The following is a 72089-nucleotide window of genomic DNA, read 5'->3' as shown; positions in this document are numbered from 1 at the left end:
TTTGCCAAAATATCCTTTTGAAAGATTGTCCTAATTTAAATCCTAACCAGCAGTTTTTAAATATGGCCTTCTTTCATACATTTCTGCTATTACTCAGTATTAACTATCACGACTTTTATTATTTGGATTTGTATTATTTTCCATTTAATAGTTCTTCCCATTTGCTTTATTTTAAAATCAAAAGGGGAAGGACTTTTGCTTCCTATCATGAAGTAGTAATGTATGGCATTTACATTCCTGCCCCCATAACTCACAAACAACTAGGACACTGGAAAAAAAATATAAAATGTCTATTTTCTGACAATGGGCAATGTAGAATCTATGATCCCTCAGAGCAGGACTTGCAGCCTGGAAGCAATTTCCTATCCTCAGGGCAGGAAGGGGGGACCCTTGCAGAGTTTGGCAGACTCTCTAAATTGAGGAAAGATAGGAGCTCAGAAAGGCTGAGGCAGCTGGAAATTTCAGGGAAGCATTCCAGAAAGAGAGGAGCTACCCAGAGAAAGAACTTGAGAAATCTGTTTAAGAGTTCCACTGAGTCTCTGCCTGAATCAAAACTGCATATAAGTAAGTAAACACTGCAAATCCAAAAAGAACAACAGCAGGGATTCTGTATTCAAAAATTCTGAGCTCATAGATCCTCAATTTGTTATCCCTCAGAGTGGAAAGACCTCTCTTGAAAATCTGGGTATTCAAATCTGTGGACTATGGAAAGCTAAGCCTTAGTAGTACGAGTAAACTGTATCTATAATAAGGATATTCTATGCCTAACCCTAATAAAAGCCAAAGAAGGTTCACAGTAATGTGCAAGTAAAATGGATAACTGCTTACCAAAAACAAACGTCAACACTCTAAAGGAAAACATCAAAATCCAAAACTCAAAAAATATAACACTCCTCATATCCAATATCCAATAAAAATTGCTAGTATGCCAAGTAGCAACATGTGAACCCTAATTATGAGAAAACTCAGTGAATGGAAATACACACAGAAGTGGCAGAGAGGTAGAATTAACAGACAATTCTACACTAACAGATAATGAACCAGCAGAATTAAAGAGCTACTCCCAAAGCTCAAAAACTTAAAATAAAAAGGTAATATTAAATAAGGAAGTTGTAAATATTGACAGGAGCCACACAAATGTTCTAGGGCCCAAAAGCCATATATGGAAAACGAAAAAAAAATTCACTTAATGAACGTAACATCAAATTAAACCTTGTGGAAGAAAAGAACAGTGAACTTGAAGACATAGTAATATTAAATGTCCCAAATCAAACACAGAACAATGAGGCTGGAGAAAAAAATAAATAAATGGAACTTTGGTAACATGCCAAAAAAGCATTCTAACATACATGTATTGGAGTCCCAGATTGAGAGATAAGAAGAGGCAAAAAAACAACATTTAAAGAAATAATAGATGAAAATATCCCAAAATTGATCAGAAATGTTAAACCTACACATTCACAAAAACATGACAAATCCAAAGCAACATAAACACAAAAAATACCACACCAAATATGATAGCCAAACCTCAAAGATAGTTTCCAATGACCCTTACCTGTTAGCATTCATGTTCTTGTGTTTTTCTTTCCGATACAATATGGTTCCTGTGTTTTTCTTTCTGATACAAAATAGTTCTGTTTGACCAACCAGATATTGTGGAGATAATGGCATGTGATTCCTGAATGTACATCAAAAGATATACTGGAGCTTCTGTCTTGCTGTCTTTTGAATTACTTGCTCTGGGGGATAATAGTTACCATTTCATGAACACTCAAGCATCTCTATGGAGAGGCCCATAAGGAAAGAAACTGAGACTTCCTATTAAGTCAGCACCAACTTGCCAACCACACTAATGAGCCATCTTGTAAGCAGACGTTCCAGTCCGACTCTAACCTTCCAACAGCCACCATTTCTACTGAAATAGGAAACTCACAGCAGGACCACGTTGGTAAACTGAACCTGAATTTCTAGTCCATATAAAATGTGAAAGATAAATGTTCATTGTTGTTATAAGCCACTTGAGTTTGCATGTTAATATTTTACATGGCAATACTTATATTTGCCAGCAAAAATTATAAAATATAATCTTTTAAATTAGAAAAATAAACCTTATGTGTGAGACTATGTGTTTAGTCTCAGCACCAAAAATGAAGAGTGGGTAGGGGAAGGAGAAGATAAATTTAAAAAATAAATAAAAGTAATGAAACACTGAGGGAATAAAGATAACAAAATAAGGGAAAAGTTTTCACTAAAAAAATTACAATAACAGCTACCATGTTTGTAAATTGGGAGATAAAATATTATAAAAATATCACTTCTCCATGTAGTAATCTATAATTCTGTTGTGAATGCAATAAAAATTCTAGTAAGTCTTTTGTAGTGATCGACAATCTAATTCTTAAATTTATATGGAAATGCAAAGAACCTAGAATAACAAATCTTGAAATAAGAAGAACAAATCTGAAGGCTTAATATTACTTTATTTCTAGAGTTATTATAAAACTACTGAATTCAAGATGATGTGGTACTAGCATTAAAGTAAACATACAGATCAATGGAAGAGAATACAGAGTCCGGAAATAGGTCACACATATGTGATCAATTGTTCTAGCAAGGGCACAAAGACATTTCAATGGGAAAAGAAAATCTTTCAATATATAGTGTTGAAATTACTGAATATCAATGGAGTGGGTGAAGGAATGAACTCTTATATTATCTTTAATAATTAGCACAAAACTGTCATAGAACACAAAGTAAAAGCCAAAACTATAAATTTTCTAGAAAAAAATTTTCTTATTCGCAAAGAAGTAGGAGACTGGCAAAGATTGCATAGTATACCAAAATCACAAATTCTAGAGGAAAAATTGAAAAATTGGGCCTCACCAAAATTTTAAGCTATTGTCTTCAAAAAACACTACTAAGAAAGCAAAAGGTGGGCTGGGGTTGTGGCTCCGGAGTATAGCGCTCACCTAGCACGTGCAAGGCGCTGGTTCAGTCTTCAGCAACACATTAAAATAAATAAATAAAGATCTAAAAAATTTTTAAAAATGAAAACAAAAGGCAAGTCACAAAATGGGGAAAATATTTGCCATACATGTATGCAAAGTACTGTATACAGAATATATAAAGAACTCATAACTCAATAATAAAAAGGCAAACAACTAAATTAAAATAAGCAAAGCAGGGGCTGGGATTGTGGCTCAAGTGGCAGAGCGCTCGCCTAGCATGGGCTGGACCTGGGTTCAATCCCTAGCACCACATAAAACTAAAGGCATTAAAAAAAATAAAATAAGCAAAGCATTTAAAGGACTATTTTACAAAAGAAGCTGTATGAATGGTGAGTAAAGACATGAAAAAGTGTTCAACTTTGAGTATACTAAAAACTATTGAATTGTACACTTTAAATGGGTAAGTTTACGGTATATGAATTCTACATCAATAATGCTGTTATTTGAAAAATGAGACATCTCAGTTGTTGCTTGAAGTTGGAGGAGGATGGGATTGTAAAGGAGTCTTTTGTGGTGGTGAAGATGCACACACCTTGACTGAGGCAGCAGCTTTATGAGTATATGTAACAGTGAAAATTCATCAAATCTTACACTTCAAATGAATGCAGTTTATTATGTGTAATCAATCAGGTTGATTTTAGAAACATATAAACCAAAAAATCTCCCTTCTACCTCCCTTATCCATTTCCTATCTCCAGCTGCAATTAATGTTGTCATTATATCCTTCCAGACATACTTTAGCATATGTAAACACATTTTCACATACATTATTTTCCTTCCTTAAGGTAAAATGCTAGAATACTATACACACGCTTCTACGTGTTGTAGTTTTTTTTCTTCTTCTTCATTTAACATGCTTTGAAGATCATTTTCTTTCAGAATATAAAGAACTTCATATTCTTCATATGTTTGTATTCATGAGCAAGTGTACCACACTTGCTCAGAACTGGGTGGTAGGCACATATCATAATTTATTTAATTGGTATCCTATCCATATTTATGTTATTTCCAATCTTGATATTACATACAGTGCCAAAGTGAATAGATTTCTACATCTGTGATTTTATACAATCCAGAGTCTAAATATTGATCCAAAAAACAACTAGAACAAAAACATACACCTTTATAATTTTGATAAATATAGCAAATTTCCCTTTACAGGGATTGCATAAATTTATATTTCTACTAGCAATTATTGCTTTTGGTCTTTGATAATATACAGATAAAAATACCTTATTTACTTGATTCATGTTTCTCCAATTGTGAGTGTGAGGATTTGTTCATAGTCCCCAGAATTATTTGTATTTTTTTCTGTGAACTAATGTTTATAACATTTGACTATATTTTCTATTATATTCTTAAGTATATACTTATTTGTAGTTTTCTCTGTAAGTATTTATCCTTTATCTCATCAGTTATGAGTTCCAGACATTTCTTTAAGTTTATCCTTCGTATTTGAACTTTGATTATAATGATTATTACCAGACATTTTAAATTTTAAATAGTCTAAGTTATCGCACTTTTCTTTAATGAATTCTGAGTTTGTGTTAGACTTTGTTCTTTGTCATTTCATGATTATAAAAAATAATTATCCCAAGTTTTCTAAGGTACATTTATGGTCTTACTTTTTATGTTCAAATCCTCAATCAGTTGAGAAGACTTTGTCATATAGAATGCAAAGTACTCATTTTTTTTCCCAGATGGCTACTTAATAGTTCCAATACCATCTATTTATTATACCATCTTTCCTCCATTGATCTAAAATGCCATCTTTATTGTACACTATATTTCCATATGTATTTGCATCTATTTCTGTACTTTCTGTTCTGTTCTACTGATCTGCCTAGAAATTCATGTATCAGAATACCAGCTTGTTTTAATTATCATAGCTTTATAACAAGAGTTAATAGTGAGACTAGTTTTCTCCTCTTTTTATCTTCTTTATCAAAATTTTTTCTAGCTCTTGTTTGTTTATTTTCCATTTGAACTTTATAACCAGATTATATAGTTCCATAGAAAAATCCTTTGATATTTTTATTGGAATCACATAAAATTTATAGACTACAGGAAATCAATATTTCTGATTTGATCTTTCCTATCCAAAATCAATTATAGTATGCCTTTTCATCCAGGAAAGTCATCTTTTATGTCTTCAAATCTTTTATTAGTATTTAATGTCTTTCACATAAATTTTCTATATTTCATTTCCAGTTGTTTCAATCTAATTACATTGGCTATAATCACACAGAATTTTTAAAATAAGAGCAGAGATACAGGACATTTTTATCTTGTTCTTCATTTTAATGATAATGTTTCCATCATTTTGCTGTTAATAATCATTCTGGTTTTACATACACATATGTGCCTATTATCTGTGTATTGAGAGATTTCAAATTTTAGGAATGAAATTGAATTTTATTAAAGCCTTTAAGCCTCTGTGGAGATTATGATTTTTTTACCTATAAATTTAGTAAATTTTAGTACTACATTTTAGTAATATTGAATAATTATTCCATTTATGGAATACATTTTTATCACATTGTATTAATTTTTTTCTGGTTGTATACAGAGTATAATCACAACAATTCATGTCTTCATACATGTAATTGGATAATGATGTCCATCACATTCCACCATCATTTCTAACCCCACTCCTCTGCCTTATCTAGAGTTTGTTCATTCCTCCCATGCTCCCTCTCCCTACCCTACTTATATCAGAGAAAACATCTGGCATTTGGTTTTTGGGGACTGGCTAATTTCACTTAGCATTATCTCCTCCAACTCCATCCATGTACCTGCAAATGCCCTTATTTTATTCTCTTTTATTGCTGAGTAATATTTCATTGTGTATATATGTCACATTTTTTTTTATCCATTCATCTACTGAAGAGCATCTATGTTGTTCCACAGTTGAGCTATTGTGAATTGTGCTGCAATAAACATTGATGTGGCTGTCCCTATCGTATGCTGTTTTTAAATCCTGTGAGAGGGATAGTTGGATTAAATGGTGATTCCATTCCCAGTTTTCCAAGAAATTGCCATACTGCTTTCCATACCGGCTGTGTTAGGTGCAGGGCAGGCTGAACTAAGTTGTCTGCAGGGTGGCCTGAATGAATGTTAGCTGCAGGATAACCCAGGCACTCAAACCCCCCTCTGTCTGGTCCTTTATCACCTGTTTGTGTCAAGTCTGAACACTCAACCCCACTCAAGGCTGAACACTCGACCCCCACCCATCTGGTGCAACAGAAACCCACATCTGACTCCTGCCCCGTCTGCCTGAAGGCAGAAGATGACACCCTTAGCAACTACTGTATGATCCAATCATTGTACGCCAACAAGGCAGCTTGCAGACCCAAATACCCCATTAGATTTTGGCTATAAAAACTCTCTTCTGCCGGGCCCCTCTCTCTTGCTCTTTCCTCCCTTCCTCTCCCCCCACCCTTCTCCTCTTTTGCACTGCTGCAATAAAAATCTCTTGGTTACTCCGAGTGTTATGGTCTTTTTCCTTTTAGGCTGTACCAATTTGCAGTCCCACCAGTACCATTTATGAGTGTAACTTTTCCCCCACATCCTCTCCAACAATTATTGTTGTTTGTATTCATAATAGCTGCCATTCTGACTGTAATGAGATGAAATTGTAGAGTAGTTTTGATTTGCATTTCTCTAATTGCTAGAGATGATGAACATTTTTTCATATATTTGTTGATTGATTGTGTATCATCTTCTGAGAAGTGTCTGATCAGGTCCTTGGCCAATTTATGGATTGGGTTATTTGTTTGTTTGTTTGTTTGTTTGTTTTTGTTTTGTTTTTTGTTTTTAGTGGGGCTTAGCTTCTTGAATTCTTTATATACCCCAGAGATTAGTGCTCTATCTGATGTGTGAGGGGTAAAAATATGCTCCCAAGTTGTTGGCTCTCTATTCACCTCACAGATTGTTTCTTTTGCTGAGAAGAAACTTTTTAGTTTAAATTCATCCCATTTATTGATTTTTTATTTTAATTCTTGCACCACAGGAGTCTTCTAAGGAAGTTGGGGCCTAATCCCACATGATGAAGATTAGAGCCTACTTTTTTTTCTGTTAGATGCGGGGGTCTCTGTTTTAATTCCTAGGTCCTTGATCCACTTTGATTTCAGTTTTGTGCCTGTTGAGAGATAGGGATTTAATTCCATTTTGTTGCATATGGATTTCCAGTTTTCCCAGCACCGTTTGTTGAAGAGGCTATCTTTTCTCCAATGTATGTTTTTGGCACTTTTGTCTAATATAAGATAATTGTAGTTTTGTGGTTAGTCTCTGTGTCCTCTATTCTGTACCATTAGTCTACCGGTCTGTTTTGGTGCTATTTTTGTTACTGCTCCTCTGTAGTATAGTTTAAGGTCTGGTATAGTGATGCCACCTGCTTCACTCTTCCTGCTAAGAACTGCTTTATCTATTCTGGGTCTCTTATTTTTCCAGATGAATTTCATGATTGCTTTTCCTATTTCTATGAGGAATGTCATTGGGATTTTGATTGGAATTGCATTAAATCTGTATAATGCTTTTGGTAGTATGGTCATTTTGATAATATTAATTCTGCCTATCTAAGAGCAAGGTAGATCTTTCCATCTTCTATTCTAAGGTCCTCTTTGACTTCTTTCTTTAGGGTTCTGTAGTTTTCATTGTATTGATCTTTCACCTCTTTCATTAAGTTTATTCACAAGTATTCTATTTATTTATTTATTTATTGAGGCTATTGTGAATGGGGTAGTTTTTCTCGTTTCCCTTTCAGAGGATTTGTCACTGATATACAGAAATGCCTTTGATTTATGGGTATTGATTTCATATCCTGCTACTTTGCTGAATTCATTTACAAGTTCTAGAAGTTTTCTGGGGAAACTTTTTGGATCTTCTAGGCATAAAATCATATTGTCAGCAAATAGTCCCAATTTGAGTTCTTCTTTTCCTATCTATATCCCTTTAATTTCTATCTTCTATTTTCTCTGGCCAGTGTTTCAAGAACTAGGCTAAATAGAAGTGTTGAAAGAGCACATCCCTGTCTTGTTCCAGATTTTAGAGGGAATGCCTTCAATTTTTCTCCATTTAGAAGGATATTGGCTTGAGGCTTAGCATAGATAGCCTTTACAATGTTGAGGTATGTTCCTGTTATCCCTAGTTTTTCTAGTGTTTGAACATGAAGGCATGCTGTATTTTGTCAAATGCTTTTTCTGCATCTATTGGGATGATTATATGATTCTTATCTTTAAGTCTATTTATCTGATGAATTACATTTATTGATTTCCGTATGCTGAACCAACCTTGCATCCCTGGGATGAATCCCACTTGATCATGGGGCACAATCTTTTTGATAAGTTTTTGTATTCGATTTGCTGGAATTTTATTGAGAATTTTTGCATTTATTTTCATTAGAGATATTAGTCTGAAGTTTTCTTTCTTTGATGTGTCTTTGCCTGGTTTTGGAATCAGGGTAATACTGGCCTCATAGAATGAGTTTCGAAGTGCTATCTCTTTTTCTATCTCCTGAAATAAATTGAAGAGTACTGGTATTAGTTCTTCTTTAAAGGTCTTGTAGAACTCGGCTGTGTATTCGTCAGTCCTGGGCTTTTCCTGGTTGGTAGGCTTCCGATGGCATCTTCTATTTCATCACTTGATATTGGTCTGTTTAAATTGTGTATATCATCCTGATTCAATTTGGGCAAATCATATGACTCTAGAAATTTGTCAATGCCTTTGGTATTTTCTATTTTATTGATGTACAAGTTTTCAAAATAATTTATAATTATCTTCTGTATTTCTGTAGTGTCTGATGTGATATTACCTTTCATCACTTATGTTAGTAATCTGTTTTCTCTCTTATTCTCTTGGTTAGCATAGCTAAGGGTCTGTCAATCTTATTTATTTTTTCAAAGAACCAACTTTTTGTTCTGTCAATTTTTTCAATTGTTGCTTTTGTTTTGATTTCATTGATTTCAGCCCTAATTTTAATTATTTCCTGTCTTCTACTACTTTTGGTGTAGATTTGTTCTTCTTTTTCTAGGGCTTTGAGATGTAATGTTAGGTCATTTATTTGTTGACTTTTTCTTCTTTTAAGGAATGAACTCCATAAAATGAACTTTCCTCTTAGTACTGCTTTCATAGTGTCCCAGAGATTTCAATATGTTATGTTAATGTTCTTATTTATGCCTAAGAATTTTTTAATCTCCTCCTTGATTTCTTCTGCAACCCATTGTTTAATCAGGAGCATATTATTTAGTCTCCAGGTGTTGGAGTAATTTTTATTTTTAATTTTGTCATTGATTTCTATTTCATTCCATTATGATCTGATAAAATGCAGGGTAGTGTCTCTACTTTTTTGTATTTTCTAAGTGTTGCTTTGTGGCATAACATATAGTCTATTTTAGAAAAGGATCCATGTGCTGCTGAGAAGAAAGTGTATTCACTTTTGAAGGATGATATATTCTGTATATGTCAGTTAAGTCTAAGTTAGTGATTGTATTATTGAGTTCTATAGTTTCTTTGTTCAGCTTTTGTTCAGAAGCTCTATCCAGTGGTGAGGGAGATGTGTTAAAGTCACCCAGGATTATTGTGTTGTGGTCAGTTTGACTCTTGAACATAATTCTCCATTGTTCAGGGCATATATATTTATAATTGTTATGTCTTGTTGGTGTACGGTTCTCTTGAGCAGTATGAAATGTCCTTTTTTAATCCCTTTTGATTAACTTTAGCTTGAAGTCTACTTTGTTTGATATGAATACGGAAACTCCTGCTTGCTTCTGCAGTCCATGTTAGGGGTATGATTTTTTTCCCAACCTTTCACCTTCAGTCTGTGTATGTCTTTTCCTATCAGATGAGTCTCCCGGAGGCAACATATTGTTGGGTCTTTTTTAATCCAATCAGCTAGCCTATGTCTTTCGATTTGTGAGTTTAGGCCATTAACATTCAGGGTTATTATTGAGACATGATTTGTATTCCCAGACATATTTGTTTATTTTTGTTATTTAACTTGACTTGGTTTCTCCTTTGATTAGTTTTTCCTTTATGGTACTGCCTCCCTCTGCTGATTTTCATTGCTGTTTTTTGTTTCCTCTTCATGGAATATTTTGCCAAGGATGTTTTGTAGTGCTGGTTTTCTAGCTGTAAATTCTTTTAACTTCTGTTTATATTTATTTCATTATCAACTCTAAAGCTTAATTTTGCTGGATACAAGATTCTTGGTTGGCATCCATTTTCTTTCAGAGCTTGACATATTTTGTTCCAGGATTTTGTAGCTTTCAGGCTCTGTATTAAAAACTCTGCCATTATTCAAATTGATTTCCCCCTATATGTAATCTGATTCCTTTCTCTTGTGGCTTTTAATATTCTCTCTTTATTCTGTATATTGGGCATTTTCATTATAATGTGACTTGGTGTGGATCTGTTGTGATTTTGTAGATTTGGCATCCTGTACGCTTCTTGAATTTGGTTTTCCAATTCATTCTTCATGTTTGGAAAGTTTGAATAGATTTTTCATTCCTTTGGTTTGGAACTTTATGCTTTCCTCCATCCAAATAACTCTTAAATTTGGTCTTTTCCTGCTATCCCATATTTCTTGAATATTCTGCTCATGGTTTCTTAGCATTTTCACTGTATGGTCTACATTCTTTTCAAGATTATATATTTTGTCTTCATTGTCTGATGTCCTATCTTCCAAGTGGTCTACTCTGTTGGTGATGCTTTCAATTGAACTTTTAAATTAGTTTATTGTTTCTTTCATTTCAAGGATTTCTGTTTGGTATTTTTTAGAACCATTATCTCGCTATTGAAGAAATCTTTTGCTTCCTGTATTTGTTATGTAACTCTTTGTGGAAATGATCTTTTTTCTGCCTGTATTTGTTCTTTTATATCATCCTTTAATTCACAGAACATTTTAAACATGTAGATCCTAAACTCCTTCTCTGTATTTTCTTCTGCTGTGGTTGTCATGGATTCAAATAATGTGGTATCTTGGTTGGCACTTTCTTCCCTTGTCTTTTCATATTGCTCATGTGTCTTCTCTCCTAGCGCTGTTGGTCTGAGGAGTTATTGTTTTTACCTATAGGCTTATAGTGCTCCTATAGGGTTCCAATACCTCTCCTTTGTGGGGAAGGACAATGTTAACAGATCCTAGTATAAACAATATGCCACCTATAAACAATTCATTGCTAGGGATGTTTACAGTTTGGTCACGATGTACAGTAATGTTGAATTTGATTATTATCTATAATATAATCAGTAGGTTTCTAAAAGGGTTCACAGTTTCTGATGGTGGACAATGAACTGGGGGTGAGGTGTAGGATGATATGCTGAGGAGGCAGGATGTGGGATATAGAATTAATATATCTATGGAAGAGTGAAACAAAAATCTAATGAAGAGAGCTAGTAGCAAGAGAATAGACAGGAAGAAATTTTGGGTAGAAAAGTACATGGGAAGACAGTAGAGTACATAAAACAAACACATATGTATTCAGAAAAATAAAGGGTGTTAAAATAGTAAAAATTGGGGGGGAGACATGTACAACACACCTATAATATACTATAACCTTATATCCTTATGAACTGCTGATATTTGTTTTCATTATCACTATTTTGTAGATAACTTGCATTCCAGACATTCCATTCCTCAAAATTCTAATTCATGCAAAGTACTTACTTTCACATATGTTGGGGATATGAGGGCACAAGGATAGAGGGAGGAAAAGAAAAAGAGAAAAAAAAATGTCTCAAAGGAAGAAACCAGGATCGTTGATTGTTTTGGAGATCAGTATCTTTTCTACTTCCTTTCTCATCCAATAGGTGGGGTTGTCTGTTGTTAGCTGGTATCTACACCATCAGGATGGTGAAGGTAACCAGTGGGAAGTCTGGTCCTGGTGCAGGGCACTTGGAAGTGAGGTGTGGCATCCACCAGTCCCTACAGGGAGACTGCACCTCAAGGGTCTCTTTTGGGGTTCATTAATATGACTTAAGTGTCCAGTCCTAATTCCCTTTCTTGCCTGAAGATTTCCCAGCTCTTGGTCTCTCTGTTAATCTCAAAACTTTTGCACCATCTCCCTCTCCCTTAGCAGTCCCCAGTGAAGGGGATTCTTTTACCGGGGCTCCCCTGGGCAGTGCCCTGATCGCACTGCACTGTTTTGTGTTGGGCAGTTACTGTGCCAGGTTACTGGCCACTGGGGAGAAGGGGGAATTGAAAACCATGTCCCTGGCCTGCTGGATTTCCAATCTGGGATCTGCCCCCACAAAATTGGCAGGAAAGGTGACCCAATATGGAAGCGGGCCACTTCCAGCATAAGGGTGTCAGGTGGGGTGGGAGGAGCCAGGTGATTGCATTGTGCAATGTGTTCAGAGACAAGCTCTGTGGTGTTCAGTACTGTGGCTTTGGGGTCTATGGCAGTAGTTGCCAAATCGCAAGATGGAGGCAACTGGGGAAGCCCCTGGTTGGTAGATGGGAGTCCACAGGGGAGTGGTGGCTGGAGTTCGTGAGGGTAGGTAGCAGCTGAGTGTCCTGCAGGGGAGCAGAGCAGCATCTGGGAGTTCTGCAGTGGGGCTGATGTGGTGATCCTGCTAAGGTGCTGGTGAGCCTTCCATGGGCTAGCACTTCAGGAGTTGAGTGTCAGGCATTGGGAGTCCTGCTCTAATGCTGAGGCCCAGAGCCCTGCCTGAGAGCACAGTGCTGGTGATTTCTGCAAGAGAGCAGCTGTGTAGGGGTCCTCTATCACCCTCAGAGAAGCAATATTCCCACTAGTTGAGACAAGGGTCATGGAGCTACACAGAATGCTGCCTGCCTCTGGCCCACCATCTTGGATCTACATTATATTAATTTTTTAATATGCTGCTGGATTTTGTTTGCTACTATTTTATTGGGGAATTTACATCAGTATTTCTAAATAAAATTGAAAGGCTAAGCTTTTTGTACAATTTCTGTTGGACTTTGAATCAATGCCATATTTGCACTACAAAATATTTTGGACTCTTAAGTGTCTGTGTGTGTGTGAGTGTGTGTGTATGATATCAAGAACAAGGTAAATTGCATTGTCCTTTTCTGCCCCTCAATCCGAATGAATCCATCAAACTTAATGCTTCTTCATTAGTTTTGTTTTCCATTTATTTTTCCTATGGTAATTAGTAAGATGACATTTTTTCTATAAAGTTGTATATTGAATCTGGATTCTCAAAATTATTTCTATACATATAAACACAGAATGTCTTAGAACCTTTTTCTGTATGTATGGCTATATTCTATATTCCTAATTCTTTATTTTCTATTTTACTTTTTTTTTTTTTTTTTTTTTTTTGGTACTAGGGATTGAACCCAGGGTCACTCAATCACTGAGCCACATTCCCAGTCCTTTTAATATTTTATTTAGAGACAGGGTTTCTCTAAGTTGCTTAAAGCCTTGCTAAATTGCTCAGGCTGGCTTTGAACTCGAGGTACTCCAACTCAGCCTCCCCAGCCACTGGGATGACAGGTATACACCACTGCACCCTAACACTTTCTTTCTGTTTTGATCACATTCAGGTTTGCTAAATTATCTTGAAATTTTCCCCACTGAATCACCTGATATTTTTGTGATAGCTACATTATCTAGTTTTTAATTTGTTAACTTTTGTTTTAGTGTTCATTTTCCTTGCTTCTACTTTCCTTATATCTGTTTTTCTCTTATATTTTTAATTGTCTAAACTAGATACTTTAACTCAGCCAGTTTTATCCTTGTTTATTGCCATAAAATTCCCACACAGTCCTATAGGAGAAACCTTATATCCTTATGGACTGCTGATATTTGTTTTCATTATCATTATTTTGTAGATAATTGGCATTTTCAGTTTAATGCCTTTTTGGCTTAAAAAAATGTGTACAAAGGGTTTTTATTTCCCAGGTGGCATTGTTTTATTTTGTTTTGCTTTCTGATTTTGTTGTTGTTGTTGTTGTTGTTCACTAGATTTTTCACAAGTAACTTTCTATTTCCCATGGTATTGGTCTGTTTTCTATTATTATTACAACAGAACACCTGATGCTGGGAACTTTACAAGGAAAGAAGTTCATTGAACTCACAGTTTCAGAGGTTAAAAGTTCTAGATCAGGTAGCTCCATCTGTTCAGACTTTTATTAGGGCCTCCTAACAAATGGCAGACAAATAGGCAAATGGCTGCATACAAAAGAAACCAAGAGCATGAGGTGGCCTTGTTTTAGAACTGCAGCTCTCAAGGGACTCCCTGTGAAAATGAGAATGCACTCCTGTCAGAAAAGCAATAATCTCTTCACTAGGGCAATGACCCTCTGATCTAAATATGTTCCCCTAGGACCCAACTCTTAAAGATCCACTATTTCTCAATACCGCCAAATTGGAGGCCAGGCTTCCAACATATGAATCTTTGGCGGATAGACTACATCCCAACCAAAGCACCCACAAAAACATCTGACTACCTTTTCTAATTTTATCAGTGTTTTCTTCTATAATTTTCTGATTCTATTTATATTACTTGAATTACTAACTCATTAATGCTCCCTAGTATTTAAAAATGAGAAAGTTGTGCACAACTTTATTATGTAAACTTTATCTCCTTTTTAAACCAATTTTTACTATGTACATTATTTCCACACTTTCAGTTTTTATAATATTTACGTTCTATTAATCATGTCCTTTTTTTTATTTCTTCACTCTGCTTCTGGATAGCTAAAATTCTGCCAAATTCTTCAGAAAGTGTTCATATAAAGAGAATTCTCTCATTATTCTTTCATGTCAAGATATATTTCGTTGATGTTGTTTTAGCTGTTGTTGTTTTATGCAAATGATACTTCATGTGGACATACTATTCTTGATTCACACATTCTTTCTTTCCTTTTTTTTTTTTTTTTTTGTTGTTGTTGTTGTTTTGGTACCAGGGATTAAACTCAGGGACACTCAGCCACTGAGTCACATCCCCAGCCCTATTTTGCATTTTGTTTAGAGACAGGGTCTCACTGATTGTTTAGTGCCTCACTTTTGCTGAAGCAGGTTTTCAACTTGTGATTTTCCTGCCTCAGCCTCCCTGAGCTGCTGGGATTACAGGTATATGCCACTGCACCGGGCTTCCTTCAGTGTTTTAAAGGATTATTCCACCTTGTTCCAACACTGAATGTTGCTGTGAAGAAGTCCAAGGCCAGCACTAATTTTTCTCTTATCTTTTTGCCTAGATAATGAAAAGATTCTTTAGCTTTAAGTCTACAAGATTTATAAGGTGGTTATGGTGTGATTTTGATATGCTAGATTTTTCTCCTAGTATATTTTATGTCCTTACAATTTCTGGCAAGTTTTCTTGAGTTATATTTTCATCTGGTTCTCTAAATTAGAAGTACCAATTATGCATATTTTGGATCTCCTTTGCCTGCTTTTATGTCTGTCATTCTCTGCTCTCTAGCGATATGCTGAATCACAATTTGAAACTGTGCTATACCAATCAGTGAAAAGTATTGTCCCCATTCAACATTACTTTTTCTTGTTTCTTTCCAACTTTTGTTCTCATGGTATTTTTCTACAGATCATTTAATCTTTACTTATTTCCAGCTAACAAAAAGTCACATATCACACTGCATGGCTCACCAGGTAAGCTTGGCGTGCCTTCTTTCCAAGCTTGTTAATTGACCACTTCTGGTAAATATGGCTTATGTTTGATTGTTTTTCGATCCTGACTTTTCAGCTTCCCAAGATCTCATTCCACATGGAATCAGGGAAGCTCCATCTGCCAGTCTACTCACTGCATCTCCATTCTTAAAATTAAAGATGTACTAGTTTATACCTTAGGCTGTACCGCTTACTTTAAAGATGTGTGATTTTCTAAACTTTTGTGAGATGTGGAGCTCAAAGTGCTTTCTCGTGTCTCCCTGTGCTTCTGTTTCACCTTCACTACTTTTGGCAGTGCTTTTCTTCATCTTATGGTTTGGGGTTTCCAATGCCTTCTTGTTTCAGCAATAATGGAGATTTTCTTTCTGTTTCTCATTATCTTTCTTGCTTTTAGTTGATTCTGAGAAAAGAAAAAGGAAGTTTTGACTTTTCTTTATACTTAAAAAAAGAAAGAAATGTGGGCTGGGGTTGTGGCTCAGCGGTAGAGCATTCACCTAGCATGTGCAAGACCCTGGGTTTGATCCTCAACATCATGTAAAAAAAATAAATAGATTAAATAAAAGGTATTGAGTCCAACTACAACTAAAAAATAAATTTAAAAAAAAATTATAAAAAAGAAGTAAATCTGATAAAGTATAAAATTACTAATCATACCCTCTACTCAGAAGTATTTAATTTCTCAGAAAAATGAGAAATCAAAAGGATTATGCTACATCTACAACCCTCTACACTGTATATAAAATCACAAACATTAGGTAAGCACTACAACCAGTGTGCATGTTAATCTGTCTTTCTCACAATTCCCTACTTCTCATCAACCACTGAAGAGCAAGCAGTTTGATGATAAAAGCAAAAGTACCAGTTGGGGGAAAAGGCTCAATGCCCCTGGAAAGAGCTAAATTAAGTTCCCAGCAACTTCTTTCTTTCCACTCTTAATAATACTATCATCCTATGATCATCTCAATCACATGAGATCAAATCTTTGCTTTTGTTTCATTGCACATTAAAAACTGAGCACACAATTTGATGCAGTTTTTCAACTACAGAAATTGTCACTTCACAGAATCTTCACAGCAATCGAGGATTTCACCAAAAGCAGTAATTCTTGGAGATCCCAACTTCATTAGAAAGCTTCTATAGTATAGGTAAAAGAAGGTGTAGCAGGTTAAATGTTTTTTATTTCCACATTTATTAAATTTTGATCAGAAAGTGTTAATTAGTATTCCTAGTTTGGTAAACTTATTGAGATTAATATCTGATTAGCCCAAGGTTGACATTTGTTAAATTTTCATCAATGTTACAAGGGTGTTAAGGGCATTAAAAAAAAAAAGGTATATTCCCAATCTCTGGTTCATAAAGACAGGTCTATCTACCACATAATGTGCATTACATTGGTCTTCTTTATCTTACTTTTTATCTCTCATGTTGGTCCCCTTACCCTGTATTTCCTATGATTTATTCTTCATTAATATTGCTGATGTTAATTGCTGTTGATTATCTTCCTTGTGAACTGCATCCTTTAGAATGAAGTAGATTTCTTTGAAATGATAAAGTTCCCTTCACTTTGCCTGAAGTTAATATCAGGACTATAGCATTTTTCTCCTGTTTTCTAATTTACTTCACTATGGTATTCATTTCATTTTTAAATATCTTTACAATTTTATTTTGATGTTTCTCCTCTATAACATTATATTGCATTTTAGTAAATAATTCCATCTTTAAACATTTCTGACTTAATAGCTGAGTCAAGCTCACTTATTGATATGTCAGAAATGATCTGTTTTAATCCTGCCATTTTTTTCTATTTTAGTGGTGTTTTAAAATGTCTTATCATATGACCTGTTGGTTTCTATATATTAATTTTAAATTTCACTACCAAACTATAATCTCTTATTCAGTTAATTCTCTAAATCAACTTCTAATTGTATGATTTCAAGCAAGAGTCTCCTAAAATAACAAGTAGTGAAGATTTCCTAAACATTATAAAATATACGGTTTTCATCTCCAAAGTCATATCATATTCTAAGGAGGATAGTTGGAGCATTTCCATCCTGGTCAGAAAAATGCAAGAATACCTATTACTACAATAAGAGAAATGCAATTACCCAAGAATAAACAGCATAACAATTATATACAAGGAAATAAAATGTATACCTGAAACCCCAAGAGAATTAACTGAATCAGTATGAAAACCCCTACAAGCAAGTGGAGAATTTATTAAGTTAAAATATACATTACTTTCATATGTACAAATAATTGGGAGACACATTGGAACAGAAGATTCTATTTGCAATGGCAGTTATCAACACAATAAAAGACACATAGAAAGTGAAATGTGGCAGGATGGGGTGAGGGGAGAAATGTAACATACCTGAAGGGCACTAAAGAACATTTGGATGTTTTTCTTAAAATACTGTTTCTTAAGACAGGAAGATCATTAAAATGTCAAGTTCTTTTATAAATTACTGCCATAACATTAATTTATAACATACCAACAAGTTTTTATTATAACACAGAAACACTTTCTCGTTTGAAATTAGATGGGCTGATTTTAAATCTCATGTTAAAAAATAAGTAGAAATATCCAGCAAAAACTACATGAGTAGAATGAATGAAGAGGTGAGAAGCTCAACTACAAATTGAAATATATTATAAACTACATGTGAACTTAAACTGTAAAACACTGGCTATCAATAGATGAATAAATGGGACAGAATGCAAACTAGAGAAATAGCTCAAACTATATGGAAATTTCATATATGACAAAAATGACATTCAAATTGATGGAATTTGAAGCACAGAGTATCCATCTAAAAAAACTTTATAGCAATTATTTACAGCTTACCAGACTATGTTCCAAAGGGATCAAAGATATAAATGAAAATTAAACTATACATTAGGAAAAAATTTGAGTGGGTTTCTTTTGAATTGTGAAATAAAAATATCTTTCTAGATTATAACAGAAAATCCAATTAATATAAAAAGCACAGATAATATCCTTACATTTAAAAGAATCTCTTTATGGAAAAATTATGATAAATAAGGTGAAAAGATAATTTTTTAAAAACAGGAAAAAGTAGTTGCAACTTATATCATAGACAATCAAGAACTTCTAGAAATTTAGAGACCAACAATCAAATAAAAATTGACAAATGATATGAATAGAATTTTACAAAATACAAAAATATTTTAAAATATAAAACTGTTTAATATCAAAGAAATGCATATTATAAGGATATTAAGATCCATTTTTTAGTATGTCAGATTGGAAAAAGTATTTTAAAAGGGATTCACTTGGCAGCATCTATCAAAAAGTACAAAGGTATATAAATTCATACACACCTTAACCAATCGAACTCACACTGAAGAATTACAGGTATCTGTGTATGTATGTGTGTATACTATGTGATATATATGATATATATACATAATACATGTACACATTCTCACACACACACACACACACACACACACATATATATATATATAATGGTGAATATAATGGTGAAAATGTTGTATTCAATATTTCTGTAACATTGTAATAGCAAAATTACCCACATTGATTCAAAGAAATACTATGAAGCTTTAGAAAATAAGGAAGCTATGTATCAACATGAAAATATCTCTAGTATATATTAAGTTAAAAGAAGAAATTATAGGGCTGGGGTTTGGCTCACTGGTGGAGCACTTGCCTAGCACATGTGAGGCCCTGAGTTCAATCCTTAGCACCACATAAATATAAATAAATAAAACAAAGGTGTTGTGTCAATCTACAACTAAAAATGTTTTAAAAAACAAGAATGAAGCATAAAACAGTGTATTATGACTTTAAAAAGAGGAAATATGAATGTTGAATACATATCCACATTCACTTATACAAAGATACACTGGAAGTACATATTAAAAATGATTACTAGAGGTTACTGGTGTGGAAGGGTTGTATGAATTAGGCATAGAGTAAAAAAATATTTTATTGTTAACATTTTATATTTTTAGAAAAAAAATTTAATATATTTATTACTAACTAAAAGGATTAAACTTAAATATTCTTTCTCTTTCTAATTGTATGAATAGAATTTATAGATTAATTAAGGAAAAAATTTGTACCTTTACTCTAATAAATCTTCCTACACATGAAGAAAGCATTATTTTTCATTTTATATAGGTTTTCTTTCACATTTATAGGTTTTCAAATTTTTCTTTGCATTGGTATTATACATTTCTTATTACATTTATTACTAAATATTTTATTTCTGTTGGTTGTTCTATAAATTTTAATTTTTCCATTATATCTTCTGAAGTATTATTATTCACATATAGAAAGACTTAATTTTATTATACTAATTTTATGCTCAAACATCTTTCTAGATTCTGTTGTTTTTTTATAATTATTTTCAGTTGTAACTTTGGGATTTCTTTCTTTAGTTCAACTGCATCAATTTGAACCTCTGGAACAGTGAGCATTGAATTATAGAATGGATAGCAGACTCCCTTGCTTTGTTCACAATTTTAATGAGGGATGTTACTTATGTCTCACTAAAAGAATAAATGTCAGTTTAATGAGCTTTAAGAGTAAAGGAAAACAGTATCTTGGAGATATATTGTCAGGATATGGTAAACCAGGCTATATGCATGGACCAACCACACCCAACTGGCTGCTGATTTTTATACATAGTTTTACTGGAAAACAGTCACCCTCATTTGCTTAGGCTGCTTTCACTAAAAATGTTTACTATAGGGTTCTTTACAGAAAATTTTGCCATACCCACTTATAGAATATGCTTTATTAACAACTACAAAATATTGGTTGCTTAACACAAAATTTTTGTTTGTTTGTTTGTTTGTTTGCTTGTTTGTTTGTGTGAATAAACTGCCTATATGTCAGCAGGGGCATGTACCTCAGGGATGGAGGTTGATGGACTCTCACCATCTTGTAGGGTTGAATGTGATGATGAATGCACAAAATTCAAACAAGATCAATAAAGGTCAATGATGCTGATAAGTGATTTTAAAAGGAACATCTTCAATAAACAAGTAACAAAAAAACAAATAACCCAATCAACAAATGGGCCAAGGTCCTGAACAGACACTTCTCAGAAGAGGATATACAATCAGTCAATAAATACACAAAAAAATGCTCATCATCTCTGGCAATCAGAGAAATGCAAATTAAAACTACTGTAAGATACCATCTCATTTCAGTAAGAATGGCAGCCATTATGAAGTCAAACAACAAGTGCTGGCGAGGATGCAGGGAAAAGGGTACAATTGTACATTGCTGGTGGGACTCAAATTGGTGCAGCCAATTTGCAAAGCAGTATGGAGATTCCTTGGAAAGCTGGGAATGGAACCACCATTTGACCCAGCTATTCCCCTTCTCAGACTATACCCAAAAGACCTAAAAACAGCATACTACAGGGACACAGCCACATCAATGTTTATAGCAGCACATTCACAATAGCTAGACTGTGAAACCAACCTAGATGCCCTTCAATGGATGAATGGATAAAAAAAAATGTGGCATATATACACAATGGAATATTACTTGGCACTAAAAAATAACAAGGTCATGGCATTTGCAGGGAAATGGATGGCATTAGAGCAGATTATGCTAAGTGAAGTTAGCCAATCCCCAAAAAACAAATGCCGAATGTCTTCCCTGATATAAGGGGGGTGAATCAAAATGGGGTAGGGAGAAAGAGCATGAGAAGAAGATTACCTCTAGATAGGGAAGAGAGATGGGAGGGAAAGGGAAGGAGAAGGGGAGTTGCATGGAAGATGGAAGGAGACCCTCATCGTTATACAGAATACAAGTATGATGAAGTGAGGATAAAGAAAAAAGAAGTGTGTCACATTAGATTGGGTAGAGAGAAGTGATGGGAGGGGAGGGGATAGGAAGGGGAGAAAGGAAAGACAGTAGAATGAAATAGACATTATTATTGCTGTGTGTATATACGTGACTTCATGACCAATGTGATTCTGCAACCTGTACACTCAGAAAGATGAGAAATTATACCCCATCTGATTCAAATGTATGATATGTCAAGATCATTGTACTGTCATGTGAAACTAATTAAAACAAATAAAAAATTAGAAAATATATAGAAATGGGATATTGATTCTGTTTTCTGATGTCTGCTTTAAATAATTTTTTTCTGAAATGATGCATTTGTGATAACTGTTGCTTTAATAATAAAAATATAACAAGTTTTCATAATAAAAAAGATGCTTTCTCCAGAAGAAAATTCTAATTTCAAATTTTTTAAATTTAAATTTAAATAAAAAATTAAAAAAAAACTTTTCTTACACCATAAATAAAAATAAATTCCAAATGAATAGAAAATTGTGTAAAAAATTAAATCATAAAAGTAGAATCAGATAGCTATCAAATATCTGAAAAGAGAATAATTTTATAATCTTAGAACCAGCAACAAACATCTGAAACAAGAAAAAGTCAAGAGGTTTACTACTAAATACTAAATGCCAATAAGGAATAAAAATAAATAAATATAGTAAAAGAAGCTATAGGCTAAAAGAAATTGTTAGTAACATCTTTAAAATAAAAAGAATTTACAATTATTGAGAGACAAAGATTTCTCAATGAAGAAAAGACAATTCATGATAAGGAAAAACAATCTAGAAAGATAGTCAATCTCATTACTAATAAGATGCAATTTAAAAACAAACTAATAAGCCAAGAGTGGTGATTCACACCTGTAATCTGAGGTACTTGGGAGGTTGAAGCAAGAGGATTATAAATTCAAGGTCTGCCTGGGCAACTCAGCAAGACCCTATCTCAAAATACAAATAAATAAAAAATAAAAAGGGCTCTGGATACATGGCATCAGTAAAATGCCCCTAGGTTAAATCCCCAGTATGGGGGGAAGAGAAAGGAAGGAAGGACAGACTAAGATTCTGCTTTACTGGAAGAAAGTATCAGAACAAACATTATATAATATCTGGTTCTGGAAAGGATAGAGTAATAGTTGCACTTTCTTCTGTAGCTGTTATGTGTGTAATTGGTGCAGCTTTTTAGGAAAGCAATTTGGCACTATGTATTAAAAAGCATAAAAATGAAGCTACTATTTGACTCATTAATTTCACTTCTGAGAGCTGTCCTAAAGAAATAATCCAAAATGTGGGGGAAAAAATATTTACCAAGATGTTCATCATAGCATTGTTTGTAATTATAAAAACAAAACCAAAAAAAAAATAAACTATCCAAATGTCCAATAGGGAATAGTTAGATAATTACAATGCATCATTTGAGAGAGTTAACGGGGCCATTAAAATTACAGTTGAAAAGAAGTTAAATAGAAAATGTTTATGTTATAAGAAATGTTCAAAATGGCATATATACTAACATTGCAGCTAATCAGAGTTGTCGTTTAAATGGTAAAATTATGATGTTTTAAAATCTTCCCAACCTCTGTGAGAAAAATGAATGGGTAGGACAGTTATCCACTTTACATGTCCAAAAGATCAGTTCCTCTTTTAGTGTAGACGTGGCAGAGAACTTCAGTTACACGATATTGTGTCACTCTTGGGTTATTTTAAAGAAAAATCTTCCCATTTACTAAAGTTGAAACTCTCCTCTTCATAGCTAAACAAGCCATTACCTTACTTCTATGTGTGTGCCTGTCTGCTCTTCTGTCACACTTGGATCCTCACCTGGACACCGCAATGAGGTGGAGAAGCAGTTAACTAAAATAAGAAAGGAACTGGAGGGTGTCTCAGCACTATGATGAGATTCTCAACATACTACTGCAAAGGGAAGAAAGTGTGGATGCCCACTCCCAGACTCTCCTAGGTGTTAACAATGTAACTGAGATGGGTCACCCATGTTGTGAGTTATGCATGGCACTACAGACTAAGGCAGGGCTGGCAGTCTTCAGCCTTCCCTGAGTAAGAGCATACTCTGTCTGGCAGACTAAAGGAATCCAGCACATACTAGATGCTCCCAGAAATTAAATCTCGAATGAATTGCTGTGTGGCTACATGATGAGTTAGGGTAACCCAGAGATTCAACATCCAGGTGAAACCCTGAATTTATCTTCTTTTTTTAGAATAATAAGAGAATTTTGGAAAGAAATAGACTACTCCAATGCTGGGTATACTTGCAGCTCAGTGTGGACGGGGAAACCACCCTTCTGCCCTCCCCATGAGCTGAAAGAAAAACGTCCTAGGGATTTCAAGAAATGAAATCAGCAATGCTCAGTCTGAACATAAAGGAGACTTGAATTCTGTGTAGCAAGCTAGCATAGAAGAAGAGGTTTCCTGAACTTCCCTGTGGATTCAGTGAGAACATGGAAGGAGAGCCATATTAGAAAGAGCTTCATGGTTTAAGCTTTCTGCATCAGAGATCAGAACCCGCTGCATTGTTTTCAAGTTCTTAATACCCAATGGCCATTTTTTCTTTTACTGGGTCAGTGGACGTCTGCCCTGAGAGGCTGAGGGACCAGGAGTGAGATTGTGGCAGGAAACTTTTGGGAACTCTAGGCAGCAGGAGACAAGACTGCTGGTCTGTAGGTTTGCAAAGCAGAGGAAGGTAGATCCCGTATCCTGTATCCTTTTAAAATTGGTGGCCTGAGCTGGATGCAGTGGCACAGGTCTGTAATTCTAGCAATTCAGAAGGCTGAGGAGGAGGAACGCAAGTTTGAAGACAACCTCAGCAACTTAGCAAAGCCCTAAGCAACTTAGTGAAGTCCTGTCTCAAGATCAAAAATAAAAAGGGCTGGGAATGTAACTCAGTAGTTAATTGCTGCTGGGTTCATTCTCTGATAGATGGATGGAAGGAAGGAAGGAAGGAAGGAAAGAAGGAAGGAAGGAAAGGGAAAGAAAAGAAGGAAGAAATTAATTAATTAATTGGTAGTCTGATTTTTGTTACAAAGTAGATAGGCTTGGTGTGGATACAGGACAAGGCTGAGTATAGGAGTGCTATTATGATAGGGTCTGGTGGAAAGCATGCTCCCTGCAACAACCCAAGTCATCCCACCGACGACCATGGACTGCCACCTCTCCAACAACCAAGGTATTTGGAGGATTCACACTGCAATTTGGGCACCAGACACACACACACAGCAGACAGACTGAGGCTTTTAGGACATGGAGTACAGTGCAGTACAGATAAGTCCACAGGCTCCACAGGTGAAAGGGTTGGCTGGCAGTTACACACACATCCCCACGTACAAATATCAGAGCTATGGAGGGTGAATGTAGTGGGGCAAAATTCACCATAAAATCTCCAAGTTGGAAATAAGAAGGAACAAACTGAAATTTAACTCTGTCCCACATACCTCCCCATAGCTGAGAGATTCTAAAATGTAAGCCCTGAAAAAAGTGTCTACATTTTAATTGTGTCAGCAAGGAGAAGTTGTTTTGTTTCTGCATTCACTTTTTCCCCCTATAAATTGGTTCCATTATCCCTTATTAGTTTTTTTTCATATTTCTATCAAATTAATGCATTTCTTCAATTAATTGGATTTTTTCTCCATATCTCTATTATTACTTCTCATTTTTATTTCCTTCCCTTCTTTCTTCTTTCTTTCTCTCTTATTTATTCTCTCTTCCCTATTTTTCCTTTCTTTATATCTTAGTATTATATGTGCCACCATTAATGTCTAATTTTTCAGCCCATTCTATATTATTACTTACCCTCTTTTTCCTTTGGTGAGTGGAGTTGTAGAGGTCACATTTAATGAGGTTTTCAAATATTATATGTTGATATATAGTTTGCTCTTAAATTAGGCTCTTGTGGGTGGTTATTCTTTCCTCTAAAAGCAGTTCTGGTGACTGAACCAAGCATTTAGATCATATTGAATAGATGTGTCAACATTAAGATATGTCCCCAGCCCAGCTACAGTGTAAGGACATAACTGCTCACCAAAAAGATTCTCACATAACAATGGGGAAAAATCTGTCTCAACAGATACACAAACTTCAACACAGAATCATAGGGAAAATCAGGAAACAAGTCAACAAGATGGCTGCCAAAATTCATAACCTCAATAACTGAATTTATAGCTATCAAAGTGGACAAAATGCCAGACCAAGAACTTAAAAAACTGATGTGTTAAAATGATCAATGAATTTAAAGAGAATAGCAATAAACAATGAATGAATTAAAATAATACAGAATATGAATGAGAAATTTAAAAAAGAGAGATTCTGAAAGAACACAAAAGAAAACTCATGGAGATGAAAATAAATCAAATAAACAAACAAAAAACTCAGAAGAAAATCTCATCAACAGACTAGATCAGGCAGAAAACAGAATTTCAGGGCTTAAGGACAAGGTGGATTAACTAGAACAGTAATAAAGGAATAAAATAAGAAACTATGAACAGTGTATACAGGAACTCTGGGACAACATTAAGAGACCTAACTTAAGACTCATAGACCTTGAGGAAGTAATAGAGATAGAGGAAAATAGCATAGATAATCTATCCAGCGAAATAGTAGCAGAAAATTTCCTATCCTTGGGAATGAGGTGAATATTCAGACACTAAAAGCATTTAAAATCCCAAACAGAGCCAGGTGCGGTGGCGCACACCTGTAGTCCCAGCTGCTAGGGAGGCTGAGGCAGGAGGATCACAATTTCAAATCCAGCCTCAGCAAAAGCAAGCAGCTAAGCAACTCAGTGAATAAATAAAATACCAAAATAAATAAATAAAATAAAATAAATAGGATTAGGGATGTGGCTCAGTGGTCGAGTGCCCCTGGGTTCAATCCCTGGTAACCCCTCTAAAAAATAAATAAATAAATAAATATAAAATCCCAAATAGATAAGACCAGAAAACAACCTATCTGCTACATACTTCAGTTAAAATGCCAAAAATTCCAAACAAAGAATTTTAAAAACTACAAGAAATACCAAACCACTTATAATGGCAAAACTACCAGAACAACAGATTTCTCAGCATAAACTCTGAAGGCCAGGAGGGCATGGAACTATGTATGTCAAGCCCTGAAAGAAATAAGTGATAACACAGATTACTACATTCAGCCAAGCTATTCTTCAGAATTGAATAAGAAATAAAAATTATCTAAGATAAACATAAAGGAATTAATGATTGTAAGTCAACACTGCAGAAGTCATTTAAAGGAATCCTAAGAAAACAAGAGGTCAAGGAAAAGAATAAATCTAATTAGAAGGGTAGATAAAAATATGAGATTTATGAATGTGCCAAACATAGAAATAAAACAAATTGACAGGAGGTAATATATACCTTTCTATAATAACACTGATGTAAATGATCATAAGTCTCCAATCAAAAGACATACACTGATGTTGGATTAAAAAACAAGATTCAACTGTGTATTATCTGTAAGACACACTCCTCACCAACAAAGCTATTTATAGACTGAAATTGAAATGATATTTCTGGAACCCGAAAGCAAGTAGTAGTGAGTCTCATATCTGATGATGCCAATTTCAAGTCAAAATTAATCAGAAGAAGAGACAAAAAAAGTCAATTACATATTGGCAAAAGGAATAACATAACAAATATGTTTTGTTTTGTTTTGGGTTTTGGTTTTGTATCAGGGATTAAACCTAGGAATGCTTAAACACTTAGCCACATCCCCATCTCTTATTATTTTTTATTTTGAGACAGGGTCATGCTAAGTTGCTTAGGGCCTCACTAAGTTGCTGAGACTAGCTTTGACCTTGTGAACCTCCTGCCTTAGCCTCCTGACAAATATGGTTTTAAATATTTATGCCCCAATATGCCCCAGTACAATAATAGTGGGTGATTGCCATATACTACTCTCACTAATAAACAGGTCGTCCAAACAAAAACTCAACAAGATACCACAGAGTTAAACTATATTTTAGAGAAAATGGACTTAATGGATATCTACAGAATATTTCATTCAATAACAATTGAATACTTCCTCCTTTTTTCAGCTGTTCATGGAACATTCTCCAAAATAGATCATATATTAGACCACAAAGAAAGTCATAGAAAAATACACCCACCCAAAAAAAGGAAAAAAAAAAAAGAAAAAATTCCTTGAATCTTATCAGACCATAATGGAATGAAATTAGAAACCAACAGCAAGTAAAAGTAAATAAACTGTGTAAACACGTGAATATTGAACAAAACACTTTTGAATGACGAATATGTCGTCAAAGAAATCAAGAGAGAAATTAAAAATTCTTAGAATCTCATGAGAATAGAAACACAACATTTCATAATTTCTGGGATACTAAAGGTGGTTGTACAAGGGAAGTTTATAACTATGAGTGCCTACTTTAAAAAAAAAAAAGATCTTAAATGACCTAACAATGCATCTCAAGATCTTAGAAATAACAAAAAAAAATCAATCCCAAAACATTAGAAAGGAAAAAATATGAAGATTAGAAGTGAAATTGATGAAGCAGAAAATAAAAGAACAATGCAAAGAATCAATAAAATATGCAGTTGGCCCTTAGCCAAACTAACCAAGAAAAGAAGACCCAATTTAATAAAATTGGAGGCAGCCACCGATGAAATCCAGAGAATCATCAGGGACTATTTTGAAAACTCATATTCCAATAAATTGGAAAATCTACAATAAATCAATGATTTTTTTGACACATACAACCTAGTAAAATTGAACTATCAGGATATAGAAAACCTAAATAGACAAATAACAAGAAATGACATTGGAACAGTAATAGAAACCCTCCTGACAAAGAAACCCCAGGAAAAGATGGATTGTCAGCTGAATTTTACAAGTCTTAAAGAAGAACACCAATGTTCCTTAAATTATTCCATGAAATAGAAATGGAAGAAACACTTACAAACTGATTCTACAAAGCCAATATCACCCTGATGACAAACCATGACCTTGAAATGCATGATTGGATTATTTATTTGAGATCCTTCTGATTTTTTTCAAATGTAGCTGCTCATGGAACCATCTCCAAAATAGGTCATGTACTTACCCATAATGGAAGTCTTAGTGAATATAAAAAAAAAATTGAAATAGTTTCTTGGAATGCCTTAGAATCTAGTATGCTGTGTTTCTTTTCCTAGAATAGTTGAATCAAGAACAAAACTCACATGATCATCTCAATAGATGCAGGGAAAAAAAAAGCCTTTGACAAAATTTGACACTGCTTCATGATAAATTCTCAAGAAACTAGCAATAGCAGGAACTTACCTCAACATCATAAAGACTATTAATGGCAAACTTGAAACCAACATATTGAATGAGGGAAAATCAGGGGTGAAGAAGTACATCTACTCACAAATTCTATTTAATATAGTACTTGAAATTTTAGTCAGAACAATAATTAAGCAATAAAGAGTAACAAAGGGACATGAATAGGAAATGAAGAAGTCAAATTATCCCTATTTACAGATTATATAATCCTATGCTTAGAAGATCCTAGGGGTTTTACCAGAACACTTCTATATCTGACAAACAAATTTAGTGAAGTAGCGGGATACAAAAATCAATAGTTTTCTATACAGCAATAACGAACCCCCTAAGAAAGAAACCAGGAAAACAATTCCATTCAAAGTAGCTTCAAGAAAGTAAAATTAAATAAAATACCTAGGAATAAGTCTAACCAAGGTGGCGAAAGACTTCCTCAAGGAAAATTATAGAAATCTTGGGGAATAAAAGAAGATACTAAAGAAGAAGAAGAAAAAGAAGAAGAAGGAGGAGGAGGAGGAGAATGAGGAGGAGGAACAACTAGAAAATGGAAAGATCTCCTATGTTCATGAACAGACAGAATTAATATGTTAAAATGCTAATCCAGACAAAAACATCTATAGATTGAATGCAGTCCCCATCAAAACACCAATGATGTTCATCATAGAACTAGAAAAAACAATTCTAAAATTCATATGGAAGAATCAAAATAAAACAATCCCGTACTGAGCAAAAAGAGCAATGGTGGAGGTATCATAATGCCCAATTTTAAAGTATATTACAGAGCCATATTAACAAAATCATGGTACAAAATCATATTAACAAAATCATACAGACCAGATTTGGGAATATAGCTCGGTGCTAGAGTACTTACCTAGCATGCAGAGGGCCCTGAGTACAATCTCAAGTACCTGAAAAAAAAAAAAAAAAAACCTATATATATATATATATATATATATATATATACATATCAATGCGCTAGAAAATATAGAAACAAACCCACCCATGCAGATATAGTCACCATTATTGACAAAGGATGCCAATAACATGTTGGGGATGACAACCTCTTTAACAAATGGTGCTGGAAAAACTGTATATGTAGAAGAATGCAACTAAATCTCTATCTCTCACCCAGCACACAAGTCAACTCAAAATGAATGAAAGATCTAGATATAAAATCAGAAATTTTGCATCTGCTAGAAGAAAACACAGAGGAAACACCTTAGCATAAAGGCACAGGCAACAGCTTCCTGAATAGGACTCCTACAGCTCAGGAAATAATACTAAAAATCAATAAATTGATACCAAGCTTCAAATTAAAAAGTTTCTGCACCACAAAAGAAACAATTGAGTGTGAAAAGATTCTACAGAATGGGAGATCTTTGTCAGCTACTCTTCTGACAGTATATTAATATATAAGATATACAAAGAACTAATAAACTCAACAAACAAACAAATAAAACCAAGTAACCCATTCAAAGTGGGCAGATAAACTGAATGGATGCTTCTCAAAAGCAATACAAATGGAGAGATCCAAGATGGCGGGCTAGAGGAAGGATGCGTTCTTGTTGCTCCATGACCTGGAATTCAAGCAGTGGGAGAACCCTTTCTCTGTGTGTTTTTATTAAAGGACTCCCAACAGTTTCCGCACAGGACTTCTGATAGCTGCTTACGTGCAGGATCCCAGCTGGCTGTAGCTCTTATGTGGACCTCCATCTATCAACACGAAGCTCTCCCGGTCACCTCCACCTTGGGACACTGAAACAGCTATCATTGTTTCCTCCACATGGTGGCTTGCAACTGGGGACACCAAACTGGGTCTGGAGACAGCTGCTCACCACAGCACTACACACCACTGAACTGCATCTCTGAGCACATCACCCAATGCCATCACCCGGCCCACCCTGATGCCCCATTTCTGAAAGCAGATGCCTCCATCTTGGGGCTCCTTTGTCACCATCTTGCATTTTGCATGCTACCACCATCACCATCTTTAGTTGGAGTAATTCCCAGCTTGGGACACAAGCTGGAGCCTAGAAGCTGTGTCCCCCAACTCCCTCTTCTCCCCCACAACCACTAACCCAGTGCAGTGCTTGCAGCTATGTGACCAGTCTGTAGCTCCCAAAGCCTGGTCCTGATCTGTCCCATATAAAACAGCTCTCCACAACAGGTGCACAGGCCCCAAAGCACAGCCCACAAGACCTCCAGAGAGAGAGGTTCCTGATTGGGAAATATAAAGGGAGGGGGTGAGTGAAATACAGTTTAGACACTAAATTAGAGACAAGGAATTGTGAAGTCTATGGGCAATATAAAGAGGTAAGGCCAGGCACCAACATCACACAAGCAGGCCCCAAAGGAGATCCTTGGGGTGCCATCTTCCAAACGGCAAGTGCTATACCCCACCTCTAGGAGTTTTGCCTCTAAGACCAACTCTCCTCCCACCCTAATAACCTTCACCATCCTGAGGGTGGAGATAGCAGCAAACAACAGACAATACCACCTACTTGATAAGAAGGGAATCAGGAAAGATACAGAAACAATCCTTTAATTTTCCATCAAATTTTTTTTCTTTTCTTTTTGTTTTGTTTTTTGTTTGTTTGTTTGTTTGTTTTCTTTTATTTTCTCTCTCTTGCTTTTCCTGGCCTCACATCCCCAACATTTGTGAAACCAAGTACTTTTCATACATTAGGCTACTGAGGACTGGGATGTCTGAATAGTATATTATGATTGTCTTGTATACTCTTTATTATTTTTACATTTTTTTTCTTTTTCTTGATTTTTATGTTTGTTTGTTTCTTGTACACTCTCTCTGTCTTCCCACTTATCTCCCCAAAATCTCTCTTTTCTCCTGCTACAACTTCTTTTGATTCCTCTTTCTCACTTCCTAAGATCTAATAACTCTGTATACTCACCTCCTATTTCCTTAACATCTCATCCTACACCACCACCTCAATTGTCCCTTTGTCCATCATTAGAAACTGTTGGCCCTTTTGCAAACCTACCACTTATATTGTAGATAATAATTGAACTCACCATTTTTGCCTATTGTGACAAAACTGTAAATGTCTTAATAGGAGCTATTTGGTTTAAGGCTGTATATGGTTTGTATTGGGGTCTGTTAATAATGATCTCCCTCTTAAAGGAGAAGTATTGTAGGGATGCTATAAGTCCATAGGGTAAAAACTGTTAAAACCCCAGATCCACACTTCTAGGGGAGAAGACACATGAACAACATGAAAAAACAAGGGAAGAAAGTGTTCTAAACAAGCCAAGGTACATTATTAGAATCCATGGCCAGCATAGCAAAAGAAATTACAGATAAGGAGTTCAGGATGTACATAATTAAAATGTTCTGTGAATTAAAGGATGATATAAGAGAGCAAATACAGGCAGCAAAAAATCATTTCAATAAAGAGCTACATAAGCAAATATAGGAAGCAAAAGATTACTATAATAAGGAGATAGAGATTCTGGGAAAGGATACAAACAAACAAACAGAAATGCTTTAAATGAAGGAAACAATAAACCAAATTAAAAACTCAATAAAAAACATCACCAGCAGATTAGATCACTTAGAAGACAGAACCTCAGACAATGAATGGAGGAACTTTGGGTAGGGCAAAGGGGAAGGAGAGAAGGGGAGGGAGCTTGGGGGTAGGAAAGATGGTGGAATGTGATGGACATCATTATCCCAGCTACATGTATGAAGAATGGTGTGACAAGAATGGTGTGACTCTACTTTGTGTACAACCAGAGAAATAAAAACTTGCGCTCCATTTGTGTACAATAAATTGAAATCCATTCTTCTGTCATATATAACAATTAGAAGAAATAAATTAATTAAAAAAATACAAATGGCCACAATTACATGAAAAAAAGGTTTCGCAGCTATAGTTATGAGGAAAATGCAAATTAAAACTACATTGAGATTCCATCTCACTCCAGTCCAAATGGAAATCATCAAGAATACAAATAACAATAAATGCTGAAGAGGATTTTGGAGGAAAGGAATTCTCATACACTGTTGGTGGGTATGTTAATTGGTATCTGCTATGGAATTCAGTATGGAGATTCCTCAAAAAGCTAAAATTAGTACTCCCATATGATCCAGCTATACCACTCCTGGGTATTTATCCAAAGGATTTAAATTTAGCATACTTTAGAGATACTTGCATACTCACATTTATTGAAACACAATTCACAACAGTCAAGTTATAGGATATAAAGAGGTAAGGCCAGGCACCAACATCACACAATGTCTGTCTTAAGTGCTAAACATGCATTATCTCATTAAATACTTGAAAAACCAGCCTCTACCTCAGAGCAAAGCCTGTCCAAGGAAGGGACATGACCTTTGTCCTTGGAAAGACCCACAGAGCACTCCTAGGCACATTCCCACCCTGCAAAATTGTTTACCTACAAATAAGAGGAGAGATCTGCTGCGCCAGGTGTCCCTGACTCAGTCAGGCTAGGTGGGGACCCATAGCAACCCCCTAGCAACCACCAATCAGCATAAGACAGGGAAATACCTGGGATGCCAGATGACCCTCCCAGTAGTTTATGGTGTTGGGAAACCATGTAGTTCAGCAGGAACACCCCTCTTGGCTTAAACCAATCAGTTCAAATGAATCCCCCTCTTGTAGTAATTAATCACCCCTACCCAACTTGTTCTCGCCAGTGAATGTGCTAATCATGTTTTAGAGTTGTTTTATGATTTTCCCGCGGTGTGTGATGATTTGCTAAGAGATGCTATGATGTATGTGGGGGTCCCTGCCTTCTCCAAAGAGTGTATAAAACTGCTGCAAACCCTGGGCTTGGTGCCTTTCAGCGTCACCAGTTGCTGTGTGCGTGGAGGACCGAGCTAGCTCACAATAAACACCTCTTTGCTATTTACATCGATCTTGGTCTCTGGTGGTCTTTGGGGGTCCCGAATTCAAGCATAACATACTCACAACAGCCCCACAAGGTATGTACTATTATCATTCTCACTTTATAAATGGGAAAACTGAGATATAAAGAGGTCAGGTGACTCCGTCACCCAAGGTAAGTGATAAGGTCAGAATAGACCTAGAAGTATGGCCCCATAGCCTGTGTTTTTAACCAGTTTCATAAATGCCTCTGATAGTCTTGCTCCTACTACTAGGGTTATCTGAGTCCCAATTGGCCAGTGGAAAAAAACCCATGAATTTTACCTGTTTCCTCTCATTGTAAAAGGTATCTATTGTAGACAGAGTTGTGTTACCTGAAATTCATATGTTGAAGTACAAATTCCCAGTACTGCAGAATGTGACCTTACTTGGAGGTTGGCTCTTTACATATATAAAGTTAAAATGATGTTATTAGAGTGATTCCCTAATCCAATATGACTGTTGACCCTATAAAAGGGAAATTTGAAGACAGGCACATACACAGGCCAAATAGCCATGTAAAGACAAAGGTAAATATAGAAGTGATATTTCTGTGAGCTAAGGAGCTTCACAGGTGGCCACCAGAAGTTAAGTGAGAATCATGGAACATATTTCCTCACAGACCTAAGAAGGAATCAAGCCTGCCCACACATTGATCTTGGACTTTGAGTTTGCAGTCGAGAGAGCTGTAGCAAACTAATACGCTATCTTTTCCTCTTATTATATATTTATATAAAAAATATTTTGTTCAAATAGTTGAAACTAAAATGCATGTAGGTATTAGGTAAAGAACAGAGATCTGGGTGGGAGGTTTAGGGCAGTAGTTTTAAAACTGTATTTCACAAGATCTTAAAGTTCTGCATGCTTACCTGAGAAGCTTCCATGCAGTCAAAATGCAGAGAGCAAGGTCCTTTCTACACTCATCCTGATCTTAAATGACAGCCAGCCACTCTACTTTTCTCTATTGCACAATTTGTATTCAAGCTAAGATTTTCTTTGAAGAAAGATTTCTATTATATTCTTTTATTAGTATTTTGTTTTTAATTGTAGTTGGATGCAATACCTTTGTTTTGTCTTTATGTGGTGCTGAGGATGGAACCCAGCAGCCCACACGTTCTAGGTGAGTGCTCTACTGCTGAGCCACAAACCCCAGCCCCTCTATTATATATATATATATATATATATATATATATATATATATATATATATATATATATATATTTTGTTTGTTTTTCTTTAAGCAGGAGAAAAGTTTATTTTGGTTTATAGTTTCAGAGATTTAGAGCAATGGTTGACCAACTCTATCACTCTGGGCCTAACCCTCTATTATATACTTAAAGATCAAAAATGCTGATTTAAAAGCAGAACTTGTTTCATTTCTTCACAATTTTATTGATCTATTACTATGTGCAGGGCAACATTTCATCCCTTTTAGCCAACGTTATTACCATCAACTATCCTCTCTTTTAAATACTGGGACAACAAAATTTGAAATTATTAAGTCATAGTTGATTGCTGACCCCATTTTTATTCATCAAAACATATAATATCTAATGAAAAATTGCTTTGTAGACAAAAATCATCACACTATGTGTCCTTAATAAGTCAAATATTTTCCTCCTATTTGAAATGTTGAAAATAGATAGTGATTTCCATATTTTAATTTTCAGGGTGTCTATTACCTAGTTCAGAATAACTGAGTGAGGGGTTTCAGTTAATAAAAAAAAAAAAATGCCAAGATTCTCCTTTAAGGAAAGAGCAAAGAGTGAAATGGTGTGAATAGGCTTACCTCCATTCATTTCAAAGCAACCAACAGGATATTTGAGCTTGCATTTTTTGAGGAAGGCTGGAGTTTGATGGTTTAGGGTTGCATCTGGCCTTGAAGGAGGAGATGTGCAAGTACAACTTGTATATCAGAGTGTAAATTTGAGTACTTACCATTCTGGAATACAACTGTCACTGCAGCAGTTTTCAAGTCTGCCCAACAGTGACTTGAACTTCAGACACTTAGTATTAGAAGCTGATGGATCTCTCTGTCATGGTATATTTACTTAGTGTATTTGTGTGTGAGATATTGCACTGGGTAGAGAAGGCCAAGCCCAACTGTTGAATAAGAGCACTGCATGGGAAGAACCAGCGGGGAGTGACCGTTGCACAGGAGGAAGCCTGGCTAGCCAGCAGTATTTCTGCCCACTACCCACTTAGTCCATCCTCAACCTGTCAGGGATCCTCTTCACTCACTGAATCAAGAGATGTTTCCTTTGAGATTTCTCTTTTAATTATAAATTGACATTTAAGAGAAAGAAGACATTTTATACTACCACAGTTGTCATTAAAGCTCAATTCTTTATGATGTAGCATGCATGTTATCATACAAGAAACACCCACTGTATTTCCACTCTCAAAAACAATACAATAGGCCTGATACAGAAATGCCAAAAGAGAACAAACTCAAGGACAGCCTGGTTTTAAACAAATCTCAACAAACAACCATAGAAGACATTGCAAAGCTATAAACATTGCCATAATGATGCTATTGTCCAAGGATGACTGAGAAATACTTTTGGAATTGCCTTAAGCATCTGCAACAGTTTAAAAATATATATATCTTCAAAGGTGGTAAATCTCTTTGAGCAAGTTGTTTAACTTCTTTATACCTAAGATTCCTCATAGCAAAATGGTGATGATAATAGGTCTACCTCACTGGGTTTTTGTGAAAAGATCTATAAATTATGCTTAGCACAGTGCTTGGCACATAGCAGATGTTCGGTAAATGTTCTTAGTGTTATTCATGGTATAATTAGAATTGTCATGATTCTTGGAAGATTTGGGGTGGTTTTATTTTTTGGATTACGGAAAGGGTTTTGAAAATGTCTTAAATCAGAAGTGATACAACTCAATATCAAAGCTGAATGTCAACAGCAAGAGGAGACTACAGAGCAAGAAAGACATTGTATTTTTGGATTCTATCAGCTGGAAATTTTCTTATATAAGTAGTTTCCAACATGTGCTAAATAATGGCAACATTCTTAAAATAAGCACTATCTTCCTGCTTTGAAAAGAAAAGAAAGAAAGAAAAAGCAGGCTCCTGCAACGGAAGCTTCGTGAAAATGTGTGGTTTCCCCGTCAGCCACTGTTTTCAGAGTCATGCCCAGTTCAGTCTCATGGGAGTTGACAAACACAGAGATGGCATGTGCACATTGAAATAATACAAACAAGCACCTGTGCACTCACGTTTTGTAACTCTAATTTTATCTCCTCCATGTGTTGTTTGTCACTCTCTCTGAGCCTTTGAGAAGTAAAAGGGGATTTTCTTAGAAGGTCCATGTGTCTGTGCTATTCATATTGGTGTCATTACTCTTTTCAAACCAGAAATCTAAATTGTCAGTGTGACATAGAACATGGGTAGGTGCATTTTAATCCATCAATTTTAGTTTAATTCTAGAAGAATTTATGAAGTGTTTGTAATATGTGGGGCCTTGACCTTGAGAACTTGTTCACTTCATCTAGGAGCTCCCTATGTAATAGGACAGACACAATTTTAAACTCACATGAAAACAAATCATGATAACAGGCAGCTTATGGTTAAGACCAAAAATCTCAGAAACAGGTAAGTATTCTGGAGTATCAGTGAAAAATGGACTGAAAAATTGCTTCTGAAGATGTTATTGGGAAAACTAGGATTTGATGAGTTATAAACTCAATTTTCTGTTATCTATTGATTCAACGTCTGTTTGTGATTGATAATGACTTGCAAAGGAAGTCATGGAAAAACACCATCCCTAAATTGAAGGAAATTTAGAACCTAGCTACACAGTTAAATGAACAACAACAAAGAATAACTACACTGAGTGCTAAAACTTGCTATGAGGTAGTAGGATGTTAGAATATAAAGATCCAAAAAGATACATATCAAACTATTGACTTGAGAAGATTCTCTCTTTACACTGCAAACCACAAAATATTTATTTTTCAAATGGGCATACATTCATATATCAAGTTGGTCACTTTCATAAGACAATATAGGAAATACTTTTTAAAAAATTCTGACTAAAGATTCAGGGAAATTCCGTAAGGAGACAGTCTTTGAGTTTTGTCCCATGGATGGCAAGAGTTTTAAAAAACCACATCAGCCAGCACTTACTGAGTGTGTTTTACGCTAATCTTTATGAAAAATTATTTATGAATATATAAGCCTCAAAACAACTCCATCAAGCAGTTTTTGTCATTATTTCTGGAGATCAAAAATCTGAGATGTAAGGAGTTTACACAATGACAGAGTTAAAGTTTAAATTCAGGTTGTGTAGCTCCAGAATCTATGCACATAACTCGATGTTAAAGAACTTCACATGGAAATGGAGGGCAATTGTCTCCAGCTGCAGAGAATAGAATTAACTGAAGAAAGTGGAATACCAAGATATGTGTGAGGCTTACTGAGCATTATTGTGTAGGAATCATTTTCCACACTGAGAACTTTTCTTTATATGGTGTTATGGTTTGAATGTAAGATGACCCCCAAAAGTTCATTTGTGAGACAATACAAGAAGGTTTAGAGGAGAGATGATTGTATTATGAGAGCCTTAACCCAATCAGTAAATTAATCTCCTGATGGGGATTAACTGAAGGTGGGTAGGGTGTAACTAGGTCATTGGGGTTGTGCCTTTAGGGTATATATTTTGTATCTGGCAAGTGGAGTCTGTCTCTGCTTTCTTCCCATCATGTGAGCTACTTCCCTTCACCATACTCTTGCACCATATTGTTCTGCCTCACCTCAAGCTCCCAGGAATGAAGCCAGCTGTCTATGGACTGAGACCTCTGAAACCATGAGCCCCCAAATAAACTTTTCCTCCTCACCAATTGTTCAGGTCAGATCTTTTAGTCACAGCAAAAAAAAAAAAACAAACTGATTAAAACACATGGAGTGTATTGTATATTTACTCCAGAAAAAGCTATGAATATTTTAAGGCTCTTGATAAATTACAATTGTTTTTAACCGTAACCCTGCTTCTAATATTTTACAGTTCTAAAAATGTCCTACACACTACTGCCAAAAAAATATTCCTACATCAGTTACTCTCCCAGTTAAATACACCAATTAATCCCTGTAACAGAATCATTTCCAAACTCTTTAGTGTGTGGATCATATTACTGTATTATATAAGTCAAATTGATATGGTAAGTTCCCAACACCACTTCCACTACAAATAAGAAATTTATGGTTTACCTTTTAAGTCACATCAGTTGAGGGTTGTCTTTATTTTCTTCTTGAAGAATAGAAGACCAATATCAGAACTCTTTTATAAAAAAATAAGCAAGCAGTAACCAATTGAGTTTTTCTATGATGTGTGCAAAATTGTGTTTTCAAACCAAAACTGATTATTTGTAGTGCCAAAGTAGAGGCAAGATCAAAATTACAGATGCATCATTCTAAAATTGCACTCGTCATGAGAAAAAGAGTTTCAAAGTCATTTCCAAAAATCTTGTTCAACTACCTACAAAGTTGATGGCAGTTTTAATTTTCAGTGACAAGTTTCCTTATGTTCCTATATTAAATGATATTGCTGGCCAGTTTATAGCCCAGCAATCAAAAAGTTTGCAATGTGCACAAGCAATTCTTTTGTAAGATATTTGGTGAAACAAATTATGGATGAACCTAACATAAACTGGCATTTGACTGATGTACAGTACATTTGTAAGCAACAAGTGCTTGATTAATTTTTTTAATTTTATCATCAGATATTTTATCATTGAGAAAACATTTGTCTGCTTGGATTTCCCCATTACCAGCTGTTTGAGAGGAGTTATATGGCATAAGTTGACAAAGATGCACTTGGTCTAGCCGTGATTAAACACCAACTGACTGGCAGCAAGGGATGGTTTTGCTTCATGAATAAAAGCTGTGGCACCTGAATGTAAGTTCACACACTTACTTACTGGAGAGCACTAGTGGTCAGCAATATGTTGATAGAATCTAATGAAAACTCTTAAATTACTCAAGTCATGACTCAAAACATGAAATGGGCAGAAGTTCAAATTTCTTTTTTTCAAGAAGTGTCCTGAAGACTTCTAGACCGTGAAAGATAGATTGCTCATAATAATATTTTGATGAAAATATTTGTGCTTGACACTACTGTGGAATAGTATATATCAGTGGCATGTAGTGACAATTTCTTAACAGATTAAACCCATTTTCACAGGGTGTTTTATTTGTTCCTCCATTTTCACAGTTTTTAATGCTGTTCATAAAATATCAGAATTACTGGCTCAGTCTCTGAGTTTGATTCTTTCCAGCATTCTGATTTTCTTTCCCCAGAAAAGAAAAAAAAATCTGAGTGTATCATTGAGTATATTTTTCAAAAATGATATCTGAATTCTACCATAGAACATGGAAAAAATAAAGAAACTGGTACTACCAGAGAATGAATTTGGAATCCCTTTACTGCCATTTTCCATGTAGAGCCATTCAACATTCAGAGATCCTACTTTTGAGTGTAATGTTCTTACTGGCATAACATATAATGGAAAAGTCAAAGTAGTTTTCAGTGAGAAATTGTTCTGTAATTCCTCATTTAAATATCAAGAACTATCTTTTTGCCATTTCTAAGGAAATATAATTTCTCTCTCTCTTTTTTTTTAAGGCTAAACTCAGATATTGATTGACCATACATACAGATTTCTTTTTTAAATTTGATTTTTAAAAAATGACAGCGGAATGCATTACAATTCTTATTACATATATACAGCTCAATTTTTCATATCTCTGTATATAAAGTGTGTTGACACCAATTCGTGTCTTCATACATATACTTTGGATAATGCTATCTATCACATTCCACCATCATTGCTAATCCCCTGCTCCCTCCCATTCCCTCCTACCCCTCTGCCCTATCTAGAATACATCTATTCCTCCCATGCTCCCCCTCCCTACTCCAGTATGAGTCAGCCTCCTTATATCAGAGAAAACATTTGGCATTTGTTTTTGGGGGATTGGCTAACATCACTTAGCATTATCTTCTCCAGCACCAACCATTTACCTGCAGATGCCATGATTTTGTTCTCTTTTATTACTGAGTAAAATTTCACTGTGTATATATGCCACATTTTTTTTTATTCCATTCATCCACTGAAGAGCATCTAGGTTGGCTATTGTGAATTGTGCTGCTATAAACATTGATGTGGCTGTGTCCCTGTAGTATGCTGTTTTTAAGACCTTTGGGTATAGACAAGGAGAGGGATACCTGGGTCAAATGGGGGTTCCATTCCCAGATTTCCAAGGAATCTCCACACAGCTTTCCATATTGGCTGCACCACTTTGCAGTCCCACCAATGATGTATGAATGTACCTTTTCCCCCACATCCTCGCCAACATTTATTGCTGTTTGTCTTCATAATAGCTGCCATTCTGACTGGAGTGAGATGATATCTTAGAATAGTTTTGATTTGCATTTCTCTAATTGCTAGAGATGATGAGCATTTTTTCATATATTTGTTGATTGGCTGTATATCCTCTTCTGAGAAGTGTCTGTTCAGGTCCTTGGCCCATTTGTTGATTGGGTTATTTGGCTCTTTTTTTTGGGGGGGGGGAGGTGCTTAGCCTTTGGAGTTCTTTATATACCCTAGAGAGTAGTGCTCTATCTGATGGGTGAGGGGTAAAAATTTGCTCCCAGGATGTAGGCTCTCTGTTCACCTCACAGATTGTTTCTTTTGCTGAGAAGAAACTTTTTAGTTTGATTCCATCCCATTTATTGATTCTTGGTTTTAATTCTTGTGCTATAGGACAATTTCTTAATAAGTAGAAAGGAAAAAGAAAAGATAAACCATCTGGTTGTGGAATCTGTCCTAAAGTTCAAGCAATCTGATGTTGACATAAAGTTATTTTTGTCCTCTTTAATTTTAAAATATCTTATTTTTAAAACAAAATGATGATTTGTAAAATTTGTTTAACATCAGTAATCTATTCCTTAAGTAGTTTTCAGATGAGAAACTTTTAAAAACTGTGCCTTATAGAATCCTTCCTTACTAAGGGGTATTTCTGTGCTTCAAATTATACAATACCTATACTTCCCGTTCAGAACTTTAAAACTGCTTTGTAAGTAGCTTGCTCAGCATTACCCAGCCTCAAGTGGAAACTCTGCCTTTCCTTGAGTGAATGCTGCCAAACAATGGTAATAATACTAGAACATTAAAATCAATAATCCTGAAACATTGGGGATTTTCTTCACTTAAAAACCATGTCTTTTCTGGTTATTATATCCTTTCCCTTAGAAACTAGAGTCTGCTAGCAATCTTTTATCTACAAAAAAATAAAATAAAATAAAGGGAGAGGGTGCAGTGAGAAAGAGCAAAGTGCCCAATCTCCTTGGCAAGGAAGGCCTGTTCTGAGGAACTAGAAGTGTGTGCTGGTCTATGGTCACTATCATAGCAAATGCTCCATCTGAGGACAAACAGACTCTAAACCTCCGTCTTTAGCTTCCCAAAGCCCAATGTTAGTCTTTGGTGATAGCAAGTCTAAGAGACTCTATTAGTAACTCTAAGAAATAAGACTTCGATATATGCCAAAACAAGATTAAAAAGTATACATCCTGACTCACTGGGTATATTGTGGGGTGTGTAAGGAAGTTTCTAAAAGATGCAAAATAACTAAAGCACACATTTTCCTTCTGAACCTTCCCACTTATTTCCCAAGTGAGTTAAATTACGAGGTAGAAGACTGTTAGAGGTGTAAGGGACTTGAAAGATCATCTTCATCCTGCAGACGAGAACACTCAGGCCAAAACAGGGTATGTTGCTAACTTAGAGTCAAACCAGAGCTTCTTTCTGGACTCAAGGAAGGACACAAGCAGACCACTTGTGTTAGTCAGCTCTTTCACTGGCATAACTGAACAGTCTTTCCAGAACAATTTTAGGGAAGGAAAAGTTTATTTAGGGGCGCACAGTTTCAGAATTCTCAGTCCATAGAAGACCAACTCCATTTCTTTGAGTTTCAGGTGAGGCAGAACATCATGGTGGAAGAGTGTGACCAAGGGAAGAAGCTCAGATGATGATCAGGCAACAAAGAGATTCCACTCCAGATTCAAATTATATTCCCCAAAACCATGTCCCTAAAGACCCACTTCCTCCACCCTCACTCTACCTGCCTACAGTTACTACTCAGCTAATCCCATCAGGGGATCAATTCACTGATTGGGTTACAGTTCTCATAACCCAATCATTTCTCCTCTAAACCTTCTTGCATCATCTCATAGCTTTTGGGGGACACCTCACATCCAAACCATAACACCACTACCTTGGCTTCAGTCTTTGCTTCTTTATTAGTTTCCTTATGAAGCTGAGGCATCTCCCTACCCACCCACCCCCACTCCCAAAACCTTATAATGAACTTCATTAGGGAATTGCCTTACGTTAGAGAGATGCAGAACACATTAGCAAGGAGTTCATCAGTCTCTCTCCAGAGAGCTTAAAAAAAGAGAAGGCACTCTCAAGGGAATATTTTAAGTGCAGTCTTTATTGGAGGCAAAGGCATAGAGTATCCATCTTATACATTCCTTTCATATCCCAATATCCTTCTATTTTACTCTTTCTTGGAGAAAATAAGGCACTGAGAAGATTCCTTGCAAGTCAACATCAAAATGAGAATTACATCTTAGATGAGATGCAGAACTAATCTTTGATTTAATCCTACTAAGCCATGTGCTAAGTTTTTTCAAGTTGGTCTGGGTCCAATGCAGACAGAGGTTAAACAAATTAGAGTGCACATTGATGGTGGGAGAGGGTTTCTAGAGTTATTTGAAGATTTTGTCTACCTTGCCAGCTCAGGCTTGCAGCGAGTAAGCAAACTTAGATTAACCCTAGATTAATCCAAAAACAAAAGAACCTCCAGCCAAGAGAGTGAGATAGGGCGGTGGGGAGGGGAAAGAAAAATATGCTATGTCCTAATCACTAGGAAAGAGCAGGCTGTCCAAGCCAAGTCTGCTCAGATCTATAATGAGATCAATTGCATCTGGAGCTCTTTGGGCTCTGGCAGCAGGACAGGGACAGCAGGGCAGCACTGAGCAACGATTACCTCATTGAAGAGCCCAGCCAAAGCTACCAACCTCCCTCTCTGGCCCCTCCTCATCTCTGCAGCCACCACTGGATTGCTAATGGACCAGTGAACCATAGCTAGTCCGCAAAACAAATATCTCTATATGTTGCACCCAAAGTCTCTTTTCCAATCAGGCATCGAAGTACCTGCTCAAATTCCCCTTAAACTTTAATAGAAATTAGCTAGGTGCTTAAAAAAGGTTGATTTTTTTTCCTAATGACTCTACCTCTATTGATCATATTTAGAGGAAACTTTAAGCCATCTCTTTTATTCCCCTTTAACATGGAATGATCCAATAAAGTGGGAATATGGCTTTTATCCAACCCTTCCATGGCCTCAGAAGACTTACATTATGGCTTAAGTCTAGGTTACTAGACTCCTCCCCCAAAGAAAAGTTAGGGTGTCTATTTTTGCCCCCCACCATTTAGTTCTTTTCTTCTACAAGTAGCATAGGAAAACAGAACAGATGTCTTATGAGCTACTTTAATTAAAATTCACACCAAAGCAAAAATAGTGTGGAGTAAAAGTCACAGAGTGCACAGATAAGGTCTGAGACAGACAGGGACTAGGCAAACAGAGAATCCCTATTAGAAAATATAATAATAATATTGGGGGAATAAAGGCTTATGCTGACTTATTAAAAAAACAAAAATGACATAGAAGGCCTCTTGGACTTCAGATACCTCTTACAAAATATTTTGATGGATTAAGTGCAAAAGAGTGAATCAAACATATGGATTAAATTTTCATTAAAATACAGATGGTTTCCTTTTGTTGTTGTTATTATTAAGTAAAATGTTTGGCAAAGTGGGTTTGGTTTTGGCCAATCCTAGGACATTTGACAAATGGTTTTGAGATACTCAGTGAACTAAACATAAAGCCAGGTTTACCCATCCCTCGAGTTTGGAAAAATGAAATTTGGCTCATCAAGGTCTGATTTAGTGTCAAATATATTTGTGGAGAAGTAAGTTTTTGAAACACCAAAATTGCCTACGTGCTTTGGGAGTGCAGTTGAAATACTCAGTGGTTATTGAGTAACTCAGCCTTCCCAGCTCCATGAAAGGCAGCAACATGTTGACCTGAGAAAAGGTGAGCAGCTCTTCTCCTCCCCAACTAAGGTATTAAGAACTGAACCAGTGCCAGTGTATTCTGTGTTTGCAACTATGCTATCCAGCCCAGAAAATTAATACAAGGCAGCAAATGAATAGGCAAGGTTTGTTTGAGAGAAAGATGATCATCAGTTGGATTCAACAAGGAGCTTTTATTATCTGCATTGACCAGAAGAATTTTAAAAAAGAAAGAACACTAAGTATATTGATGAAAAGTGAGGTCATAATTTTGGGAAATTTTTTTCTAGGCATCAAGAACTTCATTTCACTTATCTGAGAAAGAAAACATCCCAAAGGAATACATGGACATTTTTGGCATTCTGATGCTAGTACATTTGAATATCTTTCAATCAACCCATGGGTAATTGGAATTTAAAAAAGAGTCCCTCTATCAGCAACCCATCTGAACATGACTCTACACGAAATTTCAAGTTTAGCAGTCTTTTGTTCTTGCACATGGCCATTATGAAACTCCATTCTACCCATAGTAAAATATCATCTTTCTGCCAGAGTTCCAGGGAATGGGGTGATCTGAAGAGTCAACTTGCCTGGGTAACTCATGTTAAATCAAAACACGAGCATCAAATCACAAGAGGTTTTTATTTAAACCACTTCAAGTAGAAATATTTTTAAATTTATGATATAATCCTCTGTATTCTTAAATAAAGGGCTAGTTGGATTGTAAAAATACTCTGAAGATGGTTGAAGTGAAGAGGATTATTTGCCTCTAAATTACATGATCTCAACTTGCAATACTTTTTCAACATTTGTATTTTCTCTGTATAATAGATTAGTCAGAAAAGCAGAACTACTCCAGGTATTTAAAGAAGGAAGTAATTTCATATAGTGGTTTATTTAGAAACTTACATAATCACTGCTAAGGCTGGGTGGTATGAAGTTTCAAGTACTACAAGCACAGGATACTTTAGGAAATGCAGGTTTCATTAGAAGCTACTACCTATGACCTAAGCTGAATATTACTATTCCATCTGACTCCTAGACACCCACTTCCATGTACTCATATCTTTAATCAACCTCTTTGTCTTAATTCCATTTATTATCCATTTCATTCATTTTCCTCCATTTTCACTGTCTGTTTTAATTCAGGGTCTTATCACTGTTTGCCTGCCCCACTGCAGTAATCTGATCCACAGCCTTCGTTCACGACACTGCCCTCCTGTCTCATCAGACCTATAATCCCAGGTCATATCAATCCCCTACACTGCTCTCAGAAAAATCTACATAAAACACAAACCTAGTCATATAACAATCCATTTGATATCTTTTCAAAAAGCAAACCCTAATTTCAAAACAAAGTTGAAATGCCTCTTCTTAGCACACAAAGCCCTCCACAATCTAGACTTAAGTTTCCCTCTCTGACCTGAGCTGCATGGGTTATACCTCTGTGCATAAAAATTCATGACACTTATTGGAATTCTTAAGACAGGTTTTTTGTTTTTTTATTTTTTAACCTTCTAAGTCTGTGGCAGTATTAAGAGTAATATAATGGTCTTTTTCAAAGTAAGGGATTAGGATTAGTAGATTGGTGGTCTAAGGAACAAAGGAACTATCTACAGAGAGTAAAAGAGGAAAACCATAACAGGTAAGAAGTAAAATGTAAAATCTGCAGTTGATGATGCATGTCTTATGTAATACTGAATATATAGGTCAGAACTTAAGCTAAATGGGAAGAAAGGATCCACTGGGGAGAGGAGCTTCACACTATGCTGAGCAGAAAAGGGTCTTCCCTATGAAGCCAGGAAACAAAATCTTTAATGGAAAAGGAACAAAGTTTGGGAACAGGCATTGCTGACTATGAGAAACTTCACTATACACATGCTTTTACATTCTCCAAATGTTTTCTACTGGGATGTGATTGTTGCAATTATTATGATGATTTTCTAACATTTACATAGCAATTTATATAGTTTTCCAAATGCTGCCACAAATACCTCATTTGAGGGTTAAATTCCAGGCCCTCCAAATCAAAGCACAGTTTTCAGAGTTCTCATGATACTTTCTTGGATAAGTAAAATGGTTATCATATGCCATGTTTTTATGGAGACTGAACTCTACTAATTCTTGGCAAAAATAATGTGTTTAGTAATTTTGTTACTTAAAATTAACATGGTACCATAGAAGAGTCTCAAAAATACTTAAATGAATGAATAAATATAAATCTTTGTGGTGGGAACTCAGATATTCTCTTTAAGAAAATCAGCGAGCGGCATATAGAGGATTAGAGAGAGTAGGGAGTATTAGAAGACACAAAGGCAGAGCTTGACTATTTTCTTGCCTATTTGTTCTCTTTCAGTGTTAGCATATGGTTTGGATGAGATATCCCAAAACTTCTTGGGTTAATACAGAATATTCAGAGGTGATATGATTAGATCATGAGAACTGTAACCTAATCAGTCCACCTAGTTTGAATGGACTATCTGAGTGGTACCTGTAAGTAGATGGGGTGTGGCTGGAGGAGGTGGGTCACTGGAGGCATAACTTGGAAGGGTTCATCTTCCCTATGGCTCCTTTCCCTCTTTAAAGCCTTTTGGAGATAACATCTTACCACCATGTGCCTCAAATGCCAAGGGTAGAACTATAGCAAATGTTTACCCTGCTGGGTTTAGGCCTTACTTTGGTCCTAACCTTTCTTTCTATGCCTCTATTCTTTCCTTTTGAAATGAAAATTTTACTTTGTACCATTATATATTGGATGTATGTAACTTGCTTTTGATTTTTACAAAGGCTCATATGGAAGTGTTTGCCTTACGAGACTCGGACTTTTGGACATTGCTGGAACTGTTAAAACTATAGGGACTCTTGGAAATGAATTAAATGCATTTTGTATTGGGAGATGGACATGATCTTTTGGGTAACAGCATCAGAATGTTATAGTTTGAATATGAGGTGTCTCCCCAAATCTCCTGTGTTAATGCAGGAATATTCGGAGGTGAGATGATTAGATTATGAGAACTATAACCCAATAAGTTCATATTAGTTTGAATGGATTAATGGGTGGTAACCATAGGCAGGTGGGGCATGGCTAGAGGAGGTGGGTCACTGGGGGTATGTCCTGGAAGGGTTCATCTTCCTGCAGTTCCCCTCTCTTTCTGACTGCCAGCAGGTAAGCAGTTTTCCTATGCTGTGGTCTTTTGTCATGGAGTTCTGCCTCATCTTAGACTCAATGGAATGGAGCCAGATAACCATGGACTGAAACCTCTAAAATCCAAAGTGAACTTTTCTACTCTAAGTTATTGTCATGAACAAGCTTCCATTAACATAGACCAAACATGTTTGTGACTTTCCACAATGTCAGAATTTATTAAAAAACAATAAATTCATAGGCCACATCACTTTCATGAGTGGCCGTTCAATGAATACTTGGCAGGCAATCACAAGCTCTTTCATTTCAATCTTGATTTTTAGTATTTATAATACTCTAGTCAAACATCACCCTTTACACAAATATATATATATAAATGTATATATATATATATATGTATATATATATATACACACACACACACACATTATATACATATAGTGTATATATATATATATATATATATATATATATATATATATATGGAAAAGCTAAGAAAGGGTTAAGGCAGTAACAGAGATTCAGAAAGCTGAACTGAGAGCAAGGAGTCACTGCAGGTAGTCAGATAAGATTAAAACCAGCTAGATGAAATTATTCAGTGCACAGAGATGTCCAAGTGCAGGAACTTATTCTAATCCAATGTCCAAAGGGACAGTAGATTGAGAATGTCAGTTTGGAGTTCAGCTTTGAGTGGGCCTGGGCAAAGCTCTTGATAAATGACTGGGTGACACAGTCAGGATGCCACAATATCCAGTCTCAGGGGGCTCCTCCATTTATAGACCTCTAGTGAGTGGGTTGCTTCATTCAAAGGTCTAGTGTGTTTGATAAGGTCAGGATCCTGGTTTTTCCAACATGAGTTTGATATGCCCATGTATGGCTTCTAATTAATTTCATAAATCCATAGGTGGTCATTTTTAGTTTCACAATTAATTTATTTATCAGTTTGTGCCTTATGGTTGTGCTAGGCAGATGGTGGCTTTTTATTTGTACAAACAAGGTATAGAATCATTCCACCTCAGCACTTAAACTCAAAATGGAACTTATGGCAAATAACTGCTTTATAAAATGGAGTAACAAAGGTTTAGCAATTGTCTGAGAACTACTGATTTACCTATCATGGAGTAACTTAGGGTAGAACACAGCCTTCTCTCCAAAATTGTTCTCAGGTATTTGGTCACAGTAGTGAAAAGCTGACTAACACAATCAGACCAGCCTGAGAATGCTCCTGAATTCAGGAAAGAAAGTGGGAAAGATATGGGAAGGGAGGCATGAAAAGGTCCTTTTATAATTAATGGATTAATTTACCTTTCCTGAACATTTTGCTTGGGGATTTAAAGGCCTGCAGTTTAATAATATGATACCACACTAGTGACTGATTTATGTCAAGGATATTAAAAAATCGTCTTTTTTTTTTTTTACAATTCCTTTCTTCTTTTCACTCAAACATCAGATTTTGTCAATATCAACCTGGAGAAACTGATCTAGAAAACAATGATTTTAGTCCCCCAAATGAAACTTGAAAAGATAAAACATTCTAAATATAATATTTTTCAATCACTTTGCAATTAATTGTCTCTTTTTCTCTTGAAGTTCTCCTCTGAAATACTTAGACTTTTGTATTCTGAAATTTCTGGCAGGAATTAAGGGACTTGATGAAAGTTAGACCATAGAACAAGTACTTCTGGGGAACAAAGTGAAAGCCAGAAGTGCTTTCATTTGGGACATCTGGTCATCTCGTCTATGACTTTTTCATGAGAAGCATGTACTCCTCGGTTTCTTAACATTCTTTTGGAGAACCATAAAGACCTTTTTCTTTATATCTCACCCTTATAGGACAAGGAAGGAACATGGCTTCTCCATGAAAAACTAGGACTGTGACAGTGGTCTTAGCAATCTCTTGTGCTATTCAAGAATCTCTAATTAGGAAATGGATAAAAAATAAGATTCATGACAGGCTCCATAGCTGCTTTTCATTTCATAATCTGTCCCCCTCCCATCACAAAGTTGGTGGCTTAAAACAATGCATATTTATTCTCTTGTATCTCTGGAGGTTAGAAGTCTGAAATCAGTATCACTGGGTCAAAATCAAGATATAGGGACATTATTCCCCTGGAGACTCTAGAAGGGAATTTGTTTCCCTGACTTTTTCACCGATTAGACTTGTATTTCTTGCATTCCTTGGCTCATGGCCTCTATTTCCATCTTCAAAGCCAGCCATGTGGCATCTTGGTCCAGTGGTCACATTACTTCTTATTCTGTGTTAAACTCCCTCTGTCTCCGTTTTATGAGAACACATGTGATTTTTTGGAGTCGATACAGATGATTTGGGATAATATTACTATCTTAAGGGATAATATTGCTATCTTAAGTTAATCACAGTCACACCGATTTCTTTTACCATAAAAGGCAATATTCAGTTTCAGGAATTAAGAGCTGGATATCTTCTGCAGGCCCATTACTTAGCCTAGCACAGCCTTGCTCTTAATTTTCAGCTACACCACCACACTGGGCATTGTTTTCTCTGCTCTGCAGATAAAGCTCTTGGGCAAAAACAGATTAAGAAATATATCATTGTTGCAAGTAATTAGTGGTGGAGCCAAAGTTCAAACTCAGTTCTGGGTTTATGGAAAATGAAAAAAAAAATCAGGAATATAAAATACATTGATGACCACTTTTCTGAATCTTTTTTCTCAATCTCCCTTCCAGTTCCTCCTGCATGGCAGGGATCAACCAATAGTTACCCTGTATATCTGCCTAGTATCAGCAGAAAAATACTCTTCATTTTTAGGTGTGGGATTAAAAAGAAAGGATCACTAATGATTGGCTGTAACTGAACTCCAAATATTATATATGAACCTTTTTCATGACTTTTTCACTTTCTATTTGTGTTATGAAAGCAAGTTTTTAGTCCTTTTTATGACCAAGCAATGTTCTATGTGTTTTACATGTATCTAACCCTCATAATATCCCTATGCTGTAGGGATATTTTCCATTTTTTTTCTTTTCACAAATGAGAACACTGAAGCATATAGTGTTAAATAATTTTTGTCAATGTTTCACAGACTGGGATTCAAGCCCAGGTATGTTTAACCACTAGGAACTACATTATACTACTTATAGACTACATATCTATATTTATATTGTCTCATATATACATAAATATTTTATCAGATAAATATACATTTTATCAAATATACATATATATTAGTCTCTTCCTAGTTTGTAAATTCTATAATTTCTGATTCCCCCCTTTTTTGCATATCACTGAGTATAGGTTATTATACATAAGGGCTTTGGGTACTGAATAAATGAATGAATATTGATTGTTTTTATATTTTTATTTTTATCATATATTTACTCTTAAATATATTCTTTAAGAACCTTGTTATTAAAAGCATAATCCTCAAACAATAGCATAGGCATACCTGGGGTTCTGCAAGAAATACAGACTCTGAGGCCCAATTGACCCGCTGAATCAGAATCTGCATTTTAATAAGTTTCCCATGTGATTCACATGCACTTTAAAGTTTGAAAAGCATCCATTAAAGAACATGATTAGATTTAACAAACTTAATCCACTATATCCACCTGGGTCTCACCTATTTATATACTTGAATATGTTGGCTCTGGCTTCTTCAAGTTTTTTGCAGCTCTAAGGATCTATGATCTGGCCAGTTCCACAAAAACTCTTTCTTCTGTAAGCACTTGTTTTTTTTTATGTGAGAAGACCAGTGGCACTCAAAGGGAGCATTAGAGGCTACTTAGTACCATTTAAAAAATTTTTTTCCAAAGCCCTCAACATCAAACATGTAAGAGTCCCCTTGCTCCCAAACACAGAGAGAGACCCAGCCTCAGAAGGCTACTCTGTGGGTGAACCAAGAGTTAGCAGCCTGGGTGAACAAGGACTCCTAGCCTTTCCCAGGCACAAGGAAGAGAGCTGCTCATTACAGTGACATAAAATAAAGTCCCTGAAGTCACTCATATGTGTCAACCATCGAAGGGTTCTCCATATTTCATCTTCCTACTCTCATGTCCAGACCTTGTGGCACCCAACTGTGGAAACTTGTGAATAAAGGAGATCTGGGTATAGACCTCATCCAAGGTGAAACTTTCTAGAGAAGCCCATGGGCAGTTTGTGATCCCAAGATCACAGCATTTCTTTTTAAACTAGGAGCTGATAAGACCCTAAGAGTAGTGAAAAGAAAGGACTCCCTCAGCATGAAGAGACATCAGATCACCACAGAACTCCCCTCCTGAAGTAGACATCAGTCTAACTCCCAGAGTGGAATAGGAAAATTAAACTATAAAGAAAAACCAACAACTTTCAGAGGCTCTGACCCACTGTTCCTTCACAACTCAGCCAACCCAGAATAGGGGTTGACTGTAATAGACTTTCTTTGTAAATTAAGATTTTAATTTCCATCTGCATAAAAGAATTATTGGTGGGGGATTGCTATAATTAACATGGTACCCTCAATCTATAAACAGAATAAACTGATATCCCACCATAGATTAGGTGGGCATTTGGGGGCATTTTTTTAAAATACTTTATTCCAATTACATTTAACTGAGGAGTTTTGCTTTTGGCAAAGATGGAGTAACAGGAACCATATTTATTATTCCTCTTCAAACAACCAAACTCTAGACAAAATGCATAAAACAATGGCACTCAGACATAAGGCATGAGACAACAAAGGACAGTGATCTCTGAGAGACAAAATAAAGTGAACTCTACCATTACCCAATTACATCCTGGAAGGAGTTGCTACAGGGTGACAGTGACCCAGGTAGAGCCTGGCAGTCTCCCAAAGTTGAGGTGACAGATCTAGGAGTATTGGGCAGCTACTCCTCAGAGCATGGTGCCAGAACGGAGAGAGCTACACAGAGAAAGAACTCCAAAGATCATCAGAAGTCCCTGGCAGAGTATCTAGCTGGCTACGGATCAAGCCAGACACATGAGAAAATTACTAGGCTAGGGAAGGATCTATCCAAAAGAATAGAGGGAATAAAACTTGGAGTGTATACAGAACAAGGAATGGACCCTGTTTGTATTGGCTACAAATTAAAAAAAAAAAAAAAAAAAAACTCTGAATTTGCCATAGACTATCATGTTACTTTTCCATTGCTGTGTTCATGGCAAATTTAGCAGCTTAAAACAATATTCATTTATTATTTCACAGTTCTGTAAATCAATAATTGAGGCAAATTTGACTGGGTTCTGTACTCAGGGTCTTACAAGACCAAAATAAAATGAATTCTTATCTGAAGGGTCTAGGAAAGAATCTATTTTCAAGTTCAACCTGATTATTGGCAGAATCTGGCTCCTTATAAGACTGAAGTCATCATTTTTTACATCAGGGATTGCTGTCAGCTCCTGAAGATCATTCTTGTATATTTTCTATGTGACCCTTTCTATCTACAAGTGAACAATGACACATCAAGTTCCCTTATGCTGAGAATATTTGACCTAGTCTTCTGGAAATCATCTAGAAAAAAAACTATCTGCTTTTTAAAATTTTATATTGATTCATATAGGCCCTCCAGGAGAATTTCCCTGTCTTAAATTGAATTGTTCCATAACCTTAATTTCACATGAAAAATGTTTTTTCCATATCTAAGAACATAATCATGGAGGTAACATCAGGGGACTACAAACAAAACAAAAACCCCTGGACCATCTTAAAATTCTACCAACTAGAAGAATTCAATTTCTAGTTCTGTCAACTAGAAGAACTACACTAGACCAGATTAACAAAGCTTAAAAGCAAGATTATTTCCAGTTGGAAATCATCAAACTATTTACAAATAATTACATCCCAGAATAAAAACATAGAATACCTATAGGAACACAAAATAGCAACCAAATTTGGCAAAATAAACAATGTCTGGTATTTAATTTAAAAAATCATGATACACAAAAGCAGCAAAGCAGCAAGAGCATACATTCCAAAATTAGGAGATAAATTGATCTATAAAAGCCTTCTAAGAACTGACAGCAATGATAGAATTAGTAGACAAAAATCTTAACAGTTATTTTATGTTTATTTTCTATGGACAAAAAGCCAGAAAAGAGATTGACCATGTTAAGTCAAAATTCAAAAAAAAATATTTTAAAAGACACAAAATGAATTTTTAGAAATGAAAAAATATGCTAGATGGGATTGTTGTCATATTAAACAATGTAGAAGAAAAGATTAGTGAACTGGAAGATGCAACAATAGAAACTACTCAAAATGAAACACACTGAGAAAAAAGAATTACAGTAAATCAGTAATCAGAATACCTGTAAGATGTGGGCAAATCCAAGTAGCTACTGTACATATAATTGGAATTTTCAAAAGGGGACAAAACAATATAAAAGGAATAATGATGGAAATTTTTCCACATTTGATGAAAACTATAAACCACAAACCTAAGAAGCTCAACCAACCCCAGGAACAAGAAATGAAAGAAACTACACCACCACATTGTTATCAAATTGTTCAAAACCAGTGTTAAAATGTTAAAAACAGCCAAAGGAAGAAAGTACAAACTGCCAAGGCATGAAGTTAAGGATAAAGCATATATCTGAGCAGAAACAGTGCTGAGAAGACAGTGAAGCAGCATCTTTAAAGTACTGAAAAAATAACTGTCAACACAAAATTCTATGTTACAATACCAAAAAAAAAATTTTTAAATGACGCAGAAATACTTCTTTAGATACACAATAGCCAAAAGAATCCATAGCTATCATACCTGCACTACAAGAAATTTTAAGGAATGTTTTCAGTCACAAGGAAGATGATACAAGATGGAACTATGCATACAGAAAGGAATGAAAAACATCAGAAATGATAATTACGTGGTAAATATTTATGACTTGTTTTATAATTGGCCATTTAAAACAGAGATTGGGAAAATCTTTTTCTAGAAGGACTCAGATAGTAAATATTTTGGGATTTGTAATCCATACAGCTTTTGTGGAAATTGTTCAATTCTAAAATTGGATTATAAAGTCATCCATAAAAAAGTACGAAGTGAATTATTATGGTTGTGTTACAGTAAAACTTTATTTACCCAAATTGTTGGCAGGCTAGTTTGGTCATTGGGCCCTGTTTTTTTTAATCTCTGATTTAAAGCAAAAATAGTGACAATATAGTATGGAAATAATAACGTATGTGAAAGGAAAAGGTATGACAAAAATTGCATAAAGGCCAGAAGGTGAAAACTAGAGGTAGACTCTTCGTCCTGCTCTGTATGAAGAAGGACAGTGTTACTCAAAGGTACAAAGTGCATGCTATATTAACAATAAGTTAACTATGCTGTATAACTATTTAGCTATACTACAAGTCCCAGAGCAACTGCAAACAAAAGAGAATTATAGACAATAAAAAATAAATAAAACAAAGTAGAATCATAAAAAATTCAAAAGAAGGCAATAAAAAGGGAAAGGCAACAAAGAACAAGTAAGACAAACATAAAATAAATACTAAAAAATTCAGCATATAGATTAAAAGTCAATGGCAATAATGGAAGAGGGAATGATACTCAAGGTTAGAGGCCAATTTTAGTGGAAATTTAAAAAATGTAAAAAAATTATCAAGCAGAAATGTTAGAAATAAAAACATAATCAGAATGCCTCCCTCATAAATAGACTTGACAAAAAGGACAAAAAGCAAAAAGAGAACTGAAGATAAGTCAATAGGGAGAATTCAAACAAAAACACAAAGAAAAAAGTAATGAAAAAAGAGTAAGAGTTACAGAATATTATTAGAGTCTATTGAAATCAAAGACAGACTCCAAATCACAGATCCAAGAAGCTTTAAAAACACCAGGAAGGATATTAAAGTATTGAAAAGGAACAACAAAGGAAAAGATCTCAAAGGCAATTAGGGGTGTGGAAAGCCTCATTAAGTAAGTATGGAGAAACAGCGATAAGAATTGGAGTAAACTTTTCATCAGAAACCATGAATGCCAAAAAGACAAAGAACAATCCCTATCAATGCAGAATTCTAAACCTAGAGAAAAGTGAAAAGAGGAAAGAGGAAATAAAAGTGTTTCTAACACAAAACACAGTCAATTCATTGCCACTAGATCTTCACTAAAGGAAATGTTAAAGACAGTTTTTCATATATATGTATAATAGCAGAAATTTGGAACTGCACAAAGATATTAAAAAAAAACCTGGAATTGGAATAAATGAAGCAATGATTAAGTTTATTTTTCCCTGTTTTTAATTGCTTTAAAAAATAACTACAAAGAGCAACATTTTGTGTGTTTAAAGCATATGTAAAATAATGATGTGAAATTGGGGCAGAGGAATTTGGAATATATTTCTATAAGGTCCTTATTCTTTGGGAAAAATTTTATTATAGTATTTAAACTCAGTATTTATGTATTTGTAAATACTAGGTCAACAACTAAAAAGGATATGATATAAATAACAAACCATATTAGAGATAATATTCAGTCATAAAAACAATCTACCAAAATAACAAATGACACAAATAGAAAATATGTAGCATCATACTAGGTTTAAAATTATCATCTTGATAATTACATTAAATATAAATCATCTAAACACTCAGGAAAAGACAAGAGATTTTCCAATAGATTAAAAATCAAGGCAAGACCCAACTCTTTGCTATGATAAATTAACAAGTATGGTAAGTAAAAGAAAATAAATAGATACGACATGCTAACTTAAATAGAAGAAATCTGAAGAAGCTAGAGGGATGTCAGGAAAAGCAGACTTACAAATGAGGACTATTACAGGGGATAAAGTAGGAAAATACCTAATAAAACACGGATCAATTCTCCACAAAGACATAACAATTCTAAATGCATATCTACCTAGAAATAGGATTTTACATTACCTAAAAAAATAAATAGACAAGTCCACAATTGTATCTGAAGTCTTCAACACTCCTCTTTTAGTGATTGATAGAGAAAGTAGACTAAAAATACAAAAGCCTTTAGAAGATCTGAGCAAAACAATCCACCAACTTGACTGACCTGACATTTATAAGTAACTCCACAACGAATGTAAAATACCATTCTTCTTTAGTGCCCATGAAACATTCATAAAGATAGACCATATTCTGTGCTATAAAACTAAAAATTTAAAGAACAGAAATTATACAACATGTGTCCTCTGAACTAGACATCAAAATGTTTAGAATGATATTCAGAAACTTCTAATATATTTGGAGCAACATCTAATTAACATCTTAAGTCAAAGATAAGAGAAATTCTAAAAATATTCTGAATTCAATGTAAAGAGAAAAATAATGTATAAAAATTTAAAAAGTAAACAAACACATATGATATGACTGGGCCATTCCACTCAGGTATTTGGCCACAAAGAAAGAAAGAATAAGCTGAGCACTGTGGCACATGCCTATAATCCTCATGACTTAGAAGGCTGAGGCAGGAAGATTGTAGTCTCAACAACTTAGTAAGGCTCTGTCTCAAAATTTTTAAAAAAAATTTAAATAACTGGGACTGTAGCTCAGTGGCAAAATGTTCCTGGGTTTAATCATCAGTACCCATTCCCAAACAAAGAAAAAAAGAAAGAGTAAATGAAAACTATGACATACAATGACTTATACATGAGTGTCCCTGGGATTCTTATTTATTATTGCCTCAAACTTAAAACAACCCAAATGTCCATGAACAGGTAAATAGATAAATTTCTGTATATCCATACAATGGAGTACTACCTACAAAAACACAAGATAAATAAATGATATCTTTCTACAATGCAATACTTGTGCAATAGAAAGGAATGAACTATCAATATACAAAATAATACATGGACAAATTTGAAAATGATTACACTGAGGGAAATAAACTAGGCAAAAGGGAATGCATATGATTCCATTTATATAAAAACCTAGAAAATGAAAACTAATCCATACTGACAGGTCTGTGGTTGCCTAGGGATCGAGGGTAAGGTGGGGAGGTGAGACAGAGAGGGATTACAAAAGCATCCAGACTTTTAGAGTGATGGTTACGTTCACTATCTTGATCGTGGTGATAGTTTCATGAGTATGTGAATATGTCCAAATCTATCAAAATTGCACACTATTAAATATGTGCAGTTATCATATGTCAGCCTGAATAAAGTTTTAAAAGCAAAAATGAACCAGGAAAACCCATGTGAATGTATACAATTCGAGTTGGCTTCAAGTAGATATCTTGCTGAACTTGGCAACCAAGCATAAGCGGCTTTCCATCTCTAACCCACTTCTAACACATGAGTTAATACGGGTTGTTCAATTTTTTTTTTTTTTTATCAGAGCTGAACTTCTCATAAACCTTTAATTGAAGGTCTAGAACTTCAATTGATATTACCAGCTAAGAAAGAAAGAAAGAAAGAAAGAAAGAAAGAAAGAAAGAAAGAAAGAAAGAAAGAAAGAAAGAAAGAAAAGAAAGTAAGTTAGTTCTTCTGACAAGAACAAGCTTAAAGATAAATAAAATCTAAAGAAAAAAAAAAAAAAACTATTATCCCTGACCCGCCCTTTATATTTAGCATTGTTTAGGTATTAACTTGCTTCTCTCTCTGGACCATCATCATCAACAATAATGTCAATTTCTCCTTTTTCCATTATGACACAGGGTCTTTTTAAAAATTATCTGGATCCACTATTAAGGCTCAACCTTACCTCATGAGTAAGTAGTTTTATCTCACTCACAATATGAAGCTCAGATTGGACCATTTTATCACAGCTTATCCTATATCTAGGGGGATATTGTTCCATATTTGACAGCAACAACAACTGGTAACTCATTTTAATGCTGCAGCAGGCCTTTCCTGCTGTGGGCACACCCCTGCTCCAGGAGGGCCTCAGATGCATGCAACCCATGCGGTGCCATTACTCATTCAAATAAAGCAATGAGCCAGGCCTCGGGAACTCAGAGGAAAACGTCTAATTTTGCAGCCTATCTGCATCCGTTCAATTATGTTAGCATTCACAACCAATATATTAAATTGAACATCCTAATGATATTTGCCATTCCTGGCTTTGAGTTGATTTCCTTAAAAGATTAGCATTTTGTTTTTCTAATTTCAGAGAATATTAAGACCTGTTCTCTACTTAACTACATCCAGCATTTTGAATGCTTCCTCCTAATAAGTCAGCCTCTTATGTCCCCGCACCCATTCGATAATTCAGTTTTTTAAAAAATAAATGCTTTCATTTCTGTGATGGGCTGAGGCCTCATGAGCATTAGAGCATCGATACCCGACCTTTCACACAGGAAGAAGTCCCAGGGCCCTCCTGAACTCCAGCTCTTGGATGATCAACAAAATAGTTTGTGGCTAACAGTCACACAATCATCTGTGGCAAGTGATCAATGCCACTTGGAACCCCTAGTCTCAAAGACATATTGCCTCTCTTCTGTTTATTGTTACTGCCAAAGCTTCATGCTGTGGTTAGTTGTGGTTATTAGTATTTTTTAAAGCAACAGAAAATTTCCATTGTCTGTTCGATGTTGAGCTTCTTTAGCTTGTTCTTTCTGTTGCCATGTTACCAAAGGCAGCAAGGAAAACACTGCTTTTATTTATCCCCTTCTCAGTGTCAACTTTACCTGGACCCCAGCTGCTCACGTGAGTGGAATTTTCCTGTGGAGTTTGCCCCTGCCCCCAGTCTTCTCAGCCTTGATTTGGCAGCTAATTAACTGTCATTCTTCACAGTCTGCATAAGTTAGTTGCTTGTCTGAAACATTTTTGAAAAATAAAATAACAAGGACAAAATCTACACTCTTTAAGAGAAATTATAATTTTTTTCTCTTCCCTTTACCAGAAAGGAAGTATGGAAGGCATTTGATGGCAAGCTGCATTTCCACTCTTCTTGAAGAAAGAATCGCTTTGGTCAGCTTAGCACAGAAACTTGAGCATCTTCTTCACAGTTCTCCCTTAGATTCTTCTGTATGGTTCTCGTAGTGGTTATTAACAGAATCAACTGCTGATTCCTTGCTTGAGCTTAGTAGGCATTTGTGTAACTCTGATTTGAAGTTTGTTTCATTTTACTTTTAGCCTGTAACTTAAGGACATCAGAATAGGAGGCACCTCCAGGACTTTCTTAAATCTTCATTTCTTGTTAGAATCTCAGTGATTACATGTAAGGCAGAGTCATTCACTGACCCACAAATGCTCCAGATACACACAGAATCCATAACCTCACTGTTCATCTGTGCCCGTGAAACACGGAAGAAATGTGACTAGCCATCTCTGAGAATTAGGCCAAACAGACGTTGGCTAAGAGAGGGCTGTTCTGGGAGATGTTCTCAGAGATCGGGACAACATATACCAAACTTCCCTTTCTTCCAAAACACAATCATGCACCTGACTTACATTAAGTTATCTAAACTTTTATTGGCCCTATTTATATTTTCAGCCTGCAAGAACTCCTGGAGTGATAGATCTGAGAATTGTTGTGTAAGAGAATTGATTGTGTTGCCTGTAGGAAAACAGAAACGAAGTGAGATGACTCATTCAGGCACAATCATCATGCTACAAGCCAGAGCCAAAGGCTCCCAAGCCCACCCATGTATCTCCCCGTGCTCCTCCCACTAGTACAGAGCATCTGGTCATGCCCAGCCTCAATGAGATGAAGAAAACATGCAGCTTTCACTCTGCCAGCTGTGCTTTCTATCTTAATTTAAAATTCACACTGAAGCTAGAGCTAATACACTGGGCTGTCCTTAGCATTCTTTTGGTAGAAGAGCTGTCTTTTCTTGAAAACAATATTTTCTAGTAGTGCCCAGAGTGAATAAAACAGGTGTGCTGTTTAACCCTTGGGAAATTCCACGGATGAAAGCAGCAAAAGCAAGCAAATAGAGGTTTGCATTAGATACAAGAGGTAGAAGACTTTGCAGAGACATTAGCAAATTAAGAAGAGAGGATTGAATATTTACAATACATACCAGAGCTACCTTGCCCTGGATGGGTGGATGGATGCAAGGATAGGTGGGTGGATGGATGAATGATAAAGAAAGGGAGTGGGTGAGGGAAGGAGAGGAAAGGGAGATGGAAAGAAATTCCACATATTCTCAAGAACTGGGGAGAAATTTAAAGAAAGTCTATGATTTGCTTCTGAATCTAATAAAATGAAGGAAGGGATGAATAGTGTGCAGTATTTTTGCTACAAAATGAAAATTCATATTGAATATTTATTTTATTTATTTTTATGTGGTGCTCAGGATCAAATCCAGTGCCTCACACATGCAAGGCAAGCTCTCTACCACTGAGCCACAACCCCAGCCCTGAACCCCACATTCTAAAGAAAGTCCAATGTGGAGAAATAGGAAAAATCAAATAAATGTGCTTCAGTGGAAATAGAAAAAATGGAAAGAACTAGGTTTTGAATGGTATTTATGTGGGAGAGGATAAAACAGAGAAAAAGGATCCCAGAGAATAGAGATTTCTGGTATGGATTTTGGAAACTGGGATATAATCTGGGCACTGGGACTTTCCAAAGCCCTCCAGGCAATCCCCATGTGCAGCCAAGTTTGGGAGCCACTGATCTCTATCACACTCACATGGCCACCAGATCAAGCTTTAAACTATTTTTATTTTATTGTTTTCTCTACTTAAAGATCTCACACTGTTCTTTTCCAAATTATTGGGTAGGTGTCATCTACTCTTTCATTAATTCTTTCTTAAAATGGGCTGTCATCTCCATAAATAATTTTTGCTTTGAGACCTAGGTGTTGACCTGCACAATTAAAATAATAATACTTTACCGGTAGTTTTTCTTTAAAGACTAAATGAAGCAATATTTTTTAAAGCATTTAACTTAGGACTTGGCATATAGCAAACAGAAATAACAGAATGACTGTTAATCACTCATATCACTCTGGTGCTCCAAAAGATGACCTTGCTACAATCTCAGCTACCTACCCCAGCATCCCTCTCTCGGTTCCCAATGCTCTTTTCTCCAAGAACAGGTTCCCGTTCCTCTCATTCTAATCTCTGCTTATCTGAAGTTCCACCCCCTTAAATTTTTTTTTCCATAATCCCCTCATATACTTTATCCTAAACAACCACTCTTTCTTTTAGCATCCCCAAGGCCATATTTGTCCTCAGTTTTAGTCAGTTTTGAATTGTTTCCTCATTTCATTTTTCATGTTAAGCAGTGTCCCTGTGGTGACGTGGTAAATTCCTTGAGATCAGGTTTTTGGTTATGTTGTCCAGTCATGGGCATTCAGAGCCCCTTTATGGTGTTTAAATGAACAACCATTCACATGGAAGAGACACTCAACAGACCACTTCACAAAGGCAGAGGCCTTGTGTAGAGGATTCACCCAAATCTCCACAGAACCTAGACTAGCACCTAATACATAACAGGTCCTTATATTCCTTTGCTAGGGCTTCCTTAGCAAAGTACTGTGCACTGGGTAGCTTAAACAACAGGCATTTATTTCCACACAGGTGTGGAGGCTGGAAGTTTGACATTCAGCAGGGTTGGATTCTCCTCTCTCCTTAGCTTGTAGATGGCCTTCCATCCTTGAGATGGTGTCTTAAACTCCCCTTCTTTTAATGACTGAAATCTTGTTGAATTAGGGTCCACCCTAGTGCCACATTGTAACTTAATTGCCTTTTTAAAGACCTATCTTCCAATTCAGTTACATTCTGATGTACTGGGAGTTAGGACTTCAACATATGAATTGGACAGGTGGGAAATACTCACTTCAGCCCATAACAGTGCTTAGTAAATATTTTTTGAGTGAGTGAATGAATGGCATTGTGCTCAACATGACTTCACCCCTAACCTAGCACGGCTGCTTAATGCACAGTCACATCTATTATGTTACTTTCTTAGGTGGTTGTGGTAGGAAGATGAGTAAGCTCTGGTTTCTGCCTGAAGGAACTTAACATTTTAATGGAAAAAAACCACTGCACACAATTTCAATGAACAGAAAATAAGCTAAGTTAAAAGTATGTACCAGGAATATGAAAGACAGAAGAGGGGCATCTATCCCTGCAGGGAGTTCAGGAAAGGCTTCCTTGAGTAGATCATTTCTGAAGTGAGTTTTAAAAGATAAATGAGAATTTTATAGGGAAGAAAGACAAGAGGGAACAAAGTTTAGTACTAAGGGATCACTGACAGTTTTGATGGAGAGTGAGAGATGGATTTAAGACAGTATTAGAGGCTTGGAAAAAAACAAAGACACAATTACAATAGTTCAGGTGAGAGATGAAGGAATTTTGCCAATGGTGCCAAGAAATCAGCTGTAAGAAACATTCATAGGGTCAAATTTGTAGGCCTTATTGGTTATCTAAATTTGGGGGTGATGGAGAGGCCAAGTATAGGTAGGTTAACTTGAAGGAAAGGAATGTTGAAATATGTGACCATGTTTTAAAATCACCATAAACAGCAGCACATGGCAACCTGTCGGAAATGCAACTTCTTAAGGTGAATCTGAATATTTAGGGGTGGGACCAGCAAACTGTGTTTTATTTTTTTTAATTTTTAAAAGTTTATTTTTTTGGTGCATTATCATGATACACAAAAATTGGATTCATATTTATAAATGCACATTACATAATTTTTTTCTTTTTTAAATTTTATTTTATTTGTTCTTGTTTGATATATATGACAGTATCAACCTGTGTTTTAACAAGCACTCAGGTGACAACAATGTTGCCAAAAGTCCCTACTCTAAGGATGAGAAACTTTATTTTAGTATTTATTACAATTTTTTCTCATTTTGGCTTCTTTCTAACAATTCTCAATGAATTATTCATGCCCCAGTCCTTGTGTATACCTCAAAACCAACTAGTTGAGGGGAGGGAGATATTACGATGGTGGTTGAATTGAGTGTGTGCATGTGTGTTGGAAAAGGGGATAGAGGAAAATGCCCTAGTACAAATGCTGTCTGTGCACCAAAATGTTTTCTGAAATCTAACTTTCATCATTTATCTATTCAAATTTAATATATAACCAAGCTTTGGGAAAACATTTTCTAGTAAGGTTGCAATTCAAAGTAAATGGAAGTACATCATAGAAAAAAGGTCCTGCTTTGAGAGCAGGATTTGGAAAGCAAAAGTTTTTAATTTTTTTTTCTCTTGATACCCAATGTGATAAAGCCTACTAAAGAAAGGATGCACTAAAATAACTAACTTGTCAATATCCCAGTCGATGTTTTAATGGAACCCCATGGTGGAATCAATAATGGTGACTCTATGTAATGACCTTTGGAGCTCAGAACTCTTCTGCCTCACAGGTTATTTCCAATTGGCTTAATAGAAAATGTTCAGGTGCAAAACCAAATGGTTCAATTCCTGGAAAATCATTAGTAGTTAAGTAATTAAACAATCACTCACTTATTAACTTTTTGGTACTTTGGTCATGCTTGACAACCCCCAGATTGCCTGGCAATTATATAAATTATTCCTATTCCCCACTTAGTAGTTGCTCAAAAGACGTATTTTCATAAAGAATAGATAACAGACAGGGACATAACCTTCAGAGTAAGGGTGGGTGGCAACAGGCTGATAAAGTCTCTGAAGGAAAACTGCTAATTTAGAAAGCACATTGGGAGTCAGCAGCAGGGAGTGGTTGAAAGAACAATGGTTTATTTTGTTTGAAACTATAATTGATAAGCATGAGAATTTCATAGTTAGAAATAACAAGTGTCAAAATAGGAATGTCCTGGTTCAATCATGATTCTTCAACTTAATAGCTGTGTAACCTTGGGCATGCTACTTAATCATTCTGGGCTTCAGTGTCATCATCTTTAAAATAGAAATGCTTACTTCAAATGGTTGATGTTATGTTTTAAAAGCTCACATATGTAAAGCACTCAGCATGATGTCTATCAAGAGAGAACTCAAAAATAGTAGCTTTTTGCTGCTATTGCTAACTTTAGAATCAGCTAAGATCGGAATTCAAATCCAAGTTATACTTACAGACTTATCTATTACTTGATTTTTAAAATGAGATAAGATTTTTTATCATGTAAGATTTCAGAGAACACAGAGTAGATATTTAAGGAATGATTATTGTGTTAACTTCTCATCACTGTGAACAAAATATCTCAAAAGAATGACTGAGAGGAGGAAAAGTTTATTTGGAGTTCATGGCTTCAGAGTTCATCGTCAACTGACTCCATTGGTGTGCGCCTGAGGTCAGGCAGAACATATGGCAGAAGGGTGTGATGACAAAAAGTTGCTCAATTCATGGCCACTAGGAAGCAGGAAGGGAAGGGGAAAGGGAAGAGAATACTCCAAGGCCACATCCTAATGACCTAATTTCTCCAGCCTCACCCAGACAGCCTACAGTTACCACCCAGTAGTCCACTCAAATTATTAATCCAACAATGGATTGATCCACTGATGAGATCACAGCTCATGATCCAATCTTTTCACCTCTCAATATTCCTGCATTACCTAACACATGAACTTTTCTGAGAACATCTCATATCTAAAGCATTATAATGACTATCATAATTAATTTTTCAGAATGTATTTTATCTTCTTTGTCAATTTGCCTCAGTCCTGGCTAATACTTAGACTCATTTGCATCCTTGGTACTGCCCTAGGACACTTTTATTTTTTTAATTTTGGGGTACTGGGGATTGAACCCAGGGGCGCTTAACCACTAAGTCATATCCCAAGCCCTTTTTAATGTTTTCTTTAGAGACAGGGTCTCACTGAGTTGCTTATGGCCTTGCTAAATTGCTGAGGCTGACTTTGAACTCCCAATCCTCCTGCCTCAGCCTCCCAAGCCACTGGGATTACAGGAATGCGCCACCATGCCCTACCCCTGGGACACTCTTTTAAAGAAGATATGTTTTTCTTCATTTGTGAAAATGTCCTCTTACATATAACTGCCCTCAAACTGTCCTGGAACATGGGGACACAGAAACAATGAGTAAAGACAAAAGTCATGCTTCTGGATGAGCAGATGAGAAGACAGAGATAATAGCAAACACTTTTTAAAAAAAAAAAGTTTTCTCATTTTTACCAACACTGCCCCTGTTTTATCAGAATGTATTCTTAGCTATCCAGTTTCACATCAAACCCCAAAATTCAGTCAGTCAGAAGAATGAGATAATATGATAAATACTGGATGAAAAGAATGACATAAAATATAAAACTATCAAAGAAAAATTAATTAGATGTGGCTAACATAAATACTTTTTGTTTGTTTTAACAACTATATGGCAAAAAGACAACACAAAATATAGTGTCAAGTCATACATAGAAAATATTTGCAAAATGTTAAAGCACTTGCAAATCATTAATATGATAAAAGCTAGTAGCCTAATAGGGGAAAAACGTGGAGAAAGATCATGAATAGAACATTCATAAAAGACATATAACTCTGCATTAACAGATAAGAAGGATTAACCTAAGGTAGTAAGCATAACATACTAAATTCTAGTAAATCTAGAATAGTAAATGGTCAAAGATTTGGTAAACTGAGGATTCCTGGTTTGGGTGAGGGCATGGGAGAATGGTACTTCATATACTGTTCATAGAATCTTTCGGAAAGGCAACATGCATTAAAAAATAATTGTGCATATTATTTGATCCAGTCATTCTGCTTTTAGGAATTTATCTAAGAAAAATAGTTAAAAGGTATATAACAGAAAGTTTGCTACAGATTGTTTATAATAGATGAAAATGAAACAAGCTGAAAATGTATTGACTGGCTAAAAATCATTGGCTAAAAATAATATGATAATTTTAGCAATTATCATTGGCTAAAACTAATAATAAAGCAATGCTTTGTCCATACAGTACAAAACATACTTCCATTAAATATATATACTGTAGAACTTTATCTGTTGACATGGAAATCTGTCCCTTGTATGAGGGAGTAGGTAGTTATTATATAGGTGTTTGTGGGAAGGTCCTATGGTATTGCATCCATTTTTCCCTTTGTGACAGTCTGCCCTATGACCTCCTCTAGGCAGGTACCCTATCCGTCTTGTTCACTGCTGTTTGCTGAGTGCCTTGCACAGATCTGGCACGTTAGATTCTTGTCAGTGGTTGAAAGGGCAGCTGACTTGGTCCAGGGATCAGCAAAGATGTTTGCCCAGCTTTCAGAGAGAATCCTCCCCAAAGCCCAGCCTTGCAGTTTTGGTCAGTGGAGGACATGTTCCTCTCTTCCTTCAATCATCTCACCATTCAGCCTTTAACACCAACTCAACCTCATCTCTCTAGAAGCTTCCACAATCTTGATCATTCTCTGTGTCCCCACACCTCTCTCTATTCTTCTTGTATAACTACGTCTCTCTTGGCTCCTAAATGATCTTGTGGTCTCTTCATCATATGAGCTCCTTGAAAGCAGGAAGCCTGATCTATCTCTCTGCTATTTCTAGGCCTGGCCTGTCATCTGATATTCAGAGGAAGCTAAATAAATGTTGTGAATGAAGAAACAGACACTAGCAGCTTTATCCCAGACTGCGCCATTCAGCTATTCCTATGCCTAAGAAAACTTCCCAAACCCATAGTCCTCCTGCTGCTGGCCTGGCCTTGCTCCCCAGTGCGGTCAGGCACTCTTCTGATATCCAGTTCTCCTGACTGCATCCAGGTGTGAGGGATGGGGATAGTTTACCTTCCAAACCTCATAGGGTAATGGGGGTCACACTTAGGTGTCATTTGACAGCCTCAAACCCTCTGTGTTCAAACAAAAACAAGATACAAGTTCAGTTTAAAGTAAGATCAAAGCTTCTGAGGCTTGTCAGGTGTCCAAACACCAAAGCTTTCTGAAAGAAAAGGCAGATGTCTCAAATCCACATTTACCAGTGGTGGAGAACATACTCTGATCCTTACCACCCTATAGAACGTCCTCCCATGTGAAAGGACTTTAGGCAACCTGGTGATCACATCTTCTTACTCTGAACCCCTGGCCCATGGGCTACCATGTGGATTTATGCCAAGAAAGTCCTGGGCATCCTAGGGTATATAAATGTTGCCTTAACAGATAGCAATAATAAAAATGGGGAAGTTATGTGTGCTGAAAGATTACAGTATTTTTATCTGATCATGTGAGTTTTTCTCAGAGGTTCATCAGAAAAGCAAACACCACGCTGTGCCACCTGAGCTTTTAAAATACCACTGCTTTGGAATCAGAACAGAGGGAAACAATAATGTTTCCATTAACAACAAGAAAAGGTGTTAGAAAAGTGCCTCTAGCACTTCAAAAAGGGGCAGCATCCAGGGGTGAGAAGGAATGGGCAACATTCAGCTTCCAGTTTATTCTCTCCCTGACCCTCTCGGTGACTAACATAACTTCACTTCTGGAAATACATTTTACGAAAATAATAAAAATTTGGAGGGACTTTGAATTGTTTATATTTAGAAGACGTGAGGGAAGAAAAGAAAAAAGGTAGGGGAAGGATCCATCTAAAATCCTACCCACCTTTGAAAGACCTTTCAGTAACTGGTGTAATTCTACTGAACATATTATTGTGACTCCATTAAAATGGTTTTGAAGAGTGTGCAACAATATGGAAAATGCTTATTGTATGATTCAGGGGAAAAATTCAGAATACTAGAATGCTTTAACCAAATAACTTTGGGAAAGGCAGGAAAGTATAAAGACAAAAGGAAAACAAAAATTAATGATCCAGTCACTCAGGGAAATACTACTAATGTTATTATTAATCATTTTTTTGATCAGGTATATACATATATAATCAAACTATATCCTGTCTTTTTAATATAACATTTTATTCATGAGCATTATATATTTTTTTAAAAAAATATTTTTAGGGCTGGGATTATGGCTCAGCAGTAGAGGGCTTGCCTAGCATGCACAGGGCCCTGGGTTCAATCCTCAGCACCACATAAAAATAAATGAATGGAATAAAGGTATTGTGTCCAACTACAACTAAAAAATTATTTAAAAAATATAATATGTATATGTATGTGTGTGTATATATATATATATATATATATATATATATNTATATATATATATATATAATATACCCACATAGAAGTCCATCATGTGAACATCCCACAATTTATTAGGTTGAACCTTATACAAAATTCTGTTTAGTAGGTCAGCATTGACTATTAGTAATTTTGTTTTGTTAAATTTTTTATCTCATTCCCATTTGGAGCATTTGGGCTACCTTAATTACTCACAATGAGATTATTATAAATAAACATTTAGTGCCTCCTATTTTATCTGTATAAATTTTTAGAAGGATAATTTATAAATAAGCACATTTTTAAGATCCCCTAGGTATTTCTCCATGTTGCCCTTCAGAAAATTAATATCAATCTGCATTCTCATAGCAGTGCTTGTTATGTTGTCTATATTGCACTCTAAATGCAAGAAATTCTTTTAAACTTTCTATTTAACATAGAACATTGTAGAAAAAGTTTCCATTTTTCCTTTCTTGCCATCTAAGATAACAATCTTCCCAGGATAGTGGTGAACAATTTATCTCATCAAATCTTGTTAGTGTTGAGAAAATAGACTTCCTATTGAAGTCTTCTAACTGGACAAATCAAAATTGAGAATCTGTTCTGAATCTGGAGTTTGAAAAAAAAAAAAGGATAAGTTTTGAGGCAAAATAAACACAACAATGCAAATAAACAGGAATTTGGAGTTCCAGACATGAGATCAGAATTCTCAAGCTTAGAATCTACAGAGGTGATAATTCTAACAGGAAGAGAATACAGCCCAGGAGTATCACTACCATGAAAGAAGAGCTCTCAAAAGTCTTTGGTATTTGGCAGTGATGTCACTCTTTGTGGCAGAGTAACCTCTACATCCCAGGGAGGACCCACTTCCCTACAGGGACCTGACATCTAGCTGTCATGACATGACACGGTTTTGGGTGGTGGGTAATATATCCGAAGGATCACAATTTATGAAAAGATGGAAGACAAATAATATAGAGGTTGTTCTCCCAGGAAATTTTAATAGCTCATTTTGATGCAAACAGAAAATCACCAACTGGTTTAGATAAATATCCTCACAAGGGCAATGACTACACATTTGGCCATTCTAACCATCTTCACACAGAAAGAGAACAGGAGAGTAGAGAATACTGGGAGAGCTTCAGAGGCTGTGAAGGCAGAAAATAGCTAAGGGACTGACAGGACTGCTGAAAAGGGAACTGAGAGAATGACTTTGTTCTCCAGAAAACAACTTAAAGGAAATGCAGAAACTCTCCAGCCAAAGTGACCCCAAGCCAACTAAAATATTAAGCTGAATAAAAATAAGGAGGCCTGTCAAGGAGAGGTTCTATAATGAATAGTTGCAAAGGCTTCTTTGAACCATGGCAAGTCCCTGGTTCCCAATAAAACTTCAGACCCTCCAAGCTGGCTTGGCTGGAGACTCCTCTAGGAGCAGAGTGTGCAGAGAACAGAGCCTTCCAGGAGCCTTTCAAAGACCTTCCACATCTCCACCAGCAGCAGCTACACCATAGGCAGAGATGTATAAACCAGTAAACCAGTTTGGTCTAGCTCACGAATGCACCCAGATCTAATTTTCTTTCTCCCAGCTCATTGGCTATAAAGACGTTCAAGCTGCAATAATTTAGTTTCACACATCACCAGCAAATAAGTTTCATACTTGTCAAAGATAAATTAATTGCATTTGAGCCACAGGCCAGGGTCTAGAACTGACCAGCATTCCTGTGCAGTTTCCCTTCCTTTCAGATTCTTGTCCTACCATGGGGCAAGAAGACATAAAAACACACAGAGGGTAGAAAATGGACTCTGAAGCTTCTATGTTTCAGAAACAAGTTAAGAAATTCAGCTTTTATTTATCTTAAAAATTGTCCTCTTCCTACTGTCTGATTTAGAACTAAGTAACCACACACAAAACTTTATTGTATATATATATTTTTTTTTATTTTTCAGTTTTTCTTCATATGGAAGTTTACACCAATGGTTCTTGTATTCTTTCAATAGATACTTCTTTTGATCTTGAGCATATCTCCAAAGATGACCATGTCCCACTCCCATCACTGGATCAATGTGCATGAGTACTACTTTCCCCCTTCCATCTCTATAGCCAGTATTAGAAAAGTTCACCTGAAATTAACTGTAGGGGTTTAGAGTTTCTGGGAGACCCACTTAAAGCCTTAGAGAACATCTCTGGAGCTACTACCTATTTTCAAGAATCTTGGGGGGAAAAAAATCTTCTATCCCCTATTCTTAAATGTTATATCACCAAATTCTGACTGGAAACATTGCTGAAGAGTTTGAAGCAGAATTGGGTCCCAAGTTTTTAAAAAATATTTATATTTAGATATCTAACCTGTTTACATAGTGTTGTAGTGAATTGTATAGGTGAAACTCATAGAGCTTAACTGAGTTTCTGGGTTTTTTTCCAAATATAGCCTTAACCCCAAATTATTGAACTCCCAGAAAAAATGGGAATTCATACTTTTCCCATTTCAGGAGAACAGATACTGGTTTTAAACTATATTTTCACTTCCAGTATAACCAAGAAAGCTGCAGCTGGCCCCTATCCTCCAACAGATAACTACAAAGAATGAACAAATTATACAAAAAACAAATATCCAATGGTACTAGATAATGAACTCAAGCAGAAAAATCCTGAAAAGAAGTTGATATTTGATAGAAAAGATTGGTTCAGGTGAGTTAATTTTTATGCCTTCTGCCTGAAGGCAGGTCAAAGCCAATACCACACAGGGTAACTAAAACTCTAATAGAAAAACCAAGTCTTTATTATAGAAAGAACTAAAAGACAGAATTGGAGCAAACACAGCTCTTGGAAAGTGAGGAGGAAAATCAAAAAAAAAAAAAAAAAAGAGTGTGCCAAAGAGGGGAGCTGGAAATTTTGTACATATACATATCCCAAGCATCTGGATGATCCCTGAGTCATTGATACATTTGGTAGATTAAAAAATGAAACAACAGCAATAATTCACAATAGCTAAATTGTGGAACCAACCTAGATGCCCTTCAGTAGATGAATGGATTAAAAAAATGTAGCATTTATACACATTGGAATATTACTCAGCAATAAAAGAGAATAAAATCATGGCATGTGCAAGTAAATGGATGGTGTTGGAGAAGATAATGCTAACTGAAGTTAGCAAATCCCCCCCAAAAAAACAAATGCCAAATGTTTTCTCTAATGTAAGAAGGCTGATTCATAATGGGATAGGGAGGGGGAGGCATGGAAGGAATAGA

This window comes from Marmota marmota, unplaced genomic scaffold (genome assembly GCF_001458135.2).
Source record: "Marmota marmota marmota unplaced genomic scaffold, marMar, whole genome shotgun sequence".
Lineage (NCBI taxonomy): Eukaryota > Metazoa > Chordata > Mammalia > Rodentia > Sciuridae > Marmota > Marmota marmota.
Note: the sequence above shows the minus strand (reverse complement) of the source record.